General features: G+C 39.1%; 5 protein-coding genes across 7 annotated transcripts in view; 2 read left to right on the forward strand and 3 right to left on the reverse strand.

Annotated features, from left to right (window-relative positions):
- Nucleotides 1-269: 269 nt before the first annotated feature.
- On the reverse strand, nt 270-6,870 carry LOC133653654 (protein lifeguard 2-like). 2 transcript variants are annotated; one of them, XM_062053182.1, is made up of 13 exons: nt 6,681-6,870; nt 5,522-5,612; nt 4,743-4,812; nt 4,574-4,662; nt 4,400-4,464; nt 4,243-4,296; nt 4,128-4,178; nt 3,991-4,030; nt 2,713-2,750; nt 2,470-2,557; nt 2,267-2,362; nt 2,143-2,196; nt 270-2,045 (listed from the first exon to the last, which is right to left on the reverse strand). In XM_062053182.1, the coding sequence occupies exons 2-13, from the start codon at nt 5,537-5,539 to the stop codon at nt 1,896-1,898; spliced, it is 813 nt and encodes a 270-aa protein (XP_061909166.1). In that variant the 5' UTR covers nt 5,540-5,612; nt 6,681-6,870; the 3' UTR covers nt 270-1,895. The 2 variants fall into 2 exon arrangements, with proteins under 2 accessions (XP_061909166.1, XP_061909165.1); XM_062053181.1 differs by lacking the exon at nt 4,743-4,812 and having other exon boundaries at nt 6,681-6,869.
- A 4,058-nt stretch (nt 6,871-10,928) lies between these two features.
- LOC133653013 (molybdate-anion transporter-like) lies at nt 10,929-13,288 on the reverse strand. The gene is made up of 2 exons (XM_062052000.1): nt 13,133-13,288; nt 10,929-12,843 (listed from the first exon to the last, which is right to left on the reverse strand). The coding sequence occupies exon 2, from the start codon at nt 12,766-12,768 to the stop codon at nt 11,326-11,328; it is 1,443 nt and encodes a 480-aa protein (XP_061907984.1). The 5' UTR covers nt 12,769-12,843; nt 13,133-13,288; the 3' UTR covers nt 10,929-11,325.
- A 4,889-nt stretch (nt 13,289-18,177) lies between these two features.
- Nucleotides 18,178-29,762, forward strand: LOC133653656 (splicing factor, proline- and glutamine-rich-like). Of its 2 annotated transcripts, none has more exons than XM_062053184.1 (3): nt 18,178-18,381; nt 22,714-22,803; nt 29,120-29,762. In XM_062053184.1, the coding sequence occupies exons 1-3, from the start codon at nt 18,208-18,210 to the stop codon at nt 29,468-29,470; spliced, it is 615 nt and encodes a 204-aa protein (XP_061909168.1). In that variant the 5' UTR covers nt 18,178-18,207; the 3' UTR covers nt 29,471-29,762. The 2 variants fall into 2 exon arrangements, with proteins under 2 accessions (XP_061909168.1, XP_061909169.1); XM_062053185.1 differs by lacking the exon at nt 18,178-18,381 and adding an exon at nt 22,340-22,487.
- Nucleotides 29,763-33,103: 3,341 nt separating this feature from the next.
- On the reverse strand, nt 33,104-51,810 carry LOC133653655 (nuclear receptor subfamily 1 group D member 1-like). The gene is made up of 8 exons (XM_062053183.1): nt 51,468-51,810; nt 39,434-39,745; nt 38,683-38,771; nt 38,460-38,604; nt 36,171-36,700; nt 35,894-36,079; nt 35,597-35,807; nt 33,104-35,514 (listed from the first exon to the last, which is right to left on the reverse strand). Exons 1-8 carry the CDS (start codon nt 51,487-51,489, stop codon nt 35,318-35,320), a joined length of 1,692 nt encoding a protein of 563 aa, XP_061909167.1. The 5' UTR covers nt 51,490-51,810; the 3' UTR covers nt 33,104-35,317.
- Nucleotides 51,811-70,196: 18,386 nt separating this feature from the next.
- Nucleotides 70,197-72,089, forward strand: part of LOC133653657 (retinoic acid receptor gamma-A) — an 86,503-nt gene continuing 84,610 nt past the window's right edge. Inside the window, exon 1 of the mRNA XM_062053188.1 lies at nt 70,197-70,430. The gene's annotated coding sequence lies outside the window, so the exon portion shown is untranslated. The remainder of the gene's footprint in view (nt 70,431-72,089) is intronic.

Genomic DNA, 72,089 nt, shown 5'->3' on the forward strand with positions numbered 1-72,089 from the left:
AGCAGTATAAGCAGAAATTCCCAGACTTCCCTTGCCCCGGCCACCTCCTCTAGTTCCACAGGGCAGACACCGAAGTGTTCCCAGGCGAGCTGCATGACATAATCCCACCAGCGTGTCTACCCCAAGGCCTCCTCCCGGCTGGACACGCACAAAACACTTCACCAGTGAGGCGTCCATGCAGGAGGCATCCGTAGATGTCCGAGCCACCTCAGCGAGGTCCTCTCGACGTAAAGGATGTTTGGTGTTTTCATTCCAATAAATGATACAAATCAATAAACAACATTGTTTTATTATATGTTCAAAAACAAAACAGAATTCGCCATTTTTATTTGACTGAAAAGGTGTGGGCTGAAGCATCAACGAGCAAGTCCAACTAGAATACATCGACTCACAGTAAACCATACAAGTGTGGATGCGTCATTTTTGAATAGTTTATGCTCTTGTGTGTATGAGGAAGAACTATATTTCTATCAATGATAGACACATTTGTACATATTCACTCTTTATTAATGTACCACATAACACTACAATGAAATGCAAAGTGAGTGTTCACACTTATTTACACTGCACCAACGTTCAGTGCATTCCAATGCCACTTAACTTACAAATACATGTCATGCTCTGCACTCACACTGCCTGAAATATACTATTCTGTCATAGAAAAATAAACTTCGAATATCATAAATATATAGCATCAGCCCCTTCTAAAAATGTAGGCCTTTGAGAGTGGCACTGTCGTAATGACCACAACAGACTAAACTTAAACAACACAACTTAGGACAATTAAGCAAATAATAAAACATTGATACTTACTGTACAATATTCCCAAATTCAAAACAACCTAACTAATCACTGTCTGCTTCAAACCATTACTTCTTTCATCCTCAGTGCAATGATCAAACAATTGTATTGGTGCAGTCTTATTTGTGTGTCATGCATGATGCAATGCAGGGATATTCAACTACATTGTTTTGGGGGCCACATTTACAGCAACATAAGGACCACGGTGGGGGTGACTTCTCCCGTCACTATTAGTTTTACTTTGTATAATCTGGAGAACCAGAACTACAGTAGACATTTGATTTCCGTTTGTTTTTTTGTCAGTTACAGGAGTGCTCTGCTGTTTTTAAGGACCTTCTGCAAAGAAAACTATTCAAAGATCATCTCTATGACAGCACTCTAGGAACACTACTAGTATAACTGCAAAAGTTGAACAAATGATTACTGACTACATCTGAAGTAAACAAGCTACAGCAACACCTTTGTTACATAAATCACATTACAAAAAATTTGTGTAACTGCCAAAAAGGAGATGACTTAAAGGGGTGCCTTGAAGAATGCCTCTGTTATGCGAATCCCAAGTTTGGACCCTAGTGTTTTGTTTGCTAGCAAGGTTAAAATGTCAATGCAAGGATCTGCCAATGTGTTTGCAGTGGTCAAAGTTCCTCTATACAACAGGAACACTCCTGTGTTTTTAGGAAATTGTTGCAAAAATGTTTTTGTATGGTGTCATTCCGGCGCCGAATTTGACCCCAAGTCCACCGGTTGGAATGCCCTGATTTACTGAGTAGCTCAAATACCTCATAAGTTGAAATCTGCAATGCAACATGCATACTTCAGGCTAAAGACATAAACACAGGTCTGTTGTTATGATTGGAAAACTGCAAGGATGTCAAGCTAAAATACCAAACATGTCCAAAGCATGCTGGAGAGGAAGAGAGATTCAAGACTTGTTTTGTGCAGATATTGAGAGATGTGTTGTATAATAGCTACATCTCACAACTAACCATAATATCAAGGTCAGACAAAATATCTGGGTCCACCAAAACGCTATGACTATTGTTACATACTGATATACTTTACCATTATTTTTTATGTGTGCCTTTTTTTCCATTTTACTCGCGTCTTGTTCCAAAAATCTGGAGGAAGAAGGAGAATATATAGACTATATCCAGGTAGATGTTGAGTGTAGCAAAAATATACTCTTCTGGGCTGATGGTGTAGCGTTTGTTCCCCATGAGGAGCTGGGTGTCAAATGCCAAAAACTGCACAGGATAATAACACACAAACATTTAAAATCATAGGCAGTAATAATAAGTTCTACACACACTGCATGGTCCTAATAGGACACTGTGAACTTACCATGGTGAACAATATGGCTCCCAAAACGGCATAGGTAGTATCCAACCAAGGTACCTAAACGGTGTATATTTTAATAATCATACATAAAACCAACATGGCCTTTTTAGGTAAGAGTTGTACTTACATATTGAAATGGAAGAACCGCAGCAAGCACCAGTCCAGAGATAAACATGACAATACAGAAGATGAGGAGCACACCTTGATATGATGTCACGTCAACCTAGATAGAGCAGGCAAATTAACCTCTGACCTCGAGTTTCAATGCTTTGTAAATATACATGGTATCAAATGTTAATAAATACAAGCAAAGGTAAAAAAAAATGGTACCTTAGTTTGGAAACTCAAGATTGTGACCAGGAGACAGACTGCAGTTGTGATGCCCAAACACATAACCACTGACTTGGTGTTGTAGAAGCTTTGACAACACGCACAAATAAATATGAGTACACGCCAAAAAACAGTATATTCCTGTTTATAAAACTGGTTTAAGACATTCCTAAATGCATGCTATACCACATATGATGCAAAGTAACATACTGTAAATAAATAGGGGTAAGGAGTGAACAGTACCTGGACAACATCCCTGTCATGTAGGATAGAGCAAGTGTCTGTAACAGGACAAAAGACACGTTGAATGACTAGTGATAACTACTTTAGTAAATATTATCTTCAACTATGATAAAAATGTGTTTGCGTGCATAACTAAAAGGTGCATTATTGTAGTTTGCGGTGTTGTAAAATCACTCTCCACAATTCTACACTATAGAAATTAAGTACAACCACTGCAGTAAACAATGTTAAAAATAATAAATAATTGACAGCCTAATTGGTTTTGTGACGAAGCTCTTAACTTGAAACACTTGTACCTCAAATCAACTCTGTCCATTGAAATTAAATGATATCAATTGAATTGGTGCTGAGCCCACAAAAACAGCACACTTTTACCAGAAAAACTAAGTTTTATATTAGAAATATCGGATAAAAAACAATACAATAGAATGTACTACAAACGACTACAGTATGAAGTAATGTACTAATAATGTACAGCATTGGAGAGTGGAATTCTATGTTATCTCCTTCCGGCTGCTTCTTTGTCAAATGTACCATCAGTAGCTTCTCGATAATTTCATGGATAAATGTCCCCCATTTAGCTATTTTAGAATAATGATATTATTTTAATATTCTATTATATTTATTCTGCTTGTGTTGGAAAAACAAACATATGTCCATCTCCAGCTATAAGCTAATACTAGGGAGTAACACCAGATGTTTTGGTTTGATCTTACGGGGTTCACTGTGACATTCGCTACACCATCTAATGACGGGGATGCTTGTCCAATTAAATTTTAGCTTACAACTAAAAGCATGAATATTAGCAATAGACGGCTTTTATCTCAAAACACTCTTAAGTTGGGGCAACCTTAAGTTAAGGTACTGCTACTGTACTGTTTATTTCAGTAGTTTAATCCAGAAAGTGAAACTCACACAGAGTGAAATATTTTAAGAAGGTACTGTATTTCTAAATAGTTTTGATTATTTTAGCCTACAGGTAATGAAACATAACCAAATTCAGTACCTCAATAAATTTGAAAATTTGTCAAAATATTTTTAACAGCTGGGTTGTGCTCCAATTAGCAAATAAACTGCAAAAGCCTGAGCCTTTAATTAATGTCTTAGCCTGTATTGAACTCCTGAAATAAAATAACTTTTGCACGATATTGTAATTTATTGAGATGCATCTGCGTATCCCAATCAGTCAAGGATAAAAAGTTCTGACAAATGCAGCCATCATTTAAATGTAATAAGTAATCAAGAATGATACATTTAGAAGCCTTGTACTGTACTTACAAAGATGGCGAGCAGGATCAAATTCCATGGAAATTGTCTCCTGTAGACATAAGCAAACAGGATTTTTAGTATTGGAAAATATGAGATTATGGCCTTATGCTTACTTTTCGGTCTTGTTAACAATTGTGAGTTTTTACCTCGGTGCAGAGCAGCAAGACAAAGTCAAATATGTCACGAAAAACACTCCGCTGTTGAACAAAAATAAATATTGTTATATAAAAGTGAGATGAATGCACTCATTACAATACTTACTAAGAGGCCCAATACCATCCTGGGTTGGTTTGAATGTAGTCCTTCACTGGATCACTTAAAAAAACAACAACAAGTAAAAGCAATGCTAATATGTTTTAGGATGTCCACTAAGGTGTCCTTAAATACAGAATACTTTAAGTGAAAAGTGCTGACTCACCAGAAAGTGAAAAGAGACACAATAGCAAAGGTCACTAAGAGCTGGATCATCAGGATGGCATAAACCTTCAACAGAATAATCATTGCTTGTCAGTTAAAAAAAAAAAAAAAGGTCATTACACACCTGAGATTGTAACATGTGGTGTCATGATTAAGCTCATTATATTTATTATACCTTACGTATGAAGATCCTTCGGATGTTCCGATCATCCCAAGTGAACTCTGTGAGCGTCTCAACGTCATTGTAGCAAGGTTCACTTGAACCTATATAGAAGATAATTAACAGGAATTTACATGTAACCTTTTCTAGATCTATACATGTACCTTGACAAATGCAGACTCACCAGCCACATTATTAGGTACGCCTGCAAAATCTAATGCAGTGGTTTTCTTTTTTTTTTTTTCATGCCCCACCTAAATTGAAACACTGTTGAGAACATGATCATATGTATTTATCTGTACAAATCACTGTATTACTTTATTTTGCATGCAATCACCTGATTATCAAAATGTGGTCACTGTGAATTGGGTAAATTGGGTGAATTGAAGGTACTTAACCAACAGGAAACAATACGTGAAGCTAGGTATTTTGCAACGTACCCCAGGGATCAATTCTGGGACCAAAATAGCTCAATCTCTATATTCTCACGACAATTGTAAAGTTGAAGTTTATTTCGAACATGAATGCGGTTTCAAAATGATGCATCACATTACAAAGGACTTAAAATTGATATTATTTGCAGGATATACAACCACATTTTGTTTAGAACACAAATAACAGAATCAATTACGAAATTATAAAGATGGTTTAAAAAACAGACTAGCCTTAGTGCAGTTCTTAATATTGTTTTATTTGATGCAACAAGCAATTTTTTGGGGTCATTGTAACCCATTTTGAAATACATTTCTACAGCAGTCGAACTTGAATATCTGCTTGTCACTTTGACCTGATGCCAAGGAAGTTGTCATTCAGTTTGTTGGTAAACAATGTAAATGATAAAATGAAGGGGCAGTTGTTATATCATGAGGCCATTATACTCTACAGAATATTCATATGGTTATACATTTTTTATAACACCCCTGTTTGTAGTTTGCTGATGAGGTTTGAATATACTGTACGTACCTGCAGTAGCTTCCTCATAACTAGGGGGAGATGGGGACACTGAGGACTGCCCACTGGATGAGTCACCGGGGGCCTTGCTGGCGAGCGCAGGCTGAAAAGACAAATAATTTGCAAGAAAAGCAATATTAGTGTGGTCAAGGTAATATTTATTCATTACATACACTACCGTTCAAAAGTTTGGGGTCACCCAAACAATTTTGTGTAATTGCCTTCATTTCTAAGGACAACAATAGACTGTCGAGTTTCAGATGAAAGTTCTCTTTTTCTGGCCATTTTGAGCGTTTAATTGACCCCACAAATGTGATGCTCCAGAAACTCAATCTGCTCAAAGGAAGGTCAGTTTTGTAGCTTCTGTAACGAGCTAAACGGTTTTCAGATGTGTGAACATGATTGCACAAGGGTTTTCTAATCATCAATTAGCCTTCTGAGCCAATGAGCAAACACACTGTACCATTAGAACACTGGAGTGATAGTTGCTGGAAATGGGCCTCTATACACCTATGTAGATATTGCACCAAAAACCAGACATTTGCAGCTAGAATAGTCATTTACCACATTAGCAATGAATAGAGTGTATTTCTTTAAAGTTAAGACTAGTTTAATGTTATCTTCATTGAAAAGTACAGTGCTTTTCCATCAAAAATAAGGACATTTCAATGTGACCCCAAACTTTTGAACGGTAGTGTATGTGTACAATTCTACACAGCTTTGATTGATGCCATGGCATTTATATGACTCATATAAGCATAATTTGCACTTTAATAACATCCAATACTTTTATTGAAAAGGTTTCCTTCCCAAAAAATTGTTTTTAAATGCCAGAGAGATATTCATTTAACAATATGTGCTTGTAGTTTATGACTGGGAGTTATTTGTAAGATTGTGTCCCCTTGATTATAATACAAAGCTTTCAGTATGATGCTACGCATTTGTAGGTCGGTGCAAATTCTAACAATAGTAAACATCTGTGGCAGTATGATACATATTGGCATTATTATCTTTGTAAAGCTATGTTTGGATCATTATGTGCATGTGTACCTACTGTTGACTCAAAAACGCAGGGAAAACACCGATGTCATTTTAAGTATTTGCATGTTCTAGATCAGAGGCTGTTATGTAATAAATCTAGGCCAAAAAATGTTAAGTCGTGATTTCCTACCTTGCCCTGTGTCATGATGCTAGTCAAGATTTTGTATAGTTGATCCACACCAAGTATAAGCGGTCCAACCTGGCTGAACTACAAGATGATGATGGTGTCTCTTCAACACCCTCTCACAAAAATTGTGACGCACAGTGAAAACACAGCAGCAGCAGGGAGGCGCGCATACCCCTCCCTCACCCTCGCAGGGACGTTCTAGCAGCATCTAGTGACGCAGCAGCATACATAACCATGATGCTGGGACTCTAGCACTGAAATAGGCACTGTAGATAAGAGAAGTCCATGGAAGTTTGGAATGGAAAGTGAATGGAAATGAAATTGGTTTTATTTCAAAATGACTATATTACATTACATAGGCTCCAGCACCCTTCGCGACTCCGAAAGGGACAATCGGTAGAAAATGGATGGATGGACAATACAATTTAATTTTGGGGTGTCTATTAATTGAGTTGGTGGAGGTAGATGGCCACACCATATGTTAATACGTTTTTAACACTTGACATGTTTTTATGCAAGTAACTTGTGCTGCTGTAGTCGAATTGAATCTAAAGTAAAGTTCAGTGTTTCTTATCCATAATTGGGCCGCGAGTACGGCCAAAAAATTTGTTTCTCATCTTTGGTCCGTATGGGAACCAGCGGTATTCCGTTGTAATACACTTTTCATAGCAGTAATGACAATTTCAAACAAACAGAAGTCTGGAGCGGATGATTTTTGAGCACAAAAATTACGACTAAAGTGGTGAAGGTGAATCTTGATTTGCACTTTAATTTTATTGAAAGTTTACTTAAAACATTATTATTTTTGTGGTTACACATTTAATCATTTTAGCTCAGCGTAATTGTATGGAAATTCCTTTTTTTCTTTTGCAGTATATTTGAATACTATTTATTTTGTAATCAGCCCCTCTTAAAGGCCTACTGAAACCCACTACTACCGACCACGCAGTCTGATAGTTTATATATCAATGATGAAATCTTAACATTGCAACACATGCCAATACGGCCGGGTTAACTTATAAAGTGACATTTAAAACTTCCCGGGAAATATCCGGCTGAAACGTCGCGGTATGATGACGTATGCGCGTGACGAAGTCAGAGTAACGGAAGTTATGGTACCCGTAGAATCCTATACAAAAAGCTGTTTTCATTTCATAATTCCACAGTATTCTGGACATCTTTTGCAATTTGTTTAATGAACAATGAAGGCTGCAAAGAAGACAGTTGTAGGTGGGATCGGTGTATTAGCAGCGGACTACAGCAACACAACTAGGAGGACTTTGTTGGAGCGCTAGCCGCGCTAGCCGCCGACCTCACCTTGACTTCCTACGTCTCCGGGCCGCCAAACGCATCGGGTGAAGTCCTTCGTCCTTCTGCCGATCGCTGGAAGGCAGGTGAGCACGGGTGTTGATGAGTAGATGAGGGCTGGCTGGCGTAGGTGGAGAGCTAATGTTTTTAGCATAGCTCTGTGAGGTCCCGTTGCTAAGTTGCTAAGTTAGCTTCAATGGCGTCGTTAGCACAGCATTGTTAACCTTCGCCAGCCTGGAAAGCATTAATCGTGTATTTACATGTCCACGGTTTAATAGTATTGTTGATTTTCTATCTATCCTTCCAGTCAGGGGTTTATTTTTTTGTTTCTATATGCAGTTAAAGCACGATGCTATCACGTTAGCTCGTAGCTAAAGCATTTCGCCGATGTATTGTCGTGGAGATAAAAGGCACTGAATGTCCATTTGGCGTTCTCGACTCTCATTTTCAAGAGGATATAGTATCCGAGGTGGTTTAAAATACAAATCCGTGATCCACAATAAAAAAAGGAGAGTGTGGAATCCAATGAGCCAGCTTGTACCTAAGTTACGGTCAGAGCGAAAAAAGATACGTCCATCACTGCCTCTCAAGTCGTTCACTGTAACGTTCCTCATCTACGAATCTTTCATTCTCGCTCAAATTAATGGGGTAATCATCACTTTCTCGGTCCGAATCTCTCTCTCTCTATTGTAAACAATGGGGAATTGTGAGGAATACTAGCTCCTGTGACGTCACGCTACTTCTGGTACAGGCAAGGCTTTTTTTTTTATCAGCGAGCAAAAGTTGCGAACTTTATCGTCGATTTTCTCTACTAAATCCTTTCAGCAAAAATATGGCAATATCGCAAAATGATCAAGTATGACACATAGAATGGATCTGCTATTCCCGTTTAAATAAAAAAAAATCATTTCAGTAGGCCTTTAAGCTTTGATAATATTATTTGTGATTAACACATGCTTTCATATTATTTGTCAAGGCTTATTATTATTATCCTGTTAAACTGTAAGTATGTTAGATATAATTATTGAATATGATTAAAATTAAGATTAGGTTACTAATTCAGTGTTATAATTTCAGTGGGCCTTGGGCCCTTCTGTAGTGAAAAAGTTGGTCCTCAAGGTCATAAAGGTTAAGAACCCCTGGTCTCTTTTTTACTCTTACTATTATTTAGTTAAAATTTTTATAAAAATAACTAGAGATGTCCGATAATATCGGCCCGCCGATATTATCAGCCGATAAATGCTTTAAAATGTAATATAGGAAATTATCGGTATCGTTTTTTAAATTATCGGTATTGGGTTTTTTAATTTTATTAAATCAACATAAAAAACACAAGATACACTTACAATTAGTGCACCAACCCAAAACACCTCCCTCCCCCATTTACACTCATTCACACAAAAGGGTTGTTTCTTTCTGTTATTAATATTCTGGGGCCGTATTTATCAAGCGTCTTAGAGTGCCATTTTACACTTAAGTCCTGAGAATTTGCGAAATTTAGTCCTACTCTCAAACTTAAGAATAAAAGCTATTTATCAACTTTCTTAAGTCTAAGAATCACTCCTACTCTCCACGATATTTAAGAGACCTTCAGAGGTGTCATACGTGGTTAGGAGTTGCCAGCGGGGGATGGCACTGAGGCGAGAGAGACGTGTGCGAACGTTCAGGGAGCGGAAGGATGTCCTGGCTTTGTTTGATGACAAGCAGCTGATCAAACGGTATCGTTTAGACCGAGCGGGTATTATTTTTGTCACAGATTTAATAAGGGGCGTCATCTCATCAGCAACATCACGCTTTCAGTTTCAAATTAGTTGCCTAATTAATGAATTGGAAAGAAAAGGAAACATTTATTTTTGATTCATTGCCAATATTGTTTGTTTGTTTTGTATTATTTTGTAGTTTATTGTCAAAATATACACTCTCATTGTCCACTTAAATATTTCTAAGATATTTCTTTATTCTTAGACAAGGGATTCCCTTCCGTGATTGGTCATTTCTATGGACACAGAAATGACGTCACCTAAAATTCCGTTTACGGCACATAGTAATGTCGTAATTCAGCTCTGAGTGTGACACTTAAGATTCAGTCCTACACTTCGCTGAAAGTGTGAGTAAGTTGCTTGATAACTAACTTTTAAGTGCAGCTTTCAGCGAAGAATTTCTTTACTCATAAGTCAACTCTTAGCAGACTTCTTAGGAGTAATTCTAAGAAGCTTGATAAATACGGCCCCTGGTTCCTACATTATATATCAATATATATCAATACAGTCTGCAAGGGGTACAGTCCGTAAGCACACATGATTGTGCGTGCTGCTGGTCCACTAATAGTACTAACCTTTAACAGTTAATTTTACTCATTTTCATTAATTACTAGTTTCTATGTAACTGTTTTTATATTGTTTTACTTTCTTTTTTATTCAAGAAAATGTTTTAAATTTATTTATTAATTTTTTTTAAAAAAAGGACCTTATCTTCACCATACCTGTTTGTCCAAATTAGGCATAATAATGTGTTAATTTGACGACTGTATACATCAGTATTGGTAATTAAGAGTTGGACAATATCGGAATATCGGATATCAGCAAAAAAGCCATTATCGGACATCCCTAAAAATAACCTTTTATCCTACAAGTGCATTACAATGACAACCAAGGTCAGAAGTGTGATCTCAAACCTGTTCAGTCAATTCATGTTATATAGCCGGAACAGACTAAATTAAATAACAATATTGAGAGTCACTCAAGTCGTATTTTTTCATCCATTAATTTTCTATACAGCTTGTCCTCATTAAGATTATGGGAGAGTGAGAGACTACCCGCCTGAATTTGGGCGAGAGGCGGGCGACATCCTGGACTGGTCACCTGTCATACTACGCTAATGTGCTGCCCAAATGCTCCTAATTATTTTCACATTCATTACTTACTCCTAAATGTAGCTATTTAAAAATTATGCAAAAGGAGATCTCCAAAATCCAACTATTGTAATTTTTATTTTTATTTTTTAAATATTTTTAGTTTTCCTCAGAACCAGTGAGTATGACATATGTGTCACAACGGACCACTCATTTTACATCACTATCCTTTAAGATGCTTTCTGTACAAACTTCATATGAGGAAAAATATATTATGACATACTGTACATATTGTCAATACATATACTCTGTAAAAATGAATTAAATAGCAATAATCATATTTTGGCCAAATTTCATTAGCGATTTGATTGACAAAAACAAGAAGTAACATGGAAAAACTAAAATCTCATCATTGGCATGAACAAAACGTCCTTTTGTTAATAGTTTACTACCCAGTCGCAAAAAATACAAATGATACACGCGAAACATCTACATCTCGCCCTCTCCCTTGGCTCCCTCAAGTCTGAGGTCCGAGTCGTTCCTGCCTATCGTGAACAGACCAACAACAGCCATCAAAGCCGCCAGCATCATGACTGCACAGCCTCCAAACATGTGTCTGGTACCGCCGCCGTCCTCCCCGCCCCCTGTCCCCGACACCTCGCCGTGGAGCGCCAGCAGACCCAGACAGGCCAGCAGGTGCAGAGGTAGGCGGAACCAGGCCAGCACTCCAGCCCGCTTCTCCTCGGGAATCACCCTGCTCTGGAGGAAGCTGACTGCGGGGAAGTAAAGTCCACATGCCAGCTCCAGCAGCAGGAAAGCAAGGAAAGATTCATGCGGTCTTGGTTGTCCTGGCGCGGTGGAAAAAGTTAGCATGTATAAAGAGAAGAAGGCCATCAAAACGGCCAAACAGAGTACATGGCCGGGCTGTAGACGATAGTGTGAGGAGGTGGCTAGGCGGTACATCAAGGAGCCAGCCATACTGGCAGCCATCAGACAGGAGAACACTATTCCCAAAGGAGGTCCGTGAGGGTCCAGTACCGGGGTCCACAAAAAAACAAAGATGTAGAGGACACTTTCAAATAGAGCCTGTACGCCACCCAGGAGCATGACTCTCTTGTCTGAAAGCAAACACCGAAGTCCATCATGGCAGCTGCGTGAGAACCGGGCTTTTGCGGATGGACGGGTCAAACCTCCATTTGGAGCGCCTAGAAGAAGCATCTGTTTGTCACTTTCAGGTCCTTCTGCTTCTTCCTTACCCCAGTCTGTTACCACCACCCAGGCACAGCACAGCAAACAGGGGACAGCCAGGAGGAAGGGCGCCACCGGCCCCAAGTGGAGCCACTCAGCTAGCAAGTTAGCCATTAAGCCAGCTCCCACGGCGAGCCCATGGTTCCACGTGGCAGCTTTGTTGAAGGTGCTGGGGATCCACTCCTTGGGGAAATCGTGGACGTTGACATGCCGTTGGACATACCAGGCCTCAAATGTGGTGGAGAGCAAGGATGTGGACAGACCTCCCAGGATGCGACCTACGATCAAAACAAAATAGTCCCTGGACAGCTTGGTGAGGCAGCAAGCAGAGTAAGTCAGACAGAAGAGCAGACAAGTCTGTCTGCGGCCCAAAGCTTGGGGGAGCCATCCTGAAAAAGGAGCAAACAACACAGAAGAGGCCAAGCCACATACATAAATGATGGCTATCTGGGACTCCAAGAAGCTGTAGTGGCGGTAGAGCTTATACAGGTAAGGACCCTGGAGCCAGTCCGCCCATAGGGCCAACAGATAGGCCCGGAGGAAGACGCTCTGGAAGCGGACGAAGGCTGGGTTGGCTGCAGCCGTCTGAGTCAGCTGAGGTGGGGTGAGACGACGTGCTGCGAGCTCCAGGCCAGCACACAGGAGAAGCAGCAGGAATATGGCAAGGTATGCTGTCACCAACATGGTGTGATAGACTGCACACACTTGAATTCAAACCTGAGCTCTTTGGACGTCTCCTTTCCTGCTAATCCTCAGCGTCTATTGGGGAGAAAAGGAAGAGATGTGGCTAAGTTGCTAAATGGGCGTTTATATCAACAGTTAAGTTCACTATAAAACCCTAACATGTCATTACTATTGTAACAGGGTGTGTACATTATAATTATTGTAAAGAGTGTCGCTAGTTTGACTTGCATTGTTTTTGTCTATAAACTGACGCTAGCATCAAAGCTAGCTAACTTGCGACTACCGATAGCTCTTCAGAAAATGAGACTCCTTTTGTAAAAAAAAAAAAAAATTTTCCTCCATATGGTTTAAAAATGTTTCTTACCGAGCTGTGACACTGTTCCATTGTTGTAACACGAACGACCAGCTGATTCCATTTGTCGTGATAAATTGTTAGTGTGGTTCTTCTACAAAGAAATATGGCTTTAGAAAGAAGACAGCCACTTCCGGGTTTCTTCTTTTGCCACTAGGTGGCAGTCTTGCTTTGTTTACCCTAGATGTGGAGGAGAAACAGAATGTTAATATTTAGTATTTTTTATCTTGTACAACTTAATAGTATTCATCCATACATTTTTCTACCGCTTGTCCCTTTTGGGGTCGCGGGGGGTGCTGGAGCCTATCTCAGCTGCATTTATTGTATTAATTTGTTCAATAATGATACATTTATACAACATAATTACACACATTGAATTCAACTGTTAAACTGTTTGTTTATTAAAAATATACGTTAAATCCAATATAGATTCACAAATTCAGCATGATGTGAAAGATAGTCATGGTAGTTGTTTTTCAGAAATGTTTGCTTCTTTATATGAAGATTATTATTATTATGATGAATGAGAACCTTTCATACACTAGTAGTAGAAACAAAATACAACAAAGTATACTAATAACAAAAGAAAAATAATAACAATACAGTAAAGTACGGATGCTTATACTTTTCACTTCTCAAACACATACAAAATTAAAACAACACATAATGATACATTTTTTCATATCCAAAAAGGAGTGGGAGAAGTGAAACATATTAACGCCCACCCCTTATTCATGAAATAACTACCTAGCTTTTTGTCATTATCATTTGTACAATAATTCATGTACTTGTCTTATTTTAGTAAATTAGTCATATTATTTATCTCAAGCATAAAAACATTTTTTTGGCACATACATATACACTAAGCACATGCGTATAGTACTAAGTGACGGTAACACCAAAAAATAAGTAAATATATACCCAAATAATAATAAAAAACAAAATGTAATAATTATAACACTTTATCATCCCAAGACCCAGAAAAATGCAATTGTTTAACATTAAATAACTGTTAAAACAATATTACTATTTTATTGAATTTAATTGAACAATTCATTTATTCTACTATTAAGATGAGAGGCATAATTTTGTATTAAAACATACATAAATTATTAACAATGTGAAGCAATTTAATAGCATTATTTGCAAATACTCCTCTCTGAGCTGCCACCTTACCGTGGTAGAGGAGTTTGCGTGTCCCGATGATCCTAGGAGCTATGTTGTCCGGGGGCTTTATGCCCCCTGGTAGGGTCTCCCAAGGCAAACTGGTCCTAGGTGAGGGATCAGACAAAGAGCAGCTTGAAGACCTCAATGAAAGATAAAAACAAGGAACCCAGATTTCCCTCGCCCGGACGCGGGTCACCGGGGCCCCCCTCTGGAGCCAGGCCCGGAGGTGGGGCACGATGGCGAGCGCCTGGTGGCCGGGCCTGCCCTCATGGGGCCCGGCCGGGCACAGCCCGAAGAGGCAACGTGGGTCCCCCCTCCAATGGACTCACCACCCATAGCAGGGGTCATAGAGGTCGGGTGCGAAGTGAGCTGGGCGGCGGCCGAAGGCAGGGCACTTGGCGGTCCGATCCTCGGCTACAGAAGCTAGCTCTTGGGACATGGAACGTCACCTCGCTGGGGGGGAAGGAGCCTGAGCTAGTGCGCGAGGTGGAGAAGTTCCGGCTAGACATAGTCGGACTCACTTCGACGCACAGCAAGGGCTCTGGAACCAGTTCTCTCGAGAGGGGCTGGACTCTCTTCCACTCTGGCGTTGCCGGCAGTGAGAGGCGACGGGCTGGGGTGGCAATTCTTGTTGCCCCCCGGCTCGGAGCCTGCATGTTGGAGTTCAACCCGGTGGACGAGAGGGTAGCTTCCCTCCGCCTTCGGGTGGGGGAACGGGTCCTGACTGTGGTTTGCGCTTACGCGCCAAACCGCAGCTCAGAGTACACACCCTTTTTGGATTCGCTCGAGGGAGTACTTGAGAGTGCTCCCCCGGGTGATTCCCTTGTTCTACTGGGGGACTTCAACGCTCATGTTGGCAGCGACAGTGAAACCTGGAGAGGCGTGATTTGGAAGAATGGCCGCCCGGAACTGAACCCGAGCGGTGTTTTGTTATTGGACTTTTGTGCCCGTCACAGATTGTCCATAACAAACACCATGTTCAAACATAAGGGTGTCCATATGTGCACTTGGCACCAGGACACCCTAGGCCGCAGTTCCATGATCGACTTTGTAGTTGTGTCGTCGGATTTGCGGCCTCATATTTTGGACACTCGGGTGAAGAGAGGGGCGGAGCTTTCTACCGATCACCACCTGGTGGTGAGTTGGCTGCGATGGTGGGGGAGGATGCCGGACAGACCTGGCAGGCCCAAACGCATTGTGAGGGTTTGCTGGGAACGTCTGGCAGAGTCTCCTGTCAGAGAGAGTTTCAATTCCCACCTCCGGAAGAACTTTGAACATGTCACGAGGGAGGTGCTGGACATTGAGTCCGAATGGACCATGTTCCGCGCCTCTATTGTCGAGGCGGCTGATTGGAGCTGTGGCCGCAAGGTAGTTGGTGCCTGTCGTGGCGGTAATCCTAGAACCCGTTGGTGGACACCGGCGGTGAGGGATGCCGTCAAGCTGAAGAAGGAGTCCTATCGGGTTCTTTTGGCTCATAGGACTCCTGAGGCAGCGGACAGGTACCAACAGGCCAAGCGGTGTGCGGCTTCAGCGGTCGCGGAGGCAAAAACTCGGACATGGGAGGAGTTCGGGGAAGCCATGGAAAACGACTTCCGGACGGCTTCGAAGCGATTCTGGACCACCATCCGCCGCCTCAGGAAGGGGAAGCAGTGCACTATCTTTTTTTCAATTTGTCGCACTTTCATTATTTTTATTCTGCAAATTATTATATATTTTTTAAAAACTTTTTTATTCGACCCCTTTTACCGTATTGCATTTGCACTATCTTGTTTAGCACATTCATTGTGTATGTTCTTTGTTTGTTTTTTTTTGTTTTGTTTTGCTTAGTTGTTTTTTTTTGCTTTATGCTTTTTTTAACCTGTAAAGCACTTTGGTTCAATTTAAAAGTTGTTGAAAACGTGCTATATAGATAAAGTTGACTTGACTTGACTTGACTATCAACACCGTGTATGGTGAGGATGGTGTTCTGCTGACCTCGACTGCGGATGTTGTGGATCGGTGGAGGGAATACTTCGAAGACCTCCTCAATCCCACCAACACGTCTTCCTATGAGGAAGCAGTGCCTGGGGAATCTGTGGTGGGCTCTCCTATTTCTGGGGCTGAGTTTGCTGAGGTAGTTAAAAAGCTCCTCGGTGGCAAGGCCCCGGGGGTGGATGAGATCCGCCCGGAGTTCCTTAAGGCTCTGGATGCTGTGGGGCTGTCTTGGTTGACAGGACTCTGCAGCATCGCGTGGACATCGGGGGCGGTACCTCTGGATTGGCAGACCGGGGTGGTGGTTCCTCTCTTTAAGAAGGGGAACCGGAGGGTGTGTTCTAACTATCGTGGGATCACACTCCTCAGCCTTCCCGGTAAGGTCTATTCGGGTGTGCTGGAGAGGAGGCTACGCCGGATAGTCAAACCTCGGATTCAGGAGGAACAGTGTGGTTTTCGTCCTGGTCGTGGAACTGTGGACCAGCTCTATACTCTCGGCAGGGTCCTTGAGGGTGCATGGTAGTTTGCCCAACCAGTCTACATGTGTTTTGTGGACTTGGAGAAGGCATTCGACCGTGTCCCTCGGGAAGTCCTGTGGGGAGTGCTCAGAGAGTATAGGGTATCGGACTGTCTGATTGTGGTGGTCCGCTCCCTGTATGATCAGTGCCAGAGTTTGGTCCGCATTGCCGGCAGTAAGTCGGACACGTTTCCAGTGAGGGTTGGACTCCGCCAAGGCTGCCCTTTGTCACCGATTCTGTTCATAACTTTTATGGACAGAATTTCTAGGCGCAGTCAAGGCGTTGAGGGGATCTGGTTTGGTGGCTGCAGGATTAGGTCTCTGCTTTTTGCAGATGATGTGGTCCTGATGGCTTCATCTGGCCAGGATCTTCAGCTCTCGCTGGATCGGTTCGCAGCTGAGTGTGAAGCGACTGGGATGAGAATCAGCACCTCCAAGTCAGAGTCCATGGTTCTCGCCCGGAAAAGGGTGGAGTGCCATCTCCAGGTTGCGGAGGAGACCCTTCCCCAAGTGGAGGAGTTCAAGTACCTTGGAGTCTTGTTCACGAGTGAGGGAAGAGTGGATCGTGAGATCGACAGGCGGATCTGTGCGGCGTCTTCAGTAATGCGAACGCTGTATCGATCCGTTGTGGTGAAGAATGAGCTGAGCCGGAAGGCAAAGTTCTCAATTTACCGGTCGATCTACGTTCCCATCCTCACCTATGGTCATGAGCTTTGGGTTATGACCGAAAGGACAAGATCACGGGTACAAGCGGCCGAAATGAGTTTCCTCCGCCGGGTGGCGGGGCTCTCCCTTAGAGATAGGGTGAGAAGCTCTGCCATCCGGGGGGAGCTCAAAGTAAAGCCGCTGCTCCTCCACATCGAGAGGAGCCAGTTGAGGTGGTTCGGGCATCTGGTCAGGATGCCACCCGAACGCCTCCCTAGGGAGGTGTTTAGGGCACGTCCGACCGGTAGGAGGCCACGGGGAAGACCCAGGACACGTTGGGAAGACTATATGCTGGCCTGGGAACGCCTCGGGATCCCCCGGGAAGAGCTGGACGAAGTGGCTGGGGAGAGGGAAGTCTGGGTTTCCCTGCTTAGGCTGCTGCCCCCGCAACCCGATCTCGGATAAGCGGAAGAAGATGGATGGATGGATGGATATTTGCAAATATATTTTGTAGCTGAATTGGACATATAAAACATGACATTTCTGGAATGAACCTAAAATGTTTTTTAAAATTAATTTTCTCAATTTAGTGCCATGCTTTTTCAGTCATATCATGAATTATGCTGTAAGAAGCTGTTTTATGAGCTACACGCATGCATTTCTGCATCTTGATAGATTTGCTGACATTTTATATAAATAAATACATATATGAATTATATTTATATAGCACTTTTCTACTTTCAAGGTACTCAAAGCGCTTTGACACTATTTTCACATCCACACACTGATGGCGGGAGCTGCCATGCAAGACCCTAACCACGACCCATCTGGAGCAAGGGTCAATTGTCTTGCTCAAGGACACACTGGACATGACGAGGATGATGGAAGCTGCGGCTCGAACTACGGACCCTCAATTTGCCACCACCGAGCCACGCCGTTCCCTACTCGATGGAGCATAAAAGTGAGTCCCCATGTCCACCACAGAAGACGCTGAAAACACATTGTTTTTGGTATTTGAATATGTTGGCAAAACAATCCCAGACTGTTTATTATAAACTTTTGTACTTAAAACACTGAATGTTTACCTTTGAAAACATAACCATATCACATGTCACTGGAAAGGCCAGGTTGCTTTTATTCCTGTAGAGCAGACTTTGGTACGTGTACCATTAGTGGTACGGGGGCTTCATCTAGTGGTATACTGAAGAATCACTGGATTAAAGTACAGTGTGTTTTTTTCCTATATTCAAACAGTGTTCCTGTTCAAAATGTGTGTACGTATAAGTTAGTGGCCAAAATATACACACACACACACGTGTATATATACACATATATGTATTAGGGCTGTGAATCTTTGGGTGTCCCACGATTCGATTCAGTATCGAGTCTTGGGGTCACGATTCGATTCAAAATCGATTTTTTCCGATTCAACGCGATTCTCGATTCAAAAACGATATTTTCCCGATTCAAAACAATTCTCTATTCATTCAATACATAGGATTTCAGCAGGATCTACCCCAGTCTGCTGACATGCAAGCAGAGTAGTAGATTTTTGTAAAAAGCTTTTATAATTGTAAAGGACAATGTTTTATCAACTGATTGCAATAATGTAAATTTGTTTTAACTATTAAATAAACCAAAAATATGACTTATTTGATCTCTGTGAAAATATTGGGCACAGTGTGTTGTCAAGCTTCTGAGATGCGATGCAAGTGTAAGCCACTGTGACACGATTGTTCTTTTTTTTTTTTTTTAATGTCTAATGATAATGTCAATGAGGGATTTTTAATCAGTGCTATGTTGAAATTGTAACTAATATTGATACTGTTGTTGATAATATTCATTTTTGTTTCACTACTTTTGGTTTGTTCTGTGTCGTGTTTGTGTCTCCTCTCAATTGCTCTGTTTATTGCAGTTCTGAGTGTTGCTGGGTCGGGTTTGGTTTTGGAATTGGATTGCATTGTTATGGTATTGCTGTGTATTGTTTTGTTGGATTGATTAATTTAAAAAAAAGAAAAAAAAATCACAACAAAAAAAAATCGATTTAAAAAAAATGAGAATCGATTCTGAATCGCACAACGTGAGAATCGCGATTCGAATTCGAATCGATTTTTTCCCACACCCCTAATATGTATGTATTTATATACATATATTTATATATATATATAGATACACATATATGTACACTACCGTTCAAAAGTTTGGGGTCACATTGAAATGTCCTTATTTTTTAAGGAAAAGCACTGTACTTTTCAATGAAGATAAGTTTAAACTAGTCTTAAAGGCCTACTGAAATGAATTTTTTTTATTTAAACGGGGATAGCAGATCTATTCTATGTGTCATACTTGATCATTTCGCGATATTGCCATATTTTTGCTGAAAGGATTTAGTATAAAACAATGACGATAAAGATCGCAACTTTTGGTATCTGATAAAAAAAGGCTTGCCCCTACCGGAAGTAGCGTGACGTAGTCAGTTGAACATATACGCAAAGTTCCCTATTGTTTACAATGATGGCCGCATGAAGTGAGAGAGATTCGGACCGAGAAAGCGACAATTTCCCCATTAATTTGAGCGAGGATGAAAGATTTGTGGATGAGTAAAGTGCAAGTGAAGGACTAGTGGGGAGTTGAAGCTATTCAGATAGGGAAGATGCTGTGAGAGCCGGGGGGTGACCTGATATTCAGCTGACTACAACAGTAAATAAACACAAGACATATATATACTCTATTAGCCACAACACAACCAGGCTTATATTTAATATGCCACAAATTAATCCTGCATAAAAACACCTGCGTGTTTGTTATGCTAGCTCCTAGCTCCTCTGCTAGCTCCTAGCTCCATAGAACGCGCCAATACAATTCAAACACCTGATCAACACACACAATCACTCAGCCCAAAAGACCGTTCACCTAACCCAAGGTTCATAAAGCTTATATATTTTTAAAAAGTTACGTACGTGACACGCACATACGGTCAAGCTATCAAATGTTTAGCAGCCAAGGCTGCATACTCACGGTACCTGGTATTCAGCTGGGAATGACTAAAACAGTAAATAAACACAAGACATATATTTACTCTATTAGCCACAACACAACCAGGCTTATATTTAATATGACACAAATTAATCCTGCATAAAAACACCTACGTCTTTGTTATGCTAACTCCTAGCTCCTATGCTAGCTCCTAGCTCCATAGAACACGCCAATACAATTCAAACACCTGATCAACACACACAATCACTCAGCCCAAAAGACCGTTCACCCAACCCAAGGTTCATAAAGCTTATATATTTTAAAAAAGTTACGTACATACGCAAAAAAAAAGTTGCGCACATACGGTCAAGCGATCAAATGTTTAGAAGCCAAAGCTGCATACTCACGGTAGCACGTCTGCGTCTTTGTCATCCAAATCAAAGTAATCCTGGTAAGAGTCTGTGTTGTCCCAGTTCTCTACAGGCGTCTGTGTATCGAAGTTAAAAGTCCTCCTGGTTAGAGTCTCTGTTATCCGAGTTCTTCCATCTTGACTGCATCTTTCGGGAATGTAAACAAAGACGCGCCGGCTGTGTACTGTTGTTGCTGACTTCGTTCGAAAAATACGTCCGTTTCGCACCGACAACTTTCTTCTTTGCTTGCTCAGCTTCTTTCTCCATAATACAATGAACATAATTGCAACAGATTCACGAACACAGATGTCCAGAATACTGTGGAATTATGAAATGAAAACAGAGCTTTTTCGTATTGGCTTCAATGTGGAAGGCATACCCGTGTTCCCCGGGCTACGTCACGCGCATAAGTCATCCTCAGAGGCGTTTCGAACCGGAAGTTTAGCGGCAAATTTAAAATGCCACTTTATAAGTTAACCCGGCCGTATTGGCGAGTGTTATAATGTTAAGATTTCATCATTGATATATAAACTATCAGACTGCGTGGTCGGTAGTAGTGGGTTTCATTAGGCCTTTAACTTTAAAGAAATACACTCTATACATTGCTAATGTGGTAAATGACTATTCTAGCTGCAAATGTCTGGTTTTTGGTGCAATATCTACATAGGTGTATAGAGGCCCATTTCCAGCAACTATCACTCCAGTGTTCTAATGGTACAATGTGTTTGCTCATTGGCTCAGAAGGCTAATTGATGATTAGAAAACCCTTGTGCAATCATGTTCACACATCTGAAAACAGTTTAGCTCGTTACAGAAGCTACAAAACAGACCTTCCTATGAGCAGATTGAGTTTCTGGAGCATCACATTTGTGGGGTCAATTAAACGCTCAAAATGGCCAGAAATTACTTTAACGCCGTTAGTTTCGGCGGTAACTAGTAATCTAACGCGTTATTTTTTTATATACAGTAACTCAGTTACCGTTACTGCATGATGCGTTACTGCGTTATTTTACGTTATTTTTATGTAGTATCGGCTAGAAACTGAAGATCTGAGTGTGTTTTATTGGAGAGCTCCGGTGGAAAAGAAGAGGTGTGCTTTCCCCCACCCACAGAAAGCACGCCTCCCCGCAGGGGAGACGTTCCTCCAGAGCCGTACTTCGGGTCTAACAACCTACACTTTACCCGGAAGACAGTCTTTACAGCTGAGGGTGAATGACGAGGCCGGCGGTTTGTTGCAACATTGTGACTTTATTGGACGCAGCCATCCAGCAAGCTAGAGCCAGGGGCGCCGAAAATGGGGGGTAAAGGAGACGGATTCTAGGGGCCCATGATGGAGGGGGGCCCAGAGAGGCCCCTAATGACACTAAGTTATTAACTAACATATAATCACACATGTTTTATTTTCCATGTCCTGGTAACAATACCTTTATTTGTTTTGGAAGCATCAACACCTGCAGGGTCCTCCCTCCCCCCCTCTATTTACGTAAAATGGTTCAGTCCAACTGGATCACTGCAGGTAGAGCACCGGCGATTTGTCACAGACAGCGCCTCAGCGGGCAAAGCGGAGGAGACAGCAGTATGCCTCAAAAATCAGGCAGCCAAAAAAGAAAGGAAAGTAAAATAAGAGAGGAGAAGGAGATGAAGGGTCGACAATATGTCACCCAATATTTCCAAAAAAAAGGTGGGTTTGTTAGTTGTGGTGGAAAGTTATGCATATTAACTTTGTCCCTGTCTGTGGTAATAAGCTAGCTCACTTTTCTCACCATGTTAGCTCAAGAAAACTCTGGATTTTTACATTTTACTGCTATATTAGTTAAATAATCAATCCAGTCAAACATTTATCAAGCTGTTCTTATTCAATAATAGTTGATCTCCCCTCTGTCAAAATGATGCCTCATTCTGAACAGAGTCAAGTGCACCAGCAGCAGCAGCTGTCTGTCAGCCCCCAACTTCCCCTGCCCCTGAATCAGCCCCAGTGCCCCCACATGAGGAAAGAGGTGAGCAGCTGTGTGTGTTGAAATAATAATAATAATAATATAATACAAAATATAATACATTTTACTACAGTCTCAAGAATCAGTGGTGCAGCAAATAAATGACTCAAAATGAATTCCATTGTATTCAGAGTGCTACGTTCTTCCCTACTGTACATGTCAACTGTGATGCTGTTCTTCTTTCAAAAATATGGTAATGATAGTCAAAAATACCATTAAAATGCATAATTGTATGTAAAATAGCATTAAAAAATGTTGCCACTGTGTTGGGGGCCCTGTAAAGATTATTTCCATGGGGCCCAAAATCCCTAGCGGCGCCCCTGGCTAGAGCACCTACACGCACTCACTGTCGCCGCTCCCTCACCTCTCTCGCCCACTCACTCACTGACGTCACTCACCTCTCATGCTGTCATATCTTAAAGGGCCACACACACACACACACACATACGCTACTCTCATAACAACTAACAAGACATCATGGCGAAGCCAGAAGTCGAGTTTTTTTTAACATGGAGACATTCTCAATACTTTTCTTTTGTCGACCACAAAGAAAATAACATTTTAGTTAAATATAAGTTGTGTCTTGGATCAAAGATCCTATCTACTTAGAGTTAAAGTGCCATTATGTTGCAGCTATTTAAAATAGTTTTGTCCATTTTTTCTGGCCTGAAATAAATTGGCCCTTTGAAACATATCTTTGTCTTTGTGTGTTGTATGTAGAGCACATTGCTTTCTGAGTTCAGTGATGCAAATGCATGTCAAGTTGATCAACAGATTGTATTATTCTCCAGTGCAATAACAGTACTGAAATGATGGCTAAAAGGGCATTAATGGGAGCCTTAAAAAAAGGGGGGAAAAGAAGTAACTAAATAGTTACTTTTCACAGTAACGCATTACTTTTTGGTGTAAGTAACTGAGTTAGTAACTGAGTTACTTTTGAAATAAAGTAACTAGTAATTGTAACTAGTTACTGGTTTTCAGTAACTAACCCAACACTGTATATATATATATATATATATATATATATATATATATATATATATATATATATATATATATATATATATATATATATATATATATATATATATATATATATATATATATACACACACGTGTATATATACACATTTTTGTATGTATATACACTACCGTTCAAAAGTTTGGGGTCACCCAAACAATTTAGTGGAATAGCCTTCATTTCTAAGAACATATTTTGAACGGTAGTGTATATACATATATATATATACACACACACACGTGTATATATACACATATATGTATGTATATATATACATATATGTATATATATATAGATACACATATATGTATATATGTACATATTTGTATATTTACACACATATATGTATATATATATATACACATACACTACCGTTCAAAAGTTTGGGGTCACCCAAACAATTTTGTGGAATAGCCTTCATTTCTAAGAACAAGAATAGACTGTCGAGTTTCAGATGAAAGTTCTCTTTTTCTGGCCATTTTGAGCGTTTAATTGACCCCACAAATGTGATGCTCCAGAAACTCAATCTGCTCATAGGAAGGTCAGTTTTGTAGCTTCTGTAACGAGCTAAACTGTTTTCAGATGTGTGAACATGATTGCACAAGGGTTTTCTAATCATCAATTAGCCTTCTGAGCCAATGAGCAAACACATTGTACCATTAGAACACTGGAGTGATAGTTTCTGGAAATGGGCCTCTATACACCTATGTAGATATTGCACCAAAAACCAGACATTTGCAGCTAGAATAGTCATTTACCACATTAGCAATGTATAGAGTGTATTTCTTTAAAGTTAAGACTAGTTTAAAGTTATCTTCATTGAAAACTACAGTGCTTTTCCTTCAAAAATAAGGACATTTCAATGTGACCCCAAACTTTTGAACGGTAGTGTATATGTATTAGGGATGTCCGATAATGGCTTTTTGCCGATATCCGATATTCCGATATTGTCCAACTCTTTAATTACCGATACCGATATCAACCGATACCGATATCAACCGATATATGCAGTTGTGGAATTAACACATTATTATGCCTAATTTGGACAACCATGTATGGTGAAGATAAGGTACTTTTTAAAAAATTTAATAAAATAAGATAACTAAATTAAAAACATTTTCTTGAATAAAAAAGAAAGTAAAACAATATAAAAACAGTTACATAGAAACTAGTAATTAATGAAAATGAGTAAAATTAACTGTTAAAGGTTAGTACTATTAGTGGACCAGCAGCACGCACAATCATGTGTGCTTACAGACTGTATCCCTTGCAGACTGTATTGATATATATTGATATATAATGTAGGAACCAGAATATTGATAACAGAAAGAAATGGGGGGAGGGAGGTTTTTTGGGTTGGTGCACTAATTGTAAGTGTATCTTGTGTTTTTTATGTTGATTTAATAAAAATAAAAAAAACCAAAAAACAAACAAACCGATACAGATAATAAAAAAAATGATACCGATAATTCCCGATATTACATTTTAACGCATTTATCGGCCGATATTATCGGACATCCCTAATATGTATATATGTACATATTTGTATATTTACACACATATATTTATATATACAGTATACACATATATGTATATATATACATATATGTGTATATACGTATATGTATACATACACATGTGTATATATATATATATATATATATATATACATATATACATATATATGTATATATACACACACATGTATACAAATATACATACATACATATATATAAACCTATACATATAGCTACTTAACTATATTACCTGTCGATCTGACTGCTTGTTAATTGTTTAGCTTAATTTGAAGCAAAGATTGTATTACATTAATCATATATATCATATATACAATGATAATATTTACATATACATTATACACACACACATATCTATATATACACACACACATATCTATATATACACACACATCCTATACACATTTATACATATACACACATATACACAAATATACACATATATACATAAACATATACGTACATTCATATAGAAATATTCATACATTTAACACATACATACATGTACATATATATACATACATATACAGTATTAAATAAAACCTCTGCCTTGTTTTTATTGAATACTTAGGCCTACTATGCTACTGTATTTTAATATTGGTCATTATGGTGGTACTTGGAGAGCCAAGTGTTTTCTGAGGTGGTACTTAGTGAAAAAAGTTTGAGAACCACTACTCTAGAGTGTTAAGCATTTGAAATAAGGCTGTGAAATGTTTGTTCCTTACAGGTGACAAAAGCGTTTCGATAGGTCTGAGGATATTATAGAAAACAATGTTTAGTTTTCTTGATGAAGGTAAGCATGTATTACCGCTTTGCGATTCATTTAAACGGTGTGAACCTGTTTGATGACGTAGGTCAAGGGTGTCCAAAGTGCGGCCCGGGGGTTATTTGTGGCCCACAGGTAATTTTTTAACGGCCCGTGGCACACAAAAATACTATTACAAAAAAAACTTGAAAACTGGAATAAAAGAGCAAACAGGTGTAATGTAAAGAGAAAATCTGACATGCAGGCAGTTTTTTACTTAAAACTGTCATTGCTCAAAAATAGTAAAAACCTATTATTGACGTCTGGATCTGAAGTGGATGTAGAGATTTAAGCGCTCAAAGTAAAAATAATATATATTGATAAATGTCTAATTTCTCACTTTATGAATCGGGCCTTTTGGATCCCCAAGACCTTTAGTCTGATTTTTATTATCTGTCAATGTTCAAAAGACAATAAAGAAGTAAAAGTAATGTTGTTATGGATTATTTACCTATTTAAGGCACCAGTTACTTCACATCAAATATTCCATTTGATCCAAAAACTGTGACGGCTTGTCACACCACGCTGTGCCTTATTTTGAGTTTCTGGTAATTTTCTGGGTGTAGTTTTAGTTCCTGCCTTGTGCTCTTATTTTGTGGTTTTTCACTTCCTGTTTTTCCCTTTCCTGCAGCAGCTTTACGTCTGTCTTCGAGCACTTTTCCCCTCACCTGTTTTCTGTTTGTAATTAGCGCTCTTTAAGTTGAGCTTGCGACACCATTGGTTTGTCAGGACATCATTCACTATTCACTGGTCACTATTGATGATTCCTTTCATGCTGTGATCAAATATGCTCATACTTTGTGGACGCCGTCTGCTCCACCTTACTTGTAAGTGTTTCGCTGTGTTCCAGCATTTTGTTTTGGTTTCCCTCATAGTCTGTCCGTTCAGAGCACTTCCCTGTTGCTCTCGCTTTTGGTTTTGTTTGTTTAATCAATAAATACCCTTTTTTACTGCAAGTTGCCACCTCGTTCGTCTGCATTTTAAAATTACTACAACCTTCGTCGTCTCACATGACCCACCGCTTGACAGAATGTCCCAACCACGATTACAATGACGAGGAATATGAGAGGATTTTTTGGGCTAAAATGGAGGCAGAGGCTTAGTGGTACCCCTCCGAGGTACTAGAGACTTTGATGTGGGTGCCAGATGGCGGTCTGGTCCCAATAGACTCTTTTTGGCTGAGTGCCGAGCCTGCGTGTCGTCCACGAAGGCGAAAGCCAGGTTCATCACGCCGTCACAACGCGCAGCCTTCTTTGCTGCAGGGCCTCAAACACTGCACCCTTCCTCTCCTAAGGGGGTGGAATACGGGAACCCCTTCGACCACTTTGCCTCTTTGTTCACGGCTTGGGCTATTGGCCAGTGTGGCCCAGGCGCTGGGGAACAGGAGGAAGCCGCTCCACCAGTGCTCGGGGCTCGTGTAGGAAGGTGCGAGCTGTTGGGGCGCGCAGCCACGCCCCCACTAGGGGACTTGTTTTTTACGGACTTTTCCTCCCCCGGTTTCCCAGAGCCCACACACCCTGGGGTTCTTCTCCCACTTAAGTCAAGGGTCAAACGATCCTCCCTCAAACCAGTGACAGCGTCTGGTATCCTCTTCCTGAGGGGGGAGCTAGGGCTGGTAGCTGTGCAATTGTGGAGGCACAGCTGCGTCCAGCGAAGCGGCCACTTCCTGTGTGGCCTCCGCCACCTGTCCTGCGCCTAGCCAGGCTGCTACCTCCTGCTCGGCCTCCGCTGCCTGCAGTGCTCTGCCCTGTTCGGCCTCTGCCGCTTACCTGTGCTATGTCCTGCTCGGCCTTCGCCGCCTACCTGTGCTCCGCCCTGCTCTGCCTCCGTTGCCTGCAGCGCTTCGCCCTGCTGCTCCAGCTCTGCAGATACTGACGGTCCAGCCGCCTGCTGCTCCAGCTCTGAAGATGCAGACGGTCAAGCCGCCTGCTGCTTGAGCTCTGCAGGCTTCTACGAAAGGATACGGACCCCTCTGTGTACCAAGACGAGATAGACCTATTTATTAGGTGGTGTGATACCAACTATCTTATTTTAAATGTGACCAAGACCCAGGAAATGGTTTTGGATCCGAGGAAAGTGACTGACCATGAGCCAGTGGTCATCAAAAATCAGGAAATCACCCAGGTATCCTCATATAAATATTTAGGGATTCATATTGATAATCTTCTCTGCTGGAAGACACATATTGACAAACTGTGCAATAGACTGCAACAGAGGCTATATTTTTTGCGAAGATTAAGATTGTACGGCGTAAGCACCCACATCATGATGATTTTCTACCGTGCCATTGTAGAGAGCATCATTAGATACGGGATCACCTCATGGTTTGGCAACCTAACCATTAAGCTAAAAAGCAAACTGGCCGGCATGCATAAAACGGCAATGAAAATCGTAGGGAGGAAAGAATATGAGCCTATACAGAGCATCTATGAGCAGGCAGTTAGGAAAAAAGCTAAGAAAATTATTTCCAACTCACAACACCCACTCTTCCCTGAATATAGAACCCTGCCATCAGGGAGAAGACTCCGGGTCCCACTATGCAAATCGAACCGCCTTAAATTATCATTTGTCCCAGCCTCCATTAAGCTGACCAACAAGGTGCAATAGAATGTTAATACGTAGGTTAGCACTTTTTTAGCACATAGCACTTTAGAACTAAGCACTTTAGCACATAGCACTTTATCTATGAGCTCTAGTGCAATGCACACTGGCACTTTATCTTTATCTCCATACTGTAGATTTTATGCTTACATCAAAGTGCCACCTATGTCTATCAAGCTCCATGTTCTGATGTTTAAATGTTAGTTGTCTAGTTGTAGTTGTGTCTGCGCTTGTGTTTTTGTTCTGTTGTTTTTGTGTATGTTAAGAAAGCAATGATGCACTGTGCCCAAGACAAATTTCCCCGCGGGGACAATAAAGTTGAACCTTGAACCTTGAACCTTGATGCCGACGGTCCAGCCGCCATCCTCGTCTCCAGCGGGTCTTTCCATGACGCCGCCATCCTCGTCTCCAGCGGGTCTTTCCATGACGCCGCCATCCTCGTCTTCAGCGGGTCTTTCCACGACGACTCCGTCATCATCATCGGAGTCATCGTCGCCTTCGCGACCTCCAGCTTGCCGGCCGCATAAGCCGTCATCAGGCGCCCGCACGCGGCCTCCTCGTCGACCAAGAATGTGGCCGTTTCATGAATGGCCTCCGCACTATCAGCAGCTAGGCCCAGGACCCGGGCATGGACGGTTACAGCTGATGCCACCTTGTGTCCACCTCCTCGTCGGCCACGGCGGCGGTCTACCCGTCGCTGCCGTCTGACTCTTCCCCATTGATTGCGAGGACATATGGCCAAGCAACCCACCGCCTAGTCCTCCCTCTGCCCTCCCGTGACTTTGGACTTTTTCGGTTTTGTTTTTTAGAAAGTCTGATATCTGTTTTGTTGTGGGGGCATTCTGTCACGGCTTGCACACCACACTGTGCCTTATTTTAAGTTTCTTGGTAAATTTCTGCGTGTCGTTTTAGTTCCTGTCTTGCACTCTTATTAGGTGTTTTTTCACTTCCTGTTTTTCCCTTTCCTGCAGCAGTTTTACGCCTGCTTTCGAGCACGTTTCCCCTCACCTGTTTTCTGTTTGTAATTAGCACTATTTAAGTTAAGCTTGCGACACCATTGTTTTGTCGGGACATTATTCACTGGTCACTATTGATGATTCCTTCCTTGCTGAGATCAAATATGCACATACTTTGTGGACGCCGTCTGCTCCACATTCCCTGTAAATGTATTTGCTGTGTTCCAGCATTTTGTTTTGTTTTCCCTCATAGTCTGTCCATTCAGAGCACTTCCCTGTTGCTCTAGCTTTTGGTTTTATTTGTTTAATCAATAAATACACTTTTTTACTGCAGGCTGCCACTTCGTTTGTCTGCATTTTAAAATCACTACAACCTTCGTCGTCTCACATGACACACCGCTTGACAAAAACGTTTGGGTAAAATATTGCATATTTTGTGTTATTGCCATAAAAAGGTTTTTTTTTTAGAGAAAAATGTCATAAAACATTTTTTAAAAGTAACAATTGTATGGCAATGTATAGATCTGAAGTTGATCTTTAGATGTTTGATTGTTGAAAGTAAAAACAAACAAGATAATATATAATAATACATGACTTATTTTTAAACCTTTAATGGCTGGGAACCTTTTGGGACCTTGAACAGTCACCAGAATTGAGGGGAGCCCAAAGTAGGGATGATGTTTGATAAGAAATTATCGAGTTTGAGCCCATTATCGAATCCTCTTATCGAACCGATTCCTTATCGATTCTCTTATCGGATCCAGATAGGTTGTTGTATACGGAAAAAACACACACAATATTTGGTTTAACAAAAGCTCACTTTTATTTTATAAGAAAAAATAATAATAATAAAATAAAAAAATAAATATTGACCGTTACCCCCCCTAAAAAAAAATACAAAAATATTGACTGTTGTTACCCAAAGTATATCAAGTGGGATTTTTCAGAAAAAACAACCTGTCTCTGTGATCACTATAGGCGTATAAATAATAATATAGTGTTAAATAAAATCAGTCCCTTGGGCACAAAACTGAAAATAATACAGCTCTCCAAAAAGTGCACTTCTGCTGCTATTGGAACATACTAACTACACACACTATGACACTAAGAACGCCACAGTCATCAATCAACAATTCTTCTTCGAAAAAATTAGCATGTCTGCTTTTTCAGGATCAAGTCTGACCCGTTTTTCGCTAATTCTGTCACCAACGGTGGAAAAAACACGTTCACTTGGCGTGGAACTAGCTTGGACACACAGATAGGTTTGACGACATCCTCCTCCAGTCTGTATCTAAACCTTCTGGGGGTCCATCAGTGTGGCCTCCTCCAGGAATGACTGCACATCCTTGTCCTGGAGGGAAAATTAGGGACAGACACAGCATAGAATTAGGGGGAAAATTAGCTGAATGTGAAAACTAGGGTGTCTGTTATTAAGTCTTTAGCATTAGTATGTGGAATTAAATGATGGAATGGATTAAGTAATGAAGTTAAACATTGTACTGATATGATCCACTTTAAGAGGTTGTTCAAATTAATAGTGCTTACAAAGTACAAAGAAGAATTATGAGAAATACTTTCAACCTTATTGAAAATAAGATATTCTTCATCTCAGTATACTAATAATGACTGAATTAATTAATTACACATTACACAACTGTTGTATATACTAATTCACAGATGTTATTTTATTATAAAAAGGTCAGTAAATGATGTATATATTTGTAAACCTCTGAAGTGGGAAAGTGGTAGGATTAAATAAGCTTTACTTCTTCCTACTCCTTTTCGGACATGATGTAAAGTGAAATGATATGAAACTGTGATGTGTTATGCTGTAAGTGTGTTCATGCACGAAATAAACTAAAGAAAGAAAGAAAGCACTAGTTTATTAGACAGACCTGCAAACTCTGGAGTGGTGCAGGCTACAAGATAACGTTAACGTTATCAGACACATACAAAAAGGCTAACGTTAACGTTAAAGTTAAAGTTAAAGTACCAATGATTGTCACACACACACTAGGTGTGGTGAAATTTGTCCTCTGCATTTGACCCATCCCCTTGATCACCCCCTGGGAGTTGAGGGGAGCAGTGAGCAGCAGCGTAGCCGCGCCCGGGAATAATTTTTGGTGATTTAACCCCCAATTCCAACCCTTGATGCTGAGTGCCAAGCAGGGAGGTAATGGGTCCCATTTTTATAGTCTTTGGTATGACCCGGCCGGGGTTTGAACTCACAACCTACCGATCTCAGAGCGGACACTAACCACTACCGTTAGCCATTGACTATGCTTAGGTAACGTTAGTCTAGCTAACATTACTGCAGTCCTGGTTGACATAAGAGGTAACCTTATTTTAGCCTAAGGGCTACAAGTGAGCAAATATGGAAACTAACCGGCAACAGTTAACGTTAGTTACTCACGGCAACTATCACTGGAGCTGGGGCTGCAGGTTTGAAGCAGAGGAAGAGGGGCGTGCTTCGTCATCTCTGTCGCTGCTTCTCCGTGTGTCGAAGATACGACACGGTTCTCAAACCTTCAGGTTATGTGCAGCCTGAAAATGTTTCAACATGCTTGTTGTACTTCCCCCCCTTACATGAGAGCGAAGCCTGGCAATAAATGCATATTGCCGTTTCCTCGTCATATTTTTGTAAAATGAAGCCATGCCTTGAGGCGTTTTTTCCGGTCCATTATTTTTGCTGCTTGTGTGGCTTGGGGCGGTATAGCTCGGCTGGTAGAGTGGCCGTGCCAGCAACTTGAGGGTTCCAGGTTCGATCCCCGCTTCCGCCAGCCTAGTCACTGCCGTTGTGTCCTTGGGTAAGACCCTTTACCCACCTGCTCCCAGTGCCACCCAAACTGGTTTAAATGTAACTTAGATATTGGGTTTCACTATGTAAAAGCGCTTTGAGTCACTAGAGAAAAGCGCTATATAAATATAATTCACTTCACTTCACTTCACATCACAGGAAATGACATAGCTCAGTCATTAGACTGAGCTACGTCATTTCCTGTGATTTCCCACAGGGCATTTCCTGTGGGACGGGATTCGTTCCCAGGGATTCGAATAAAGAACCAACTCTTTTTCTTTACTATAGTGGCCTCGATAACGGGAACCGGTTCTCAAAAAGGGATTCGAGTCCATGGAATTGGTTCTTTTCTTATTGAACAACCGGGAGAACCGGTTTTGAACATCATCCCTAGCCCAAAGGGGTTATAACAAATATTGTACTGGTTTTAAAAATGAAAAATATCAAAATGGCCCCCGCAGGCTTTCATTTTTCAGTATGCGGCCCTTAGTGGAAAAAGTTTGCACACCCCTGACATAGGTCATTTAATTGTCCTCCATACTTCTCACGAAAATATTTGTTTTAGAAACAAACGACACAACAAGCTGATCAATATACAATCTGAACTTTATATAATTTCTATTAAAGAACACATATTTACAAAATGTACAGCAAGTGCTCAAACAGCCATATTCAATCAAGCAATCAGTGAGATGACCAATTAAATAAGATCTCCCCACCCTATAATATCTCTTTAGTTTGTATGACAAACATTGGGGGAAAGAGTACATGATGTGGAGTGAGCGCTGGTGATTTCAGGGATTATTCTGGTTGGTGACATCGTCTCAATGCAGCAGGCAGTGTGTCAAAAAGTCCATCTAGAATCCCTGACATGTTCTCCGTTGCAAAACGCCCTCGCTCCAAAACCCCCACCTCCTTCTGGAAGATCAGCAGAACATTCTTCTTTTCGCTACTCAGTCGCTTTAAGATAGACATCGTATTTACAGAAACAAAATGAACAAAAATAATTACAAAACATGCATGGACTTTTACCATCACTCTAGATGTGACATAGTAATGCGGAGACAAGGGTTTTGTCAAGTCATTTGAAATGGCTTGTGATGTTTTAGAATTGTTGTGTACAGGTGACACAATGAATCCACGGTGTCCTTCAAGTAAAAATGCAGATGGTGGAACAGTGATACACTATACTTTAGTTAGATTTTGCAATGTATCGTATTTTCCAGATTATAAGGTGCTCCGGTATATAAGCCGCACTGACTAAATTTTAGAAGACAAAAAAATATGTTTTCATAAAATAGCCGCACCAGACTATAAACTGCAGTTATATACCAGTATGTTGTGAAATTATTAATTTACATAAAAAGATTTTGTAAATGTTTATTTACACACCTTAATTGTTTTCCCAAATGCTGCATGTAACTTGGCAGTAAAACGGATGGTCAAACAAAACAGAAAAGTAATTGATGTCTTTATTCATTCTTTATGAGATAAGTAATATTTTCTACTTTTTTAATAAGGTTGAAAGTGTTTTTAGAATTCTTCTTCCTTGTACTTTGTAAACTTTTTGAGTTTGAACAGTTTCTTAAAGTGGATCGCTATAGTACATTGTTTGATTTCTTTGCTTAAAAAATTTCATAATTTAGTTGTAGCGGAGAAAAATCCATAGATTAGCCAGCCGAAACTTTAGTATGAACCGCAGGGTTCAAAGCTTGGGAAAAAAATAACGGCTTATAGTCCGGAAAATACGATATTTATGATGACATTCCCTTTCTTTTGAAAACAAACAGACTAATACCTTGTCAGTATTGATGGTCCCTATTATAAAAGGTGTTTCTGTGCACAATATCTGACGGTCTGTTGCTATTTATGAGCAGAGGTGAATTGGCTTATACTCTTAAAGGGGAACTGCACTTTTTTGGGGAATTTTGCCTATCGTTCACAATCATTATGAGAGACAAGAAGACAAAAGGTTTTTTTTCTCGCTTTCTAACATATAAAAATCGGCTCGTTTTCAGTGGCTAGCAATGCAGCTAATGGGAGCAATCAATTCTACCTCTAAATCACTTTAAAAAAATGTATTCAAAAACCGTCAACAGTACTTCATTTACGTTCCGTAACCTGTATAATAACCAAGCTGTAACGACATTGTTATTTTAAGAGTAAACACTGAGGAACTATTTTTCTATCGTAACATGATGTCTTATTAACTAACTACGGCAAGAGATAGTCTAGTTTCTACAGCAATGCAAAACCCGTTTGAGTTTGTAATGCACAACACTGCGATATGACACCAATCTATACTGACTGAAAAACATGACTAGTCATATTTCAGTATATAGTATAGTATATAAAACGTTGCTGGAGGGTTTCAGAATTGCTTTTGAGGGGTTTGAAGGCTACAATGGTGACTCTCATTAGCCGCATCTTTCAAGCGTTTTTTTATCATCTTTAAAATCGTAAAAAAAAAAAAGATGTGTGTTCTTGTCTCTCATGATTGTGAACGATAGGCAAAATTCCCCAAAAAGTGCCGTTCCCATTTAAGTACACTGGATATAAAGAGCGAGTGCACACATGGTTTCGTTATCAACACATTAACTTACACTTTCACTGGAATAGTACCTCTTAAGAGGTGTTGTGGTTTACACACAAATGTGTGTGAGCATGTTTCATCTGTCCCAATAAAGAAATAAACACTAGAATCGTGGATCCAAAAAGTAATTTCTTTCAAAACAAAATCTCTTACAAAGGAAGTCCATGCTTGGAAGGTAACGTGTGTATGGAAATGTGTGTGATGTGTGCTCAAGGGTCAATGCGAAAGGCCAAAAGTTTGTTGGAGTGCAGATTGTTGATAGTGCGGAGGTCTGGCAATCGCAGGAGGAGTTTGGGGAATAAGGTAGTGTCGTCAGGACGCCGGCGAGTGATCAGCGATCGTAGGGCACGGATAAGACCCTCCTGTAGCTGCTCCACCGTGTGCACGTCTGAAATGCCGGAATGATCTGAGGAGAGCAGATGACGCCCGGTCACTACATCATTCTTTCATCATCATCATCATCATGTCCCTTGATGAGCTTTCCTCACCTGCAGAGACCAGCACCACTGCCATGAAGAGGGCCATTTCATCAGGCTCAAGCCCCATGGAGCCCAACTTTTCACTGAAGTCAAACATGGCATCTAGTAAGGAGCCCATGCCCAAAGCGTGCAGGGTGGACAAGGGGTATGTTTGGCCATTCAGGAAGGTCACCGTACGTTCAGCAGCGTTGAACAAGGTGCAGAACCTCACCATTAGAACCTAAGTGCACAAGAAAAAAACAACATTGTTTTCAGCAAGTCTTATACTTTGTAATGGTTAAACAGGAGATAGGATCTTTGTGTTACCTGGAAGGTGCCCGATTTAAGCAGCATGACCTGGTCCTGCTGACTAAGCTCCTGAAATCCTGGGATGCCCTTGGCAAATTCAACCACCTCCTTGACAGCAGGGGTGAAACACTGAGAAAAGGACTCCCAAATCTCCTGACTCGTGCGGTCTGCCCCAGATACAGGGCATGCATTAAGAGGACAGGCCTGAGGGGATAAAAAAAAAAACATACACATGCATGAGTTTTCAACCAGCTGAAATACATGACAATTATTTCGATTCATTGCTTACACTTACCAGCACTTTAGCTCTTGGAGCAAACTTCCATGGGCATGAAGGTTGACTTCTGGCATTTTCTGCTTTGCATAAATAATTGACAGGGCCTCTTTGAGTGGTTGCGCCACTTGAGTGATGATTCTGATTTGTTGACACTAAGTAAGTGTAACGATTGGTGTCCATGTTGTGGAACATAACCTGATTGTTTTCAGGGGCGACCGGGCAAGACTGGTAACCCTGCATAGAGTGTGGTTGTGCTGCGATCTGCGTGAAAGTGCCGTCTTGACAAGTGTTGTTGTTGTTATTGTTGGTGATTTTAGCCCTCTTGGCTGTTCTCTCCTGGCCACTGCCACTGAAGATGTCATGGTAAGCTCTGGACATGGCCCCAATGGCCTCTTTTGTGCCGCCCTCAACTTCCCTGGTTGGTGTTTCTTTCACAGAGGAGGAGTCCATGTCCATGGCAGCCGACTCATTTAGGCTGTTCATGTAGCTCTGCATCTCCTCCATAAGTCGCTGCTTCTCTCTTTTTGGGATGCGGCCAAAACGCACAGCTGCGGAAAAACACACACAGTGGAGATAAATCAGCAACATTGTTTAGACTTGACCGATATTACTTTTGTTTAAACATCTCTCTTTAAAAAATGCTATCCATATACACGAGCTCTGAATAAGTCACAAGCCAGCTGAACTGTTGCAGCACGATGATCATGTATTCTGTGAGATGCAAACTCCCCTGTCCTCTTCCTACTTCCCACAGTAACCATCAGCTGGAGAAGCTATTTATAGACCTTTTGCTACCATCTGCCTCATCCTCTCCTTCATCAACCACTGTCTTCCTCCTCTCCCTCTCTTCTAAGTAGGGCAGTGGGACAACGTGAGCGTGCACGGGTACCGAACTCGTGAGCGGGAGAATGATGAGAGAACTGGGCTCCAAGCAGTAGACAGAGCAGCATGAAGAAGAAAATTTGACATGGGCGGAGGTATTGTGTGTGTGTGTGTGTGTGCGTGTGTTTGTGTGTGTGTGTGCCCGCCTGCCTGCAAGGTAGGGTTAGATGAGGCAACTGAAAAGTTTTGGAATGTCCAAACTTTTGATGATTTACTCAACTGTTGCTACGTAACCGAATGCGTACACCATGTTTTCTCATTTCCTACAAGATCGTCCAAAAGCATGAAGCATTTCCGTTAAAGTGTGCTGTAATTTGCCCAGAAAGGATGCTGTCTTTCAGAGAAAAGATGCCGTATTTGCCCACGTTGCTCGGCTTGATGTGTGCTCTTAAATCAGGGTGTACTATATAAACTCAGGCAGTTGCATGTGGTTTTCCTGTTTAAACAGAGTAAAAGTGGGTTTTTAGGTTGCGGTCCTCAACGCTTAAAAGAAATGTCATCTTTAAAAGGGTCAGCCTAACTGTTTTTACTGTCTCTGGGTTGCCACCCAGTTGTTTCCATGCAGCAGAAGTGTCAGGCACACGCAGCAATAACGCTAACCTCTTTATTAAATCAGTCTGGGGCGTGTATAAACAGAAACCCTACTGAGCAGAAGAAGATGGCAAACTACCCCAACTAGGTCACAATGTATGACTACTTTAGAAGCCCCATTTTTGCTGTTTTCTGGGTCAGCCAAGTTGTTGTTTTGTTTGCTGGGACACATATAATCAATTAGTGGTATCAAAAAGCTTAATTTTTGATAAAACCAGTCACACGTCTGGCGGTCGTGTGAGTCCTAATTGTTTTCCAAACCCCCATGATGTTTAACGGGCATACAAAAGGTAATCAAGTTGACCCTGCTCCAATTTCCTAAAATAATTCCTGTGTTTGAAGCAGTTTCCCAGATGATGAATAGCTTCAGGGACTTCAAGCTCCTCTACTCATAAATCTCTGTCTGACTCTGAGCTGGAAGAGAGCAGTGGGAACATGGAGGGTACATGGAGGTGTGTGTTTGTGTGTGTGTGTGTGTGTGTGTGTGTGTGTGTGTGTGTGTGTGTGTGTGTGTGTGTGTGTGTGTTTCTGCGCAAATCCAGAGCATCCAGTCAAGAGTGTTGTTGGAGCACACTGCTGAGGGTCATACAAAGACACTTAGAAACTTAAGAGTGCCTAAGGGCCAGGTGGTAATCATTGGCAGTGCCTTTGCAGGTGCTGAAGTGCAGATAGTGAATGAACTCATGGCACCATAACCTCAAAAGACTTTCTGCGTTACAGTTTTCACTCAGACCCACATACTGCCCATTTCCCCTGCTGCTTTGGCTAATCAGGGCACTGTGGCAGAACTTCACAGAGGCCCCCTCGCATTTAAAATGTGTCAAGATGTCTCACCATCTCTCGACATGCCGACAGACAGGCACTTCTTGAAGCGGCAATGCTGGCACCGGTTGCGGTTCATGCGCATGATCTGACAGTGCTCGTTCTTCACGCACATCTTGTAGTTGATGTTTTGCTGGATGCTGCGGCGGAAAAATCCCTGAAAGCAAGATTAAAAAGACAAGTGAAAGGCTGAACAGAAATGTCAAGAAGATTTTTTCAGTTTTAAGGGGCTTACTTTGCATCCTTCACATGCATGAACTCCATAGTGGAAACCAGATGCAATGTCCCCACAGACCTTACAGAGCAGGACCATTCCGCCATTTTCTGAAGAAAGAGCAGGAAAAGTACTGTCAGAGGGTGCAGTTGTGTGAATTCCAGTGTAAGTGTTTATAGTTAATAAAGAGCAGTGATTAAATGGACATAATGTGTATGAACAAACATGTCCTACAATCCTCTTAGGACATTTTAAGAACTCATTTGAGCCCTAATTTTGGTCTCGACCTCTGTATGTATGATGAGATTATCGCAGATCTTCAAGATGCAACCTTTTAATCAAATTTGAATAATAGGATATTGAGACTGATTTGGTGGATTTAAAGATTCCTTTTTTATCTATAAATGAAATTGTAAATGGGTATTTGGTGGGTAGATTTTGAAATGTATTGTATTGTATTTTGTATGATGATGTATATTTTAACTGTGGGTCCCTGTCCATAAGCTGTGTGCTTGTAGGGATGACCTTTTTGCAGAACAGACTCTGATATTAACAAAAGAAACAATAATGAAATACTATGTCTGTCTGTAAATAAATAAAAAAAATATGTATATATGAACCTTGTCTGTAGCAGCAAGGCCCCAATCAAACATGGGACGTGACTATGTGTTTGAGCTAAAGCAATCCTGTTTATTGAAGTTCTTGGTTGGTGCCCGTCTGGATCTTAAACTACTGGTGTTATTATTGTTAAGGATGGTAACAAAATACTTACTTGTGAAAGCTCCTGTGAAGCCACACGGCTTTTTTCCAGCAATCGGATGTCCGTAGGTATGCTGGGGAGCCACGGCTGCAGGAGGAGGCCCACTATATACCTCCGGGAACTGGAACACCAGTTTAGAGGTTGGTGTTGGGGACTCTTCAGCCTTCTGTTTCAGTGATCCAATTTCTGTGAAGGTAACCTCCTCTGGCGATGATGGCTGCGAGTGGAAGGAAGGTGACTGTGTCTGGTACCCACTGGAGGGGCTGCCAGGGCTGGGGCTGGCACTTCCACAGGAGCCTGCATACAGGATGACTCCTCCACCTGCTGTCAAGGGAAACAGGAAGAGAGATTAGATCATGTCAAAATACTATGGGCCTGATTTACTAACATCTAAATACCACACACTAATCAGCGTGTGCAAAAAACTAAATAACATGTACTATAAGTGGGCGTGTTGCGTGTAATCTACTAACACTGCGTGTGCAATTGAAAAGTGGTGCAGACCACCTTATTCAAATGAGGATTTTACGGGCTTTTACCACTAAGACAAGCATTTTCTGCACATGCATGTTTTCCTGACACATCTATAATCTGTAACACCTTTTCTGAATCGCAACAACAGAGACACTTGCACACTGACACTTTCTGACACTTTTCTTTCACTGCATATGCGTGAGGCTGCGGTTCGCATTACCAGCGCATTCGTGCATCTAGAATAATTAAAACAAGAAAATGCACAATAAAAGGCTTATTTTCATGTAGAAGGTATATTAGAGTAATATATTTCCTAAATTGAAAAAAGTAATGAGATCAAAACGCATCAATTGAAGTCATTTTAATCAGCCTCATTAGTCATCCAGCAGCAACAAAATAAACAGAAGGAATTCGCTGAATAGACTGTATGTCTAATAATTTTTATTCCTGACCGTCCACCAAACCGTTGACATACACACAGAGGATGGAGGATTTGCGTCTGTTCATCGTCTGTCTTTGCAGCGCAAGCACTGACCCTGCAGCCGTGTGCTGGAACTGTCAGTTAACACATCCTTCTTACACGCGCTAAAGAAAACGCCAAATAGTGCTCGCAAAACGGTGACGAGTGTTGATAAATTACATTTCATGTGCTGAATAATTTTACTTGCATTTTCTCCTCCCATGCAGTACTGTAGGCGTTTTGATGATCAGCCTATATTTTGCATATTAATGAAGACCGGGGATGCAAAATGGATTGCACGCCTTATCCTGTTCACTTAACAGACACAATCCACATCAGCTTTGCGTGTGCTATGTTTAAATACAAGAAAATCTTTAGTAAATCTGTCATATGTGATTATTTATATTTTCTGAATGTTTGACTGCTGGTTTTCCGGCCAAATGATTGTGCTGAGTTTGCAACTGGACATGACGTCACTTTTTTGTGTGTTAGAACTTTTTTTTAGGCATCCATAAAGTATCAACCTTAAGGAGGCAACTCTCCAAGAAGTATAACAATATTGATGTTTGGACTGTTTATTTTTCTGCTTTTTTTTGGGTTGAATTCAATAGCGGTTTATAGTATAGTTTTATTTTCCTCACTGACCTCATTTGACTTTTCTATAGCTTGAACACACCGGGATCTCTCTGACTTTAGAACTGTGATTCACACTTGTTCACATATCTTCAGGGAACTTATGTAGCTCAATTTCTGAAAATGTGTGATGTCATTATGTGATAGGTGTAATGGGGTGCTCAAGCTGACAAAAAGTGCAGGTGTAAAAATACACCTGGCAGCATGGCAACAAAGCAGGAAGACTCCATGTTCATTGGTATCATGGGAACCTCCTTACTCATTCTGATGCATGATCCTACTTGCACCGTGCATGTATGCAGAATGTGTGATAGTGTTATTGCCGTTCAGCTGTGCTTGCATCCGAGGTCTCTTTCACCTCCCTCCCTCCCTCCCTCCTCTCTCTACTTCTAGTCATGCGTTGCGGATGAGCTGAGACACCACCTCACGTGTCAGCTGGCCCCATTGCCTCCTCCGCGCCAATAATAGCCGCGCTCGCTCTCCCATGGCACGGTGCCCAGCGCCGGAGAGCTGCACGACACCTGACCGCCGCCTCACATGCGTGCACTCCTGACACGGATTCAGCCCGAAACAAATCCGCAATCCCCGTGTTGAGATGTGCAACAAAACCGAAGTCAGTGCTTTTAACAAAACTCCATCCTGCTGCTGCTCATGCGCCTTCATAGTCACGTGTTCTCAGCCTAGGAGAAGCCTGGCAGTGCAGATTGCACAAAAAGGTGCATTAGGTTATGTTGAATACCCTTATTCCTAAAGGTAATATGTGTCAATTACCCAATCTACTGGAATTAGATAACTTAAAAATAAATACAACTCCGAGTTGTTTTCTGTGTTTTACTTTGGCCAAAAATAGAACAAGCACATTCTGAAAACGTACAAATCATAAATAATCCTCTGGACAAAACACTTCAAGTTTGTTGAAAATTCTGAGGAAATTGACGCAGCTTCAAAAAACACAAATGAGCTTAGACTTCGTCCCGGTGTGTCTACAAAGCCAGGATTAAACTTTAAGTCACAGTCTTTCTGGGATTGAACAAAAAACACGACATGATAACTCTTCGATGTATCAAATACTTAATTTGTCATGTCCACGTATCAATCCAGTGCTAACTCAACAAACCATAAGAAACGAAGGTAAACACTATTCAAAAGGGTTAAGTTCACTTTTTGGGAGAGTATGGGTGTCAAATGACAATGTGTTCGAAGCAGAAGACATAAAACGGCAGGTTTTAAGTTTGATGTGGGTCGAGGAGGAGGAGTCAAAGTCACCCTTAACTGTGTACCTCATGCTTGGCCTCGGTATAAACCGCTTGCTTGCCTAACAGAATTGCTATTGTGACATCCAGTGGACACATTTAGAACAGGAGTTTCTTTTGTTAAAAAAAAAAAAAGCAGCTAATTTTTTAGACTTGGCAAACTCATCACGCGGGCCGGATAAAACCTGTTTGTGGGCCGTACGTTTGAAACCCCTGCTTTAGAGTCTGCAAGTGGGCATGATAACAATGTAGAAATGACGCAAATGCATCCGTGTTGTGGTGGCTGTGCTTGCTCTCCTGATGCACACGGTATTTGTTGATCTGAAACGTTGGGATAATCCCTCGGCCGGCATGTGTTGCTGGATTTGTTGACTCATGCCAGCCATGGGAGCCACAGACAGACCCAAAAAGAGCGCAGGCCCAAACCTCACCTCCTTCCCCAGCTTACATGCAGACAGCCCGGCCCTCCCTGCACCCAAACACATTGCATGACCTCTTGAAGTCTCACACGTGCAGTAAATGAGTGAACCTAAACACTGTCAGTTAACAATCCCAGGTTGGCAAGTGATAACTAGATTTTGCATGTCAACATGGACAATGCCAAAAACTCCCTGTGGCTTTTTATTTGTGAAAATATATATTTTTAGACCAGTGGTTAACAAACTTTTTTTCACCAAGTACCACCTCAGAAAAAACTCTCCAAGTACAACCATAATGACCAACATCAAAATACTAGGGCTGTCCAGTGATAAATGTTTTTAATCAGATTAGTCACACTTTTGAGCTATGATTAATCACAGGTTATTTGCTTGCATAAATAAAAAATTGAAAATACCCCAATATTTGGATATCAATGCAATTTGGTAGTCAGAATGTCATACAGCAACATTTTTAAAATGTTTTTTGCTAAATTTAGTGACAGTTAGTAAGATTTAAATGCACATTTTGAAAGTATTTGCAATAATATAGCAAAAAAGGTACAACAGTGGTTGTACAATTAAAAAAAGGCATTGTTTATTTATTTGTGGTAAACTCAGCCAGCATAGTTTGTTGTCCTCTGTTTGCTGTCCATGTAGCATTCATGCCATCCTTACGTTCATGTTTTGCTTGAAGATGCTAGCTATGTCGCGCACGACATAGACGTTTTTTCAACTTTATTTTGTAATTAATGATTGCTTGCAGCTGTTCACATTCACTCACAATCACGCACACGCATACGTCCCCACGGAAGTAATACAAATAACGATTTTCAAAACAAAAGCAGCACCGTTGTATTGCACACTCGACATAGATACTTTTTAAAATGTATTTTGTCATTTATAATTGGCCTCACGCGGGCCGGACAGGGACGCACGAAGGGCCGTATGCGGCCCGCGGGCCGCAGAATGCCCAGGTCTGCTGTATAGGATTGACTTGCACACTGTCACTCGACACAAGACACTTACAATTTAGGTCATTGTAGACCGCATTAATTGAGAAGACAATCAGGCTTCGATGCCTTTCTTGAGCTTACCCGTGCACACATTAATCTGCCTGTGGCAGGAGTCAAGCACAGAAACGTGAGCAGGGAAGAACTTCACATGCACATGCGCGCCTTTTCTTTTCCCCCTGTCCCCTTATCTGCTACTTTTGCATCCATCCACAAAATATTACAGAAGAAACGGTTACTGATGTGTGTTATATGGCTAGCAATTTGTCAGAGATCCTTTTGGTGCTTGCAGTGCAAACATGAACTCAAGATGAGTGTAAGTAGGTCAATATCACAGAAACCTGCCTCGAGCATCTCTACGAACTGATGCTGCAACACACTACTTAAGGCTAATGCAATTAAAAGGGGGGGGGGGGGGGTCTGAATTAGATCGCAGAGGGAGGGATGTTTTGGGTGTAATATGTCAACCAATGTGATGTGGGTTTGTTGACACTTTTCCCCACTTCATGACCATCTATAGGCTACGCTCCTGTTTGTTTACAGCTAATTAATGGTGCTTAAAATCAGCAACATGCATACTGTTAGAAAGGTTCCCAAACTCTGTATACTATATAGTACCCAATGCTTGTAACTATTTGTTATTGTGCACTCTGTAAAAAAAAAAAAAGTACATAATTTTTAATCATTATTGACTTGTACATAACTTTAGGTGCCTGGAAGTGAAAACAATCAATTACAGGTCCAAGCTATATTCTTAATGATTGTACATATTTAAAAGCATCCCTTTGGGGCTGCACCATATGCTCCGATCCCGTGGGAGAGGACACTACTGTGGCGTGTTTGTTCCGATTTATATAATATAATAACAAATCTTATACTATATAATTAACTGAGCCTAACCAAGGTTTCATTATGCCCGATAATGACCTAATGACCCATTCATCTTGACTTTGAACTCACTGCACACGAGCGTATGAAGGGCCATACTTACTCAACAGCCATACATGCCACACTAAGGGTGGCAGTATGAACAATGCCAACACTGTCATAAACATGTGCCATATAGTGAAACCACACCAAACAACAATGACAAACACATTTTGGAAGAAACAACACAACATAAACACTACAGAACAAATTCCCAGAATTTCTGCAGCACCAACTCTTCCGGGACGCTAAAATGTAAACAAACGCCATTGGTGGATCTACACCTAACATCCACTGTAATGATACCACGTACAATAGCGTATCTAGTCGATACTACTATGATTACATCGATATTTTTTAACATCACAAAATCTTTTTTTATTTTTATTTATTTATATTATGTTTATAACAGTGGTTCTTAACCTGGGTTCGATCGAACCCTAGGGGTTCGGTGAGTCGGACTCAGGGGTTCGGCGGAGGTCAAGACACATCCGACTCATCGTGTAAATAAAAACTTCTCCCTATCGGCGTATTACGGATACGGCAACAGCAGAAGTCAGACTGATTTGCAGGTGTGTAATTTGTTGTGAGTTTATGCACTGTGTTGGTTTTGTTGTTTGAACAAGGTGATGTTCATGCACGGTTCATTTTGTTCACCAGTAAAAAACATGGTAACACTTTAGTATGAGGAACATATTCACCATTAATTAGTTGCTTATTAACATGCAAATTAGTAACATATTGGCTCTTAACTAGTCATTATTAAGTACTTATTAATGCCTTATTCGGCATGGCCTTATTATAACCCTAACCCTCTAACCCTGGCCCTAACCCTTTAACCCTAACCCTAACCAAATAACTTTAAATTAAGTCTTTGTTACTTAGAATATGTTCCCCATACTAAAGTCTTACCAAAAACATATAACTTTGTCTTGAATTTCAAAAAATACAACATTTTATTTTTCACTAAAGAAGGGTTCGATGAATGTGCATATGAAACTGGTGGGGTTCGGTACCTCCAACAAGGTTAAGAATCACTGGTTTATAAACTCCGGAAATATGTCCCTGGACACATGAGGACTTTGAATATGACCAATGTATGATTCTGTAACGACTTGATATCGGATTGATACCTAAATTTGTGGTATCATCCAAAACTAATGGAAAGTATCAAACAACAGAAGAATGAGTGATTATTACATTTTAACAGAAGTGTAGATCTATTTGTTAAAAGAGAAAGTAAGCAGATATTAACAGTACATGAACAAGTAGATTATTTTTCATTTTCTACCACTTTGACAAAATAATAGAATGATAAATGACACAATATGTTCCTGCATACGTCAGCAGCTAAATTAGGAGGCGTTGTTTGCTTACTTACTACTAAAAGACAAGTTGTCTAGTTCCAGTGGTTCTCAAATGGGGGTACTTGAAGGTATGCCAAGGGGTACGTGAGATTTTTAAAAAATGTCTGTCAAAAAGAACTGTGAAAAGAAATGCAACAATGCAATATTCAGTGTTGACAGCTAGATTTTTTTGTGGACATGTTCCATAAATATTGATGTTAAAGATTTCTTTTTTTGTGAAGAAATGTTTAGAATTAAGTTCATGAATCCAGATGGATCTCTATTACAATCCCCAAGTTGTTGATTACTTCTATGTGTGGAAATCTTTATTAGGGTCCGCACGACCCATTGTCAAAGGAATCCCAAAGGGAGTCCTTTTGCAATGGGACGAAAGGACACTATTGAAATTGTAAGGTTTTATTATTATTATTATTATTATTTTTCCGCAGCATTGCGCACTACTTTGCCCCCCTTAACATGCTTCAAAACTCACCAAACTTTACACACACATAGAAAAACTGTGACAGCACACTTTAGTCAAAAAAAACAAACCCCAAAAATCAAAATTGCGCTCTTGCGCCCCCTAGGAAAAAAACAAAAACAAACTGCCTGCAACTCCCACTAGTTTATAATAGAATCACTTGTTAATTTTTCAACAAGTTTTTAGTTATTTTTATATCTTTTTTTCCAAATAGTTCAAGAAAGACCACAACAAATGAGCAATATTTGCACTGTTATACAATTGAATAAATCAGAAACTGATGACATAGCGCTGTATTTTACTTCTTTATCTCTTTTTTTTTCACCCAAAAATGCTTTGCTCTGATTAGGGGGTACTTGAATTAAAAAAATATTCACAGGGGGTACATCAATGAATAAAGGTTGAGAACCACTGTTATGTTCACTATTTTATTTAAGGTCAAAATTGCAATAAGAAACATATGTTTTAAGGTTTTTTTTGTTAAAAAAAAGCCAATAATGAAATTTGTTTTGGTCCCCTCTATTTAGAAAAGTACCGAAATACTTTTGGTATCGGTACCGGTATCGGGACAACACTAATACACGCACACACCGAGATCGGCGCCTATGGGCTGCACTGTATTTGTAATCTGCTATATGTGTACAGACGGCTCAGGAGGAGATCCCTTTGGTTTGAAAACACAGTCACGTTCCAGCTGCAAACACGCCCTAATCGGATATTTGCCCTCCTAACCATGACACGGGTCACGGGGACAGATGCTGCGTGAGAAACAACGTCGACTCAGCCTCCACGGCACGAGGGGGCGGGACTTAGCGGGTGACTCTCTCCACGCACAAAAAGCCGCATGAGGCGGAGAAACGTGACGAAGGGGAAAAACAAGACTTTTTTTGAATGCATGGAGTGGCTGACCCACTGACCAAACTCCGTCATCATCTCCCGCAGGCGGCAGCAACACTGAAGTCCCTGTGAGGGAGCGGAAGCAGCAGGGGGCGTGGCTATGTGGCTCACGCGCCGCACGAGGCTCTCCGAGGAGAAGGCCACGTGAGGTGGGTTTTTTTTTTTTTTTTTTTTTTTTTTTTTTTTTTTTTTTTTTTGCAGGAGTTTTCAAAAAAGGAAAATACAAAACTTCTTTCCAGTCGGGCGATAGAGCTTTGTGTGTAATGAGTTCAGAGCCAAAATAAATATGTTGTTTTCTGGGTGGTCTTAGTCTACTCCACTTTAGGATGTAGTGTGTCTAATGAAGTCCCCTTTTTATCCATCCATAAACATTTTTTCTTCTTTTTTTTTTTTTTAAATCTCAACATGTGTATTAGACAGCATGTTGAGGGAAAACCTGTAATGTTATTAGAACAAGTGTTTATTTTGTCACCTATAATGAAAAAACCGATGTACTGTTGATGTTTTTTTGTTTTTTTTTACTATTTAGCACCGAAAGTCCAGTTTTACACAAATAAATGGCTATAGGGGATGGCAACAATTGTGGAAAAATAACTCTAATCCAAAAAAAAGTGTCTTGGGGTAATGAGGATGCCTGGAAACCAATGAAACTGCAGATCCAGTCATAATTTTATTAACAATTTTGCTTTCTTTCTTTTCTTTTTTCATTCAAACAATTACTCTCATTGGTCTAGGACGGGGGTCAGCAACCCGCGGCTCTAGAGCCGCATGCGGCTCTTTAGCGCCGCCTTTGTGGCTCTCTGGAGCTTTTTCAAAAATGTATGGAAAAAGATGAGGGGAAAAAAATATATTTTTTGTTTTAATATGGTTTCTGTAGGAGGACAAACATGACACAAACCTCCCTAATTGTTATAAAGCACACTTTATATTAAACATGCTTCACTGATTCGAGTATTTGGCGAGCGCCGTTTTGTCCTACTAATTTTGGCGGTCCTTGAACTCACAGTAGTTTGTTTACATGTATAACTTTCTCCGACTTTCTAGGACGTGTTTTATGCCACTTCTTTTTCTGTCTCATTTTGTCCACCAAACTTTTAATGTTGTTGACTTGTGTGGAGTGCTAATCAGACATATTTGGTCACTGCATGACTGCAAGCTAATCGATGCTAACATGCTATTTAGGCTAGCTATATGTACATAATGCATCATTGTGCCTCATTTGTAGCTATATTTGAGGTCATTTAGTTTCCTTTAAGTCTTCTTAATTCAATGTATATCTGTATGTAATATGGCTTTTAATTTTTTGCAGCTCCAGACAGATTGGTTTTTGTATTTTTGGTCCAATATGGCTCTTTCAACATTTTGGGTTGCCGACCCCTAGGAAGTTTTATTTTTCTTCTTTGAATAAAGCGTATGTAGCTACTTTGGCATATCTTCACCCACGGACCACCTTTAATAAATAAGAGGCAAATATGTTTTCTTCAATTTTCATGTATGCAGCCATAAGTGGATAACGTGGACACAACAGATCAACCAGCATAAAAATGGCTAAATTCATATCAAATATCAATACAGCAGTAGTATTGGCCACAAGCAGACCAAACCAATCCGAGCACACTGTTCAGTGTAGTGACCACTGATTGGCTCAGCCTCAGGCAGCATTAATATATTAAATTAAATGAGTGAAAAAGTGACCAAACGGTGTTATTTCATGTGCAGAGAGTTCTAATAATGGTGAAAACATATTTAGAAGGCCATAAACAGTTTTTTATGCTCTAGCTATGAAAGTTTTTAATTTATGATTAATAATACTGACTTCACAAAATGTGTTAATCGCGATCATGTCCGAAACCAATTAACACCGATAAATAAGGCACGACTGTATAATACTACTCACATTTTAAACTAATTTAATTAAGTCCATCCATTCATCTGTTTTCTATACCTCAGACCGGGGATTCTCAAACTGTGGTACGAGTTCAACTAGTGGTACGCAGGCTCTATCTAGTGGTACGCCAAAGAATCACTTGATTAAAGTACAATGTGTTATATTTTATATTCAAACACGTTGTATTCTGTTCAAAATGTGTGTAATGTTACAGTGGCCAAAATATTAAATATGCTTGTTAAACAAATTGTTTTACTTAAGCCTACTACACTACTGTGTTTCAATGTTGCTCATTATAGTGGTACTTGGATACTGAGGAACAAGGCAACTTGTATTCAACTCTGTGACTGTGTTAATCAAGGAAGCATAATTATCTTTGCACGGGCAAAATGATAAGCTGCATGTGATCATCTTCTGACCGTAATGTACTATGTATTGTTAGCCAGTCAGCAGAGTGGCAAGCATAATAAACATCATTACAGTTAGTCAAAACCTTAGTGGCTCGGTTGGTAGAGCGGCCCTGCCAGCAGCCTGAGGGTTCCTAGTTCGATCCCTGGCTTGTGCCATCCTAGTCACGTCCGTCGTGTCCTTGAGCAAAACCACCCTTGCTCCTGATGGATCGTGGTTAGGGCCGTGTATGGCAGTGTGTGTGAATGGGCGAATGTGGAAATAGCGTCAAAGCGCTTTATTATTGTTTAAGCAAAAATTATATGTTGCCTTATGTATTTCCGCAAATGAAGGTCAGCTTTGTTAAACTCAATTTGCTCGTGTCCTTCTAATGAATCTGCAAACGTGAAAGCACCTGCCCACTTTATCAGCATAAACAAGAGAGCCCTATCCCACTATTACCTTCAGAATAGAATGGCACGCAGATGCAAACTCAAGGTGTGTCCATCACCTGTGCAGGAATGTGCCAACGTGTGTCATGCTATCAATGATTCCCCTCTAATTAAGAGGAAGCACAGGGCATGTGCGTTGGCTGACCTCCACAAAGAGCTGACTAATGGGTGGCTTCCCTTGCAGTTCCCACACCCTTGAACTTTGTGTGGCCTCGATATTGGAAACAAAGCACACGCCCTTCTATGCCAAACTTTTACTGTACTGATAATGCAGCTTTGCATGTGATCACTGACAGGTGGTGATAACGGAAGCAATTACGGTGACCGCTTCCTATATGCTGCACGTGAGTTTGTTTTCATGAAGGGAGTTTTTTTTTTATAGGAAGTGGACAGCAGGGATGTATTCCATGCATGTAAATATTAATTACCGTATTTTTCGGACTATAAGTCGCAGTTTTTTTCATAGTTTGGTGCGACTTATACTCAGGAGCGACTTATGTGTGAAATTATTAACACATTACCGTAAAATATCAAATAATATTATTTCGCTCATTCACGTAAGAGACTAGACGTATAAGATTTCATGGGATTTAACGATTAGGAGTGACAAATTGTTTGGTAAACGTATAGCATGTTCTATATGTTATAGTTATTTAAATGACTCTTACCATAACATGTTACGCTAACATACCAGGCACGTTCTCAGTTGGTTATTTATGCGTCATATAACGTACACGTATTCAGCCTGTTGTTCACTGTTCTTTATTTATTTTGAATTGCCTTTCAAATGTCTATTCTTGGTGTTTGGTTTTATCAGATAAATTCCCCCCAAAAATGCGACTTATACTCCAGAGCGACTTATATATGTTTTTTTCCTTCTTTATTATGCATTTACGGCAGGTGCGACTTATACTCCGGTGCGACTTATACTCCGGAAAATATGGTAAGTCTATAGATTCACTTTTAAACATTGCAACACAGCAAATACTTCAAAGTATGTTAAAGGTGAACAATTGCTATACATTAATGTTTGTCTAAATGGCATATTAGTACAAGCTATTATTACGGTATTGGGTCACACCAAAATAAAAATGCTACTGTAAATCAATATGCTTTCATATTACAGTTGAGCATGCACTGACATGTAAATATTAATTAAGTGTTTATATTCACTTTTAAACATTGCAACACAGCAAATACTTAAAAGTATGTAAAGGTGAACAATTGCTATACATTAATGTTTGTCAAAATGGCATTATTACGGTATTGGGTCGCACCCAAATGAAAATGCTACTGTTAATAAATATGCTTCCATATTCAATCAATCAATGTTTATTTATATAGCCCTAAATCACAAGTTATATTACAGTTTAGCAATCTTAATCAATTGGGGAAAAACATGATGCAAAGTGCACTTACCACCACCAGGGCTGTTGTCCATTTTCTCTTGAAGGTGAACTTTTGTGATCAGCAAAAGTCTCAAAGAGCCCAAAAGTCCTGCTTGAAGTGTCCACTTGCTGTTGTGTGCAGACTGAACGTGGACTTCTTGGAGACGACCTGGATGCTTGCTGCTTCCCGCGCCTGCGTGCTGCACTCTAAGTGACGATCAAAGTCTTCCGTCCTACTCGTGTCTTCCAAGAAAGTAGAGTCCCGCACGTTCGCGTGCGTCAGACGTGACACACACACCCACTGATACACACACCCACATTCATCACGTTTGCAGGTGAGTAGGAAATGTGAGCTCCACCAACTTGTGTTTGCGTGGAATCTGGCTCACTCTCTGTATCTCTCTCTCTCTCTCTCTCTCTCTCTCTCTCTCTCTCTCTCACCCCCCCCTGCACGTTTTAGTGCCTTTTCATTGGCGGGGGGATGAGAGGCTGAGTGCAGTTTTGATGTGCTTATTCGAGCGTGCAGCGTGGGTTCAGTAAAGCCACGCAACATGTGCGCTCTACATGTGCCGGCCTGCGCGCTGCCCTACTGATACACTTTTTATGCAAAAGTGAGCGTGCCTGCAGGATGAAGCACGTGGACAATGGGCGGGGCTCACCGTGACTTTTGCTGGCTTCCCACGACTCGCGATGCTGGCTGCAAAGTTGACGGTAAACACGAAGTCCTGCCAAACGCTGGGCAAGTGCCACGCTTAAAGGGTGCTGGTGCACACACACTGATCTACTATCTAGGTTTTTAAAGTTAAAGTTAAAGTACCCATGATTGTCACACACACACACACTAGGTGTGGCGAAATTATTCTCTGCATTTGACCCATCACCCTTGATCACCCCCCTGGGATGTGAGGGGAGCAGTGAGCACCAGCGGTGGCTGCGCCCGGGAATAATTTTTGGTGATTTAACCCCCAATTCCAACCCTTGATGCTGAGTGTCAGGCAGAGGCGTCACTAGATTTTAAGGACAGGGGGGGGGGGGGTACTGATTAATGCGAAGGGCTACCAGTTTGATACACACTTAAATAAATTGCCACAAATAGCCAATTTGCTCAATTTACCTTTAACTCTTATGTTATTATTAATAATTAATGATATTTACACTTAATTTAATGGTTTAAAAGAGGAGAAAACACAAAAAAAATGACAATTAAATTTTGAAACATAGTCTATCTTCAATTTCGACTCTTTAAAATTCAAAAATTCAACGGAAAAAAAGAAGAGAAAAACTAGCTAATTCGAATCTTTTTGAAAAAATTAAAAAAATAATTTATGGAACATCCTTAGTAATTTTTCCTGATTAAGATTAATTTTAGAATTTTGAAGACATGTTTTAAATAGGTTAAAATCCAATCTGCACTTTGTTAGAATATATAAAAAATTGGACCAAACTATATTTCTAACAAAGACAAATCATTATTTCTTCTTGATTTTCCAGAACAAAATTTTTTCTAAGAAACGCACAAGACTTTGAAATAAGATTTAAATCTGATTCTACAGATTTTCTAGATTTGCCAGAATAATTTTTTTTGAATTTTAATCATAATAAGTTTGAAGAAATATTTCACAAACATTCTTCGTCGAAAATTAAAATCTATTTATTATTCTTTACAATAAAAAATAAATTTACTTGAACATTGATTTAAATTGTCAGGAAAGAAGAGGAAGGAATTTAAAAGGTAAAAAGGTATATGTGTTTAAAAATCCTAAAATCATTCCCAGGACAGGGGTCACCAACCTTTTTGAAACCAAGAGCTACTTCTTGGGTACTGATTAATGCGAAGGGCTACCAGTTTGATACACACTTAAATAAATTGCCACAAATAGCCAATTTGCTCAATTTACCTTTAACTCTTATGTTATTATTAATAATTAATGATATTTACACTTAATTTAATGGTTTAAAAGAGGAGAAAACACAAAAAAAATGACAATTAAATTTTGAAACATAGTCTATCTTCAATTTCGACTCTTTAAAGTTCAAAATTCAACGGAAAAAAAGAAGAGAAAAACTAGCTAATTCGAGTCTTTTTGAAAAAATTAAAAAAATAATTTATGGAACATCCTTAGTAATTTTTCCTGATTAAGATTAATATTAGAATTTTGAAGACATGTTTTAAATAGGTTAAAATCCAATCTGCACTTTGTTAGAATATATAAAAAATTGGACCAAACTATATTTCTAACAAAGACAAATCATTATTTCTTCTTGATTTTCCAGAACAAAATTTTTTCTAAGAAACGCACAAGACTTTGAAATAAGATTTAAATCTGATTCTACAGATTTTCTAGATTTGCCAGAATAATTTTTTTTGAATTTTAATCATAATAAGTTTGAAGAAATATTTCACAAACATTCTTCGTCGAAAATTAAAATCTATTTATTATTCTTTACAATAAAAAATAAATTTACTTGAACATTGATTTAAATTGTCAGGAAAGAAGAGGAAGGAATTTAAAAGGTAAAAAGGTATATGTGTTTAAAAATCCTAAAATCATTCCCAGGACAGGGGTCACCAACCTTTTTGAAACCAAGAGCTACTTCTTGGGTACTGATTAATGCGAAGGGCTACCAGTTTGATACACACTTAAATAAATTGCCACAAATAGCCAATTTGCTCAATTTACCTTTAACTCTTATGTTATTATTAATAATTAATGATATTTACACTTAATTTAATGGTTTAAAAGAGGAGAAAACACCAAAAAAAATGACAATTAAATTTTGAAACATAGTCTATCTTCAATTTCGACTCTTTAAAGTTCAAAATTCAACGGAAAAAAAGAAGAGAAAAACTAGCTAATTCGAGTCTTTTTGAAAAAATTAAAAAAATAATTTATGGAACATCCTTAGTAATTTTTCCTGATTAAGATTAATATTAGAATTTTGAAGACATGTTTTAAATAGGTTAAAATCCAATCTGCACTTTGTTAGAATATATAAAAAATTGGACCAAACTATATTTCTAACAAAGACAAATCATTATTTCTTCTTGATTTTCCAGAACAAAATTTTTTCTAAGAAACGCACAAGACTTTGAAATAAGATTTAAATCTGATTCTACAGATTTTCTAGATTTGCCAGAATAATTTTTTTTGAATTTTAATCATAATAAGTTTGAAGAAATATTTCACAAACATTCTTCGTCGAAAATTAAAATCTATTTATTATTCTTTACAATAAAAAATAAATTTACTTGAACATTGATTTAAATTGTCAGGAAAGAAGAGGAAGGAATTTAAAAGGTAAAAAGGTATATGTGTTTAAAAATCCTAAAATCATTCCCAGGACAGGGGTCACCAACCTTTTTGAAACCAAGAGCTACTTCTTGGGTACTGATTAATGCGAAGGGCTACCAGTTTGATACACACTTAAATAAATTGCCACAAATAGCCAATTTGCTCAATTTACCTTTAACTCTATGTTATTATTAATAATGAATGATATTTACACTTAATTTAATGGTTTAAAAGAGGAGAAAACACAAAAAAAATGACAATTAAATTTTGAAACATAGTCTATCTTCAATTTCGACTCTTTAAAATTCAAAATTCAACGGAAAAAAAGAAGAGAAAAACTAGCTAATTCGAATCTTTTTGAAAAAATTAAAAAAATAATTTATGGAACATCCTTAGTAATTTTTCCTGATTAAGATTAATTTTAGAATTTTGAAGACATGTTTTAAATAGGTTAAAATCCAATCTGCACTTTGTTAGAATATATAAAAAATTGGACCAAACTATATTTCTAACAAAGACAAATCATTATTTCTTCTTGATTTTCCAGAACAAAATTTTTTCTAAGAAACGCACAAGACTTTGAAATAAGATTTAAATCTGATTCTACAGATTTTCTAGATTTGCCAGAATATTTTTTTTTGAATTTTAATCATAATAAGTTTGAAGAAATATTTCACAAACATTCTTCGTCGAAAATTAAAATCTATTTTTTATTCTTTACAATAAAAAATAAATTTACTTGAACATTGATTTAAATTGTCAGGAAAGAAGAGGAAGGAATTTAAAAGGTAAAAAGGTATATGTGTTTAAAAATCCTAAAATCATTTTTAAGGTTGTATTTTTTTCTCTAAAATTGTCTTTCTGAAAGTTATAAGAAGCAAAGTAAAAAAATAATGAATTTATTCAAACAAGTGAAGACCAAGTCTTTAAAATATTTTCTTGGATTTTCAAATTCTATTTGAGTTTTGTCTCTCTTAGAATTAAAAATGTCGGGCAAAGCGAGACCAGCTTGCTAGTAAATAAATACAATTTTAAAAATAGAGGCAGCTCACTGGTAAGTGCTGCTATTTGAGCTATTTTTAGAACAGGCCAGCGGGCTACTCATCTGGTCCTTACGGGCGACCTGGTGCCCGCGGGCACCACGTTGGTGACCCCTGCCCCAGGAGATGCACAGGATGCGAGCGAACGTAGCGCACAAGCACAAAACTTCACAAACGGCTAACAAAGACTTAGAAATTATTAATTGTTATTATTATTATTTAGAAAAATGCACAGGACGAAATGAAATGCTCCCCGGGACGATGGCTTTTAACCATTTTTTTTCTTTTTCTTTTTATGTATTTATTCATTTTACATTTTATATTAAATGTCTTGGTTTTTCCTCCCTCTGAAAATCCTATGAAATATTTAACAATTGAGACTTTTATTAGTAGGTTGCACAGTGAAGTACATATTCCGTACAATTGACCACTAAATGGTAACACCCGAATAAGTTTTTCAACTTGTTTTAGTCGGGGTCCACTTAAATTGATTCATGATACAGATACATACTATCAGATATATACTATCATCATAATACAGACATCACACAAGATAATCACATTGAATTATTTACATTATTTACAATCCGGGGTGTGGAGGGGGCGGGGGGGGGGGGGGGGTTAGGTTTGGTTGTTATGCCATCCTATAGTCACGTCCGTTTGGTTGTCAAGCCATCCTATAATAATACAACAGCTATTAATGTAACAATACAATAAAACAAATATATTTAATGATGTTTTTTTCATTATTTTAACAATGGGCGAATGTATATTACTTTATATAAATTCTACAAGAAACACAAAACCCATCCATCCATCCATCTTCTTCCGCTTATCCGAGGTCGGGTCACGGGGGCAGCAGCCTAAGCAGGGAAACCCGGACTTCCCTCTCCCCAGCCACTTCGTCCAGCTCTTCCCGGGGGATCCCGAGGCGTTCCCAGGCCAAACACAAAACTTAAAAACTAAATTATTTACAATTGCAGACACAAGGTTTCGTGCAGCTTCACTCATAGGAAGACGGAAGTCCACGTAGGAGAAAAATGACTACAAAGATGCTGTCTGGGTTTTTCTTATATATATATATATATATATATATATATATATATATATATATATATATATATATATATATATATATATATATATATATATATATATATATATATGAAAGACTTAAAGGTATACTAGAGGATGTTGTGGATCATGTTGACTATTGGTCCTCCTAATTGTCAATCATTCTGGTGATGTTATGTAAGGATTTTGAGTGATGTGGGCATTTTCTATATGAACAAGTCCAAGGACCACAAGCAAGGTCGCAGAGAAAATGTGGACTGGATTTTGAGTGATGTGGGCATTTTCTATATGAACAAGTGGAATGGATTGGATACCGACGCACTAAAGGGGCTCTCTACCTTACGCTATGAAGTGAGGGGAAACTGAGTGAATAATGACAGGTTATATGATTATTTATTTAACTCATATTTGGGCCACTTTATAATGAATATGTCGGCATGTATTTGTAAAAAAAAAAAGAAAAGAAAAAAAAAAATACTGTATATATAACACCAAATTATTTAGGGGGGCTTAAGAACATTTTAGGGGGGCTTGAGCCCACCTGAGGGTTCCTGGTTCAATCCCGACCTTCTGCCATCCTATAGTCACGTCCGTTGTGTCCTTGAGCAAGACACTTCACCCTTGCTCCTGATGGGTCCTGGTTAGCGCCTTGCATGGCAGCTCCCGCCATCAGTGTGTGAATGTGTGTGTGAATGGGTGGATAGTGTCAAAGCGCTTTGAGTTCCTTAAAAAAAAGGTAGAAAAGCGCTATACAAGTATAACCCATTTACCATTTGGTATGACTTTTCAACCTTTTTTGAGCCAAGGCACATTTTTAGCGTTGAAAAAATCCAGAGGTACGCTACCAGCTGAAATCATTAAAAAACTAAACTCAGTTGACAGTAAAAAGTCGTTGTCGCAATTGTTGGATATGACTTTAAACCATCACCAAGCATGTAGCACTATAGCTCTTGTCTCAAAATAGATGTACTGTCACCACCTGTCACATCACACCGTGACTCATTTTGAGTTTTTTGGTGTTTTCCTGTGTGTAGTGTTTTAGCTCTTGTCTTGCGCTCCTATTTTGGTGGCTTTTTCTCTTTTTTTGGTATTTTCCTGTAGCAGTTTCATGTCTTCCTTTGAGCGATATTTCCCGCATCTACTTTGTTTTAGCAATCAAGAATATTTCAGTTGTTTTTATCCTTCTTTGTGGGGACATTGTTGATTGTCATGTCATGTTCGGATGTACATTGTGGACGCCGTCTTTGCTCCACAGTAAGTCTTTGCTGTCGTCCAGCATTCTGTTTTGGTTTACTTTGTAGCCAGTTCAGTTCAGTTCCACTGGTTCTCAGCACTGTTCTTCACTCACTTTCTTCCTCCCAATGGTTGGAAAACAAAGTTGTGTCCATCTCTGCCTGTAAGCTAAAGCAAGTGACTAAGACCGTTTCAGTGACAATACGATCCCCCCAACCCCCCCATGTGTACGCAGTTTCACAAATGTCTTCAAAAGTATAGGCAAAATGGTGCAAAACACACATTAAAACAATGTCTGCTCCAGCAGTATTCGAATATATTTCTAATGGTGAACTGCAAAGAGAGTGTGTTCCGCTACTATAGGGATTAGAATTGATATGATTTTTCCAGTTCAGTTTCCACTTTCGCTTTTCCTTAACGGTTTGGTTCTTTGTCGGTTCTCTTGTTGATTTCTATTTGGAGAAAATAAAAAAGGACAAACAGATGTATCAGCATCAACTGTGTTTAGTTTTGAGGTTACATGACCTTACAAAGCCAACAGTAAGGTCTTAAGAGGCACATAGCAAAGAAAAAAAATTAAAATAAACATAGGACATACATGTTCTTGGAAGTGTGTGAATGACCAGGCAACACAAATACAAAATAATGACCCACAAATAACGGTGTGACCCTATAATTGGCCTGGGTTATCGGGGACTCTTCTTGAATTAAGCCCTGTTGATGTCCTGCCCTCGAGAGCCATATACCCCACCGTGATTGGTAGGTTTGTTGGGCTCCACACACAACACTGTAAAGTGCCATTCATATAAAACTTGCGAGCTGCACAAATATTACACTTTCATATTAAGGTGGGGGCTGCAAAATATCGTCTCGACGGCCCTACTTGGCTCGCGGGCCGAAAGTCTGAGACCCCTGCTATGAATCATAGTCATCAAAATTATATCAAAATAAGTCTTGAAATTTCTTGAGCTGCATGTTATGAGCCTATGTTGTATATTAATTTCCCCATGTAAACCTAATTGTTGGTATGAACACATTTTTGCACGATATTACATTTTTTGGGCGTTACAACCTACTGTATATGTCATCTTCATGTTACATTTGTCAATCAAGTTATCTAGTACAGTGTTTTTCAACCACTGTGCCGCGGCACACTAGTGTGCCTTGAGATATTGTCTGGTGTGCCGTGGGACATTATGTAACTTCACCTAATTGGTCCAAACATTTTTTTTGAAAATCAATAATTATAATAATGTGCCGTTGCCTAGTGCCTGTGCTGTGTAGAGCTTGGCAGGGTAACCATGTAATACTCCATATCAGTAGGTGGCAGCAGGTAGTTCATTGCTTTGTAGAAGTCGGAACGCCTTGAGGATGGTTTGTCGTGATCCCAATATGCAGAGCACAGCGGTAGACAGCGTGCAGGTAAAAAGGTATGTAACGCTTAAACCAAAAATGAACAAAAGGCAAGTCCCGCTAGGAAAAGGCACTGAAGCATAGGGATGGCTATGCAAAACAAAAGTAAAACTGAACTGGCTACAAAGTAAACAAAAACAGAATGCTGGACGACAGCAAAAAATTACAGCGTGTGGAGCAGAGACGGCGTCCACAAAGTACATCCGTACATGACATGACAATCAACAACGTCCCCACAAAGTAGGATTGCGTACGCGCAACTTAAATAGTCTTGATTGCGAAAACAAAGCCGGTGCGGGCAATAGCACTCAAAGGAAGGCGTGAAGCTGCTACAGGAGAACACCAACAAAACAGGAAGAGTCACCAAAATAACAGCGCAAGATTTTTCATTACGCCCAATGGGTTGAGTTTTTTCCCCCTGATGTGGGATCTGAGCCGAAGATGTCATTGTGGCTCGTGCAGCCCTTTGAAACACTTGTGATTAAGGGCTATATAAATAAACATTGTCATTAATTGATTGATGGACCCTGAAAAAATTATCTGATTATGACGTGCATTTTCATGCATTACACCTTAAATCGGAATACTTTGACATGCGCAGAACCTAACATAAACGGAAAGGTCTGTTATTGTTTGTGGTAAGGCGCCAACTTTTGGACGAGTTCGCTCACTGTAGGTGCTTAAAGCAGTCGACTTCCACTGTAAACAAACATGGCTTTGTGCATTTCTGCTCGTACAATGTTATCATGGTATTTATTTAGAATTGTTTCCCTTCTGTTAAGAACTTTTGTTTAACCTTTCTTTTGGAAATGTAGCTGTTCTGTGCCATTTATGTTGGGATTTGTATACGGTAAATTGCCACATGTCTTCATGTTACGACGATCTGTGTATGTGTTTGAAGCAAGCAGTTTGCACTTTGAGTAGTTGTAAGGCCGTGAATAAAAAAACAGCTCGTTAAGACAACAACTGGATCCCTTCTTTTATTGTTACATCGACACATGACACTCCATTTTTATTTTTGCTAGTCTCGTTTTAAAGCAACAAACTCAACAGCATATAACGCTACTTCTGTACATGTTGAATGTGGGGAGACAGCAGCAAGACAATCGCTTCATTCCAAGACTATTTATTTAGTCCCACCTCTACCACCAAAGTATAGGTGACAAAGACATGTTCAGAAAGGATAATTCTAACACAAATTTTGGAAGATGTGTTTTCATGCACTACAATCCGAATGACCATTGGCATAAACCACCCGTCTCGATCAGAATTAATTTTTAATCTGAACGTGTTTGATCGCGTCACAATATTCTGAATGGCATGTTTACATGAAGTATTTTTATTCTGGTTAGGCTTTTAATCCAATTAAATGTGTCCATGTGCACATAGCTAAGATGTTATCTGGGGTTATTGAGTGTTTTTAAAGTATCAGACACACTCACGATGTGACCAGGGATTGGTCAGGTCCCAGCTTGTGTCCAGGCTGTCAGGCTTGGTCAAAAGGATAGGACTCAGATGCAGAGTAGGGAATACTTCGACAGGCTTTTATTTTGACAGCTTCCTTTCATCTCCAAAGTCAAGGTAATACAATATCTATATTAACAAAAAACTAGTCGGCGAAAAAGGTTCCAAAAAATAGGAACAACCGAAAATCACTCCGAAAGGAGGAAAACACAAAAACAAAGACAAACTATAATTGGCGCCGTATATGCTATAAAATTTATTAACAGAAAAACGCTCCAACAGGAGCAATAAACAATGGCTATGAAAAATTCTACACTTATCTAATCTAATAAAGTTTAACAAAAAATGTCACTCAAAAATTTGAGGAAAGAATGAAAGGAAAAACTGATAACTCATCACTTCGGATGAATAAACTAAATACCAAAAAATCACTCTGCTGAGGAGGAAAAAAGGAAAACTCAAAATAGCAACAAAGGAATTCAGGATCAAGGAATATAAACACAAGACGAGGCAAGGCATGGACATGGATGCTCGAGAGGCACGAATACACGAGACAATCTGGCACAGAACAAGGGGAGGCGTGGGCTTATAAAACACATGAGGGTAATGGGAAACAGGTGGAAACAATCAGGGGTCAGGGATGACGTCAGCCTGATGACACAAAAGGAAGGACAAGTGATCTGACACGAGGAGTTACTTTTCAAAGTAAAACATGCAATTCACAAGACAGAAGAAACCAAGACAAGACAGCCCTCACCACGGTGTGACACAGGCGCGACTGAAACTAAGGATCACTCCTCCTGATCCAAACCAACTCAAGAAGCTCGTTCGATGGGGCTCGGCTTGCCACAGCTCAGCCCATTAAGCTTTTCACTCCACTGCTTGCTCCCATCTTGTCCAGGCTCCCTGTTGCCACATTCCAACCATCCTGCTGGCGCGCTCCTCCTCCACTGATGCTCGCACCTCTTCCTGGATAAATGACCTTCTGTCTTTCCTTTAAACCTTTTCACATTGAGGTGTTGTGCTATTCCCCAGGCCAGATCTTCCTCGGGTCGCTGCCCCTACTAGTGCCTGGTGCCATAGCTGTAACTCAGCACCTCCCATCTCCTCGGATACCTTCCATTTTGTCCTATATAGTTTTTAAAAAAAAAAATCTTTTTATAAATCGATTTTTGAAAATTACGAATCAATTTAGAATCGGGATGAATAAGAAATGGGATTCGAGGTGAATCCATTTTTTGTTTTTATTGCAAACCTCTCTCGTGGCAAACTAAATAGCGGTGCAGCAAAAGGAGAACCAAGGAAGTAGTAACAGCTAAACAGTCTTACTTGGCACGGCAGAGTTATGCAACATGCAGGCAGACAAAAAGGCACATAAAAAGGCCAAAGCTGGAGAAGCAAAAATACAAACTGGATTCAGGTGAACAAAGGACAGCATGGCGTGAGGCAATCCAGCAGAATCAATAACCCAGTACAGGTCAGCTGAAACTGGGGAGACTAACTAGGCAAGGATTGATGAGGAACAGCTGCTGCATGCTTTGTAACTCCAACAACCACAGGATGGTTGGTATCTATAGGCAACACAAAATTGACCTAGTTAACAAAACCATAGGGGCCAACAAGAACAAAGTAAAATGACCAAAGTAACTACCGACAGTGTCACGATGAAATGTGACTTGAAGTCAAATAAAAAGGTTGTCTAAATCAAATTAAGAATATCTAAGACTACCTATGCCCCCAATCTAAAATTAAAAATGGTTTGTTCCAACTGGATATCTGCTAACCTAACTTTGAACACTTTATTTAACACATCAAAGCTCACCTTTCAGCATTCACACACAACACCAGTGCCTGGGTTTTCTCCAACTATTTAGTTTTTTCTTCCCATATCCCAAAACATGCATCTTAGGTTAATTCAGTGCTTATCAACTTTTTTTCTCTCTAAATGTTTCACCCTTTTGTGAAGTTTCAAGATTAGTTTTCCTTCATTTAAGTATATCAATTTGAATAAAAAACCTCATACATGTTAATATAAAACAAATATAGCTCTGAAAGTTCATGGATAAGCTTGCTGTTATCAAATCAAGAACGTTGAATACTATCTAAATTCCCCTATCCAAAATGCAAAATTATTTATCCCACCTGGATAGCGGCAAACCTAGCATTGATCACTTCACTCAACACGGAAGTCATGACATCATCTATCTGTGGTAACAAAGGACAAAGTTATGTACAAATTTCACTTCTGCGTCTCGTTATCCATAAATGTGGTGTGTTCAAAGACCCCCGATTGAAGTTAGAAACTAAAGTGTCACTATTATTTTTAAAGACAGGGGGAAACTTAACTCCTAGGGCATGGGTGTCAAACTCTGGCCCGCGGGCCAAATTTGGCCCGCCGTGTAATTTCATTTGGCCCTTGAGGCAATATCAAATTAACATTACCGGCGGTGCCGCTCTAACACCGTATTCACCACTAATACTCATACTTGCCAACCCTCCCGATTTTTAGTGCCCCTCTCAAAAGTCTCCCGGGGGAACCATTCTCCCGAATTTCTCCCGATTTCCACCCGGACAACAATATTGGGGGCGTGCCTTAAAGGCACTATCTTTAGCGTCCTCTACAACCTGTTGTCACATCTGCTTTTCCTCCATACAAACAGCGTGCCGGCCCCTGTCACATGATATATGTGGCTTCTACACACTATGCAAGGCATACTTGATCAAAAACCATACAGGTCACACCGAGGGTGGCCACATAAACAACTTTAACACTGTTAAAAATATGCGCCACACTGTGAAACCACACCAAACAAGAATGACAAACACATTTCGGGAGAACATCCGCACCGTAACACAACATAAGCACAACAGACAAATACCCAGAACCCCTTGCAGCACTAACTCTTCCAGGACGCTACAATATACACCCGCCGCTACCACCAAACCCCGCCCACCTGACCCCCGACATTAATGAACTAGCATCCCAGAAAAGATGCCAGGTATCTGGCTTGGGCACATCAGATTAGATCAGTGTGTCGCAAACTGAGCAGTAAAAAGGCCTCAATGGTTGATTTATTCATTGTTATTTTATTTTCAAATTTATTAGCCTGTGGAAAAAGTTAATGTTGATATTTATCTCAGAAGGCTGCAAATAGAAAAGAGGCATTCAATTATTTATTTAAATGTTATTTAATATACCATTGATGTTTTTTCGTTTGTTTTTTGAAAGTTGATTTTGTACTATTAAGTTATATAAGCGTTGCTTGTTCCATATTCAGTGTTAAAGCAAATCAGTGTAGCAAACTGAGCAATAATTAACGCTTTATTCATGCACTTTCTCTTGCTACTTCAAGGCTTGAATGTTTGATTCATTCATTATTGTTATTTTATTTTAAAATTTATTATTAGCCTGTGTAAAAAGTTTATTTTGATATTTACCTCAGAAGGCTGCAAATAGAAAAGAGGCATTCAATTTTTATTAAAATTTTATTTGATATGTCATTGATATTTTTGAATTATTATTATTATTATTTGAAACTCGATTTTGCATGTCACTATAAAGTTATATAAGCCTTGCTTGTTCAATATTCAATGCAAAACTTGTTTGGGTCCCTATTAAAAGGTTAATTTGTTGAACCTTGGCCTGCGGCTTTGTTCAGTTTGAAATTTTTTCCCACTCTGTATTTGAGTTTGACACCCCTGTCCTAGGGGATGCACAAATGCACAGGTTGTCTATTAATATTTTTTAAATGTATTACAAAGTCAGTTGATAAGATGTCTTGACTAGATTTGTTTTATTTAAATCAGTGGATTTTAAAAAAAAGTTTGTGATCATATTGAAATTCTGTGTTTCATGTATTCTGTTCCTTTCCATTGATGAGGCTATTCTACAGCGAACATGGCAAAAAATCGAGTACCTTCTTGATGTCCTTCGTGCAACTAATGGTGCCCAGTGGTGTATTAAATTACAAAACCCAAAACAAGTGAAGTTGGCACGTGTAATTCGTAAATAAAAACAGAATACAATGATTTGCAAATCCTTTTCAACTTATATTCAATTGAATACACTGCAAAGACAAGATATTTAATGTTCGAACTGAGAAACTTAATTTTTTTTGCAAATAATCATTAACTTAGAATTTAATGGCAGCAACACATTGCAAACAAGTTGGCACAGGGGCATTTTTACCACTGTGTTACATGGCCTTTCCTTTTAACAACACTCAGTAAACGTTTGGGAACTGAGGAGACCAAATTTTGAAGCTTTTCAGGTAGAATTATTTCCCATTCTTGCTTGATGTACAGTTTAAGTTGTTCAACAGTCCGGGGTCTCTGTTGTGGTATTTTAGGCTTCATATTGCGCCACACATTTTCAATGGGAGACAGGTCTGGACTACAGGCAGGCCAGTCTAGGACCCGCACTCTTTTACTACGAAGTCACACTGTTGTAACACGTGGCTTGGTATTGTCTTGCTGTAATAGGCAGGAGCGTCCATGATAACATTGATGCTTGCAAAATTAGCCACAACAGCTGGCATGCTAACAGTAAACATGTGTCATTTACCAGGTTTAATGACTGTATGGTGTACACTTGTGAAAATGGCTAAAAAAGTTAGCATGTTAACTGTTAGCATATGTCAAGTATTAAGTTATATGACTCTGGGTTAAATGGTCGCAAAATTAAGCAAAAATTTAGCATGCTAACAATTAGCATATGTCACGTACCAAGTTATAACACTCTAAGGCAGTAGTTCTTAACCTTGTTGGAGGTACCGAACCCCACCAGTTTCATATGCGCATTCACTGAACCCTTTATAAGTGAAACATAAATAAATAAAACATTTTCAAATTCAATGCAAAGTTATATGTTTTTTTTACTGGTGCACAAAATGAACCGTGCATGAACATCACCTTGTTCAAAGAACAAAACCAACACAGTGCATGAACTCACAACAAATTACACACCTGCAACTCAGTGCGACTTCTTCTGTTGTCTTTGAGAGACCAGTTCAGATATGCGTGGCTTCACCTTGGCAAGTGCCACTCATGTCATTTTAAATGATAAATGACATGAGTAAAAGCCGTAGGCTCCGCCGAACCCCTGAAGCCGACTCACCGAACCCCTAGGGTTCGATCGAACCCAGGTTAAGAACCACTGCTCTAAGGCAATGGTCACCATGTAACCTTTTCAAGCTCAAGATCCCTGGTCTCAAACAAAAACCAAAGTAAGAACTACCTCTGCATCAACTATGTTTATATATGTATGTATACATATATATATATGTATGTATACATATATATATATGTATATATATATATATATATACACACATATATATATATATATATATATATATATATATATATATATATATATATATATATATATATATGTATATATATATATATACACACATATATATATATATATATATATGTATATATATATATATACACACATATATATATATATATATATATATATATATATATATATATATATATATATATATATATATATATATATATATATATATATACATATGTGTCACATATGTATACATACATGTATGTACATATATATATATATATATATATATATATATATATATATATATATATATATATATATGTATATATATATACACACACATATATATATATATATATATATGTATATATATATACACATATATATACATATATATATATATATATATATATATATATATATATATATATATATATATATATATATATATATACATATGTGTCACATATGTATACATACATGTATGTGTATATATATATATATATATATATATATATACATATATATATATATGTATATATATATATATATATACATATGTGTCACATATGTATACATACATAATATAACATATAATATATAACATATAATATAACATATATATATATATATATATATATATATATATATATATATATATATATATATATATATATATATATATATATATATATATATATATATATATATATATATATTAGGGCTGGGCGATATGGCCTTTTTTTAATATCTTGATATTTTTAGGCCATGTCACGATACACGATATATATCTCGATATTTTGCCTTAGCCTTGAATTAACACTTGATGATTATAATCACACCAGTATGATGATTCTATGTGTCTACATTAAAACGTACTGCATTAATATATGCTAATTTTAAACTTTCATGCAGAGAGGGAAATCTCAAGTAAATCAATTTACCAAAACTGCATTTATTAAACAGTTATTAAGCAGTGGCACAAACATTCATGTCATTTCAAAACAGAAAGTGCAAGATTGTCAGAGACATTTTAAAACAAGCTATGAGTGCACTTTTGTGCATGATGTTACTAAGATGACATATCAAAACAACAATAAATTAAAGTGCACTTTTTGTACAGAACGCCACTACAATATTTTAAAACAAATAAAGTGCACCTTTGTGCATGATGACACACAAGATATTTCAAAAACTGTAAAATAAAAATTAGCTGCATAATAGGAAATCAAATAGTGTATGTCTTTCGCTATGTGGTAGGTTACTGAGGACGTTATCTCCTGTTTTTGACTATTTTTTTCATAAGGTGTTGATCTGAAAATGGAAGACACCAGGCTCAATTGGGTCAGTGCTGGTTGCTTTGGCATTTTGTTGGGTGTGGCACCGGCCGGAGATGTTGACATGCAGAGTTTCAAGCACTCTTCATTCTCTAGCGGGTGACTTTTCAAATGATGCTACAAATTAGTAGTGCTGTTACTTTGTGTAGCAACGCTTTTCCCGCATACTTGACATATTACGGTTGTCTGTTCAACATCTTCCTGCTTGAAGCCAAACCACCGCCAGACAATGGACCCAGTGTTGTTTTTCTTGGGAATTAATTCTTCATCCTCAATTTGTTACCATATTCGCACCTTCTCTCTCTCGTATTACCACTTGCACCGCTCCGCTTGCACCACCTGCTACAGCAAACTTTACCCATGCCGCTACCTCTCTGCTCCGCGAGGGCGTATGACGTTGCACGCGCGACAGTATATGACGTGCGCTTGTTTTATGTCTCTGTGAGAAGGAGAGATAAGAAAGAGTGAGAAAAGCCTGTAGTGTAATGCTCGCAGCTAAAAGCAACTGCGTGAGAACGTATACTCGTATACTCACGAAATAGTCATTTTGTACATCGCACAGAGACAAACCCGCGATACATTGAGTATATTCGATATATCGCCCAGCCCTAATATATATATATGTCACATATGTATGCAAGTCAGCTTACATGAGCACCGAAAGTTGTCTGTTATTCACTCAAACTCTCCGGATGGGGGTGTCACTGATGTCATATTAATATCTTATTTTTTTTCATTATATTTTCGACCGGTAGGGTTCCAAAGATCAACTGGTCGATCGTGATCGACGGGTTGGCGACCCCAGCTCTGAGGTCTAGCGCTGCAAAATTTTATTCAAAAGTATGAAATTTGCTTAAAATGTTAGCATGCTAACATTATGATTTTTTGGTGTAGAATTTTATATTTGCTAATGATACTGTAACACTGCTTAAAAAAGTCCATTTGACAGAGTTCTAAACATACAATATAGTTAAGTAAATACTGAGAGGTTTCATGATTATTTTAAATTCATTTTCGGGCCTCTTGATATTGAATTTGTTGGCATTTTTGTAAAAAAAAACCAAAAAAAAACTTTAAAAAAAAAGCAAAACCTAATTATTTAGGGGGTTTATCTTTACCTATTTATTTATTTATATATGCACCTTATTGCTTTTTTATCCTGCACTACCATGAGCTAATGTAACAAAATTTCATTCTTATCTGTACTGTAAAGTTCAAATTGGAATGACAATAAAAAGGAAGTCTAAGTCTAAGTCTAAGTCTAGATATGTTAATATTATATTTAAAAAGTCAAAAACCTAATACATTTAAAGTACCAATGATTGTCACACACACACTAGGTGTGGTGAAATTAACCTCTGCATTTGACCAATCCCCTTGATCACCCCCTGGGACGTGAGGGGAGCAGTGAGCAGCAGCGGTGGCCGCGCCCGGGAGTCATTTTGGTGATTTAACCCCCAATTGCAACCCTTGATGTTGAGTGCCAAACAGGGAGGTAATGGGTCCCATTTTTATAGTCTTTGGTATGACTCGGCCGGGGTTTGAACTCACGACCTACCAATCTCAGGGCGGACACTCTAACCACAAGGCCACTGAGCAGTTAATAAAGGTTTTTACATGTCTTTTAAAACACTGGTTTTAACCAAATGAATGCAATAATTTGCATGTAAACATATCAGGTGTGTATGGGTGCAGCTACGATGGATGGACCTTCAGGAGATTTGTGTGGAAGTGGAAAGCAACATCATGGTGTTCAGTATTTCTGCAGAGCAAGACATTAAGGTACCGGCAGCCTGGCCAAAACGGGATTATATTAAGATCAAACAGACCAACAAACCGAGAAAATGACTTCCTGCCGTCAACAAGACCGACACACAAAATTACCATATTTTAATGAATATACATGTGTACAGCTCTGGTAATGGGTACATTCGCACCCACCTGCACAAATGTACTTCAAAATGTAACAATCAAAAATAAATAGGACTTTTTTTTGTTTACTAGGGCATGCATACCGTATATAATATGCATTAGTTTGACCATTAAAAATCAACGATAATAAAAAGGAGATGCTTGGAAATAGCATAAAAATGCCCCCAAAACTTGGAAAAACGCGATTCATAGTGTTACTTTTTGGTGTAACCATCATGAGCGTTCTGTTCAGGTATATTTCTTTTATATTTTGATAAATCGTCATAAATAGGTATTGATCAATCTTTAAGCTGTGTGTATTTGATTTCAGTTTGCTTTTGACATCTTATTTAGAATTGTAGTTGAAACTTTTACAACCTTGTGTTGCGCTCATGATGGCGTAACCAAACTAGATTATTTTGAATATGTATTCCCTTTTTTACATTTAGTATATTTAAATATACTGTGTTTTATGATTTTTTATTTTTGGCACATGTACTATATATATAATACAATAAAGTCCCATATAAAATTATGTTTCTAGCAATACTTTAATTTTGCCTTTGAAAGTAGCAATCCAATGTCCATTAGTGGAGCTGACTATGTCCAGCAGCAGCAGTACTCTCTCTCGCCACAAGGGTGAGCCACCGTGCCAGTAATGTGCCCCTTCGGTGTCTCCAATCGACGCCCCTGAAACTGCTGCTGAGTCTCAGTGACGGACTGACAACAAACGAAGCTAATCTGACCAACGACCCGATTAGTATATGAGCTGTAAGGACAAATGGCGCCGTCTTTACAAACTGATCCGGGAGTTACGCCCTTCGATGACTGTCTATGACTTTTGTTTTTGTCTCGTTTCGCGGTCAAAAGTCTGCTGTTCTAAACTTGTGTGGAATGTTGGAACCAACACAAAACAAGGTAGGCTTGCTTACTCCACATAAATGGTTGCCTCATTAATTATAGGCGTGTCACGGAGTGTATGTTTGCCATTTTATAAAAGTGTCAGAGCCGCGCACTCATCGCCGGAACACGTCCCGGCAGGGCACAGGATAATAATGACAGGCTGCACTGAGGGTGCTTTGGGGAAGAAGCGGCTGCCAACACACCTGCAAAAAGCTGGATAGCCTCAGGCCGAAGGCGGTCTTCATCCCCGTCCTGATGTGTGTCTGCCCCCTCGGGCCCCTCCCTCCTATTACTTGTTCAGTGTGGTTTTTGTGAGTCATCATGGCAGATGAGAGACTTCACTTTATTCCACTTTGTTTTAGATGAGCTAATGTGTGCTGATTGAGAGCAGGGCTGTCCAAGCTTCCACACAAAACATCAAAGAAGTGTGATTATCTAGATTAATCACACTTTTTTTAAAAAAATTTGGATTAACAATGTTTAATTACAGGCTGTTATTTGTTTGAATAATTTAAGTTAACTTAAAAAAGACCCCACATTTTCGGATACAAATGCAATTTTATTGTCAGAATGTCATCCAGGAACACTTTTTAAAATGTTTTACTTCAATTTACATAGTTTATTTGCTTAAAACTTGGTAACACGTATCTAAAGTCCAATCAGGGTTTATTTTGAAGTGAAATTTGTATGTATATGGAGTTAAATGTATATGTGTGTGTGTGTGTGTGTGTATGTATATATGTATGTATATGATGTACAGTATATGTATATATATGTGTATACAGTATATATATATATATATTTTTTTTAACATGGCACGCAATGTTATTAAAAAGTAATGATTTTAAATCGAGAATCGATTCTGAATTGAATCGTTACCCCGAAGAATCGAATATATATATATACATATTTATACATTTATATTTATATATGTATATATGTGTTTATGTATATGTATATATGTATATATATGTATATGTATATATGTATACCTGTATATACATATATGTGTATGTATATATGTATGTATGTATATATATGTATATGTGTACTATACATATATATGATTTTTATGGATATATGTACAGTATATATATAAGTTTATGTATATATGTATATATATATGTGTATGTATATATACATATATGTGTATGTATGTACTGTATATATATGTTGTATATGTACATATGTCTATATATGTATTTATGTATATTTTTATGTATATATATACTGTATATGTATGTATATATGCATACATATGTATATGTACAGGGTTTTCCCTCGACTGCCAAGATACCTGTGACAGTGGGGGCGGGGTCAGTGGCGTGGTTATGGGCGTTGTCACCATCATTGAATAATTGGTCTTATCTGCTATGATGATATTATTTTCTTAAAAAATTTTTTTTCACTAGTGTTTTTTTTACAATTGACTCTCCTTAGTATTATCCTGCTTCTTTTTTATCTCCTGTGCAGCACTTTGTGAAACATTTATTGTTTTCTAAAATGTGCTATATAAATAAAGTCGATTGGATTGGATAAAAAGGCAAAAAAAAAGATATGTACATTTAAAAACAAATCTGTTTTTATTAATTAGTATTTATTAGTATATATTTTTATACTGTTTTGCCATATTTTCCATTGTTGTTGCTTATTGTACAATAAACTTTTGAGAAT

Source organism: Entelurus aequoreus, linkage group LG07 (genome assembly GCF_033978785.1).
Source record: "Entelurus aequoreus isolate RoL-2023_Sb linkage group LG07, RoL_Eaeq_v1.1, whole genome shotgun sequence".
In the NCBI taxonomy this organism is placed as follows: domain Eukaryota; kingdom Metazoa; phylum Chordata; class Actinopteri; order Syngnathiformes; family Syngnathidae; genus Entelurus; species Entelurus aequoreus.

Bases quoted from the DNA above. Each gene is read 5' to 3' on its own strand.
- LOC133653656 (XM_062053184.1), top strand. From the start codon at position 18,208: ATGGCGGGAGCTGCCATGCAAGACCCTAACCACGACCCATCTGGAGCA. The intron at 18,382-22,713 runs GTGAGTCCCCAT...CATTCTGAACAG, and splicing joins CTACTCGATGGAGCATAAAA to AGTCAAGTGCACCAGCAGCA. The intron at 22,804-29,119 runs GTGAGCAGCTGT...CCGACGGTCCAG, and splicing joins GCCCCCACATGAGGAAAGAG to CCGCCATCCTCGTCTCCAGC.
- LOC133653655 (XM_062053183.1), bottom strand. From the start codon at position 51,489: ATGGACAACAGCCCTGGTGGTG. The intron at 39,746-51,467 runs GTAAGTGCACTT...TTCCCTTGACAG, and splicing joins GGACAACAGCCCTGGTGGTG to CAGGTGGAGGAGTCATCCTG. The intron at 35,515-35,596 runs GTGAGGAAAGCT...TGCTCTCCTCAG, and splicing joins AGTGGTGCTGGTCTCTGCAG to ATCATTCCGGCATTTCAGAC.
- LOC133653013 (XM_062052000.1), bottom strand. From the start codon at position 12,768: ATGTTGGTGACAGCATACCTTGCCATATTCCTGCTGCTTCTCCTGTGT.
- LOC133653654 (XM_062053181.1), bottom strand. The intron at 2,558-2,712 runs GTACTGTTCACT...GTGTTGTCAAAG, and splicing joins ATGACAGGGATGTTGTCCAG to CTTCTACAACACCAAGTCAG. The intron at 2,197-2,266 runs GTAAGTACAACT...TACACCGTTTAG, and splicing joins CGGTTCTTCCATTTCAATAT to GTACCTTGGTTGGATACTAC.